This window comes from Thalassophryne amazonica, chromosome 3 (genome assembly GCF_902500255.1).
Source record: "Thalassophryne amazonica chromosome 3, fThaAma1.1, whole genome shotgun sequence".
Classification (NCBI taxonomy): domain Eukaryota; kingdom Metazoa; phylum Chordata; class Actinopteri; order Batrachoidiformes; family Batrachoididae; genus Thalassophryne; species Thalassophryne amazonica.
Window position 1 is genome coordinate 22,175,066 of NC_047105.1, and position 72,089 is coordinate 22,247,154.

A 72,089-nucleotide genomic window follows, 5' to 3' on the forward strand; every position below is an offset into this window, starting at 1 on the left:
GGTCACCTCAATGAGTCTGGACTGCTGGAGGTTTCGTCCCTTACTGTTGTCACCAAAGTGCTTACTCAGTGGGTGGTGGCAGGGGTGGTGGTGATGGGGGTGGGGGGTGGGGGGTGGATGTGTAAGGCTTCTTGGAGTGACTTTTATTGTGATTAGGAGATGTGTAAATGAATACAAAACTTGTTCAGAAAACTCAAAATGGCCTTTCATTTTTTCCTGCTTGTGCTCTTTCAGTCTTTGTCTCTTGTTGAATTTTCATGTTAAACTCTGCTCCCCCTGGGTCCCTTTTTTCTGTAATATTTACCAAAGTCCATACTACAAGGCTTTTTTATGTGAGAGCAGTACAACCACATTACCTTCTGAACTCTTTCATGCAGAAATGTATTTCATAATGTAATTCCAGCTATTCAAGCATTTCCTGTTGTAGGAAACAGTTGAATAGCTGGATGGCTTTGAAGGCTCTATGGAAGCAGTCATGCGTGATCCTGCTTACTCTGTGGCCCTGGAGGATTTGCCGTGTGCCGGGACTTCAAAACTGCAGTCATTTCTGGGTAACTCTGACTTTGGTATATAAAAATACTTTTGTATGATTTCTAAATAAAACATCACCGGTGACATAAATAAAGATGAATACAAACAGTATGTATTGTGAATCTGTCTGGGGTAGACAATTCACAAAACTGAGTGACTCTGCAAGAAGGAGACAAGTGAGGGAAGCCACCAAGACTCCCAAACAACTTTGAATTGGTACTGTGTTCAGAGCCCTTAGACATTCGGAAAGACGCAACATAAAAACCCCTACTTCCAGAAAACATGCATTCATGGGATTACCTCTGTAATTTGAGCCATCAACTAGTTAGCCGATACCACAGTAGGCTAGGCTAGCGTTATCTTTGGGGCTAAATGCAATTATTAAACACATACAATGTGACTATATTACATATCCAGTTAGGCAAATAAGTATCTGATACACTTTCAATTTTACAAGTTTTCCCACCTACAAAGAACAGAGAGGTCTGTAATTTTTATCATAGGTACACTTCAACTGTGAGAGACAGAATCTAAAAAAAAAAATCAGAAAATCACATTATATGATTTTTAAGTAATTAATTTGCATTTTACTGCATGAAATAAGTATTTAATACAATAGAAAAACAGACCTTAATATATGGTACAGAAACCTTTGTTTGCAGTTATAGAGGTCAGACATTTCCTGTAGTTCTTGACCAAGTTTGCGCACTGCAGCAGGGATTTTGGTCCACTCCTCCATACAGAGCTTCTCCAGGGGCCTTGTACAAAGCCTGCTTACGCACAAAAACCTGGCGTACGTCCGTTTCCACATCTACGTGCAAATGTATCAAAAGTGACATGAGCGTGGAAATGTACAGTGCGTCACACAAAAATCCAGGCTAGTGTACGCACATTTCTACAGCTATTGTTCCACTGTAGACATGTACCGGTGACACTGGGAACTGTTAATAGTGTGAAAACAAGAAGTCATCAGAGTGATGTGCACATCAGAGACACAGTGTTGAATATTTAACACACCCACGTGTTTGTAATTATATGTGTGGATATAAAAGCATGCGCAAAGTGATGCGTAAAATGGCATTAACAATGTCTGCGTTAGTGTTGTTAAAGCACCTTGCAAACGGTGCAATCTGATGTGAGCATGTACTCAAGGAACATGAGGATTTACTTTGAAATGAGGATAACTGGCTCATAAACCGATTTCGATTACCAAGGCCACTGTGACTGGAGTTGTGCACAGAACTGCGGTTGGCCCAGAGCACAATACGGCGACGAGCCAGGGGCCATCTGTGCCCACACAGGTGCTGACCACACTGCACTTCATGGCATCAGGGGCATTCCAGCGTGAGCTGGCTGATCAGTCAAGCGCGTGCCAGTCAAGCGTGTGCCAGTCAACCTTGCGCCGAGCCACCAGCTGTGTGGAACGCAGTCATCCGAAAGTCATCCAGGTACATCACATTCCAACATTACAGCACAATTTACAGCAAGAGCCAGTTTTCCGAATGTAATCAGAGCTGTTAACTGCACACATGTTGCTATAAAGGCGCCGTCACATGATGAATTTGTTTCTGTTAACAGGAAACATTTTCATTCCAACAATGTTCAAATCACTTAACACACCTACGCATTTGCAATTATATGGATGGACATAAAAGCATGCACAAAGTGACGTGTAAAATGGCCCTAACAGTGGCTGTGTTAAAATAGTTTATTTGTGTAATTGTTCTGAATGAAAACCAGCGCAGACAGCCAGACACATTTGGGCATGTGCCCATTCAAATATGTTTTTTATTATTATTATTAATGGCTTTTTTATTTTTGCTTGATGGTGAGCTGCAGAGCTTCTTAATAGGCTTCCTGTGTTCAATATGTGTCAATAAACACGTGTGTAAATTGTGAATGTCACACTGTCAGCGGAGGCGCGCCTCACCTTTTTAACGTCACTGTGTGCGCGCTGTTTTGCATGTCAGCCTCACACACTCACACTTTGTAGCTCCCACAAACATTTTTCCAGTGTCATGATTAATCCGTTTAACAGCATACTGAATAAAAAAAACTACTCCAGCGTGTCTCCACGTAATTTCCAGTCATCTATAGCATAATTTCTTTTCTGTGTTCATGTTGTCTGTGTGACGTCGTGGGGAATCCCTGCTCAAAGTGCATATTTACACGAAATTGCATATTTAATTAGGGCATGGCCAGGGAGGAGTTTGGTTCCACGCTCAATTCCACATTCAGTGGGCTGTACAAACGGAACATGCGTGAATTCATGCCTACGCACACTTTCATACATCTGAATATATTTGTGCTTACGCTAGATTCAGGGTTTTTGGCGTACACCAGGTTTTAGTAGAAAGTCCACGTTAGTCCTTGTACATGAGGCCCCCGATCCCCAGATCTTCAGGTTTTGAGTTTCAGCTGCCTCCGAAGATTTTCTATTAGGTTCAGGTCTGGAGACTGATTAGGCCACTCCAGGACCTTGAAATGCTTCTTACGGAGCCCCTCCTTAGTTGCCCTGGCTGTGTGTTTGGGGTCATTGTCATGCTGGAAGACCCAGCCATGACCCATCTTCAATGCTTTTACTGAGGGAAGGAGGCTGTTTGCCAAAATCTCACGAAACATGACCCCATCCATCCTCCCTTCAATACGGTGCAGTCGTCCTGTCCCCTTTGGAGAAAACCACCCCAAAAATTATGTTTCCACCCCCATGCTTCACAGCTGGGACTGTGTTCTTGGGGTTGTTCTCATCCTCCAAACATGGCGAGTGGAGCTGATGCCAAAAAGCTCTATTTTGGTCTCATCTGACCACATGACCTTCTCCCATGCCTCCTCTGGATCATCCAGATGGTCACTGGTGAACTTCAAATGGGCCTGGACATGTGCTGGCATGAGCAGGGGGACCTTGCTGCCCTGCAGGCTTTTAAACCATGACAGCATTGTATGTTACTAATGTAATCTTTGTGACTGTGGTCTCTCTTCAGGTCATTGACCAGGTCCTCCCATGTAGTTCTGGGCTTTCTCAGAATCCTCCTTACCCCATGAGGCGAGAACTTGCATGGAGCCCCAGGCCAAGGAAGATTGACAGTCATCTTGTGTTTCTTCCATTTTCTAATAATTACACCGACAGTTGTTGTCTTCTCACCAAGCTGCTTGCCTGTTGTCCTGTAGCCCATCCCAGCCTTTTGCAGGTCTACAATTTTGTCCCTGGTGTCCTTTGACAGCTCTTTGGTCTTGGTCATGGTGGATAGGAGTGTGATTGATTGATTGATTGATTGATTGATTGATTGATTGATTGATTGATTGATTGATTGATTGATTGATTGATTGATTGATTGATTGATTGATTGAGTGTGTGGACAGGTGTCTTTTATACAGGTAACAAGTTCTATCAGGTGCAGTTAATACAGGTAATGACTGCAGAATAGGAGGGCTTCTTAAAGAAAAATTAACAGGTCTCTGAGAGACAGAATTCTTGCTGGTTGGTAGGTGATCAAATACTTATTTCATGCAATAAAATACAAATTAATTATTTAAAAATCATACAATGTGATTTTCTGAAGAAAAACAATTAGATTCTGTTCCTCACAGTTGGAGTGTAACGCCGATAAAAATTACAGACCTCTACATTCTTTGGGTAGATATGCTATCAAGGACAGGAATGCAGAAGGTCAGATGGTAGTTGACTTTGCAAAAAGGATGGAAATGGCTGTGGTGAAAACCTACTTTAAGAAAAGGGAGGAGCACAGGGTGACGTTTAAGAGTGAAGGAAGGTTGCACACAGGTGGACTATATTCTTTGTAGGAGATGCATGCTAAAAGAAATTGGAGACTATAAGGTGGTGGCAGGAGAGAGTGTCATTAGACAGAATAGGATGGTGGCTTGTAGGATGACTTTAGAGGTGAAGAAGAGGAGGAGAGTGAGACCTCAACAAAGGATCAGATGGTGGAAGCTGAAGGAGGAAGACTGTTGTGTGAAGTTCAGTGAGCAGGTGAGAGAGGCACTGGATGGAGGTGAAGCAATTTTGGACAACTGGAAAAGTACTGCAGATGTGGTGAGGGAGACAGCTAGGAAGGTACTGGATGTGCCATCTGGAAAGCGGAAGGAAGACGAGGAGAGTTGGTGGTGGAACGAAGATGTTCAGGAAGTATAAGGTGAAAGAGGTTGGTGAAAAAGAATTGGGGTCATTGGAGAGATTAAGAAAGTAGACAGGAGTACAAGGAGCTGTGGTGTAAGGCAAAAATAGAAGTGGCAAAACCTAAGGAAAAGGCATATAGCAAGCTGTACAAGAAGTTGAATAGTAAGGAAGGAGGAAAGGGCTTGGACTGATTGCCCAGACAAAGGGACAAAGCTGGAATGGATGTGCAGCAGGTTAGGGTTGTAAAGGATACAGATGGTAAAATGGGGAGAGTGTGCTGAGAAGGTGGAGGGACTATTTTGAGGATCAGAGTAATAATGAAAAGAATCAGCAGCTGCAGCATTAAACCTGGCGTACAGAAGTAAAACATTTAGCAGGATGTAAATTGTGATTTTGAAATTAATGTGCAATTACACAGCAGTTAAGACTTATTTAACATCAGTGAGCATAAGTGGGAATTTAATCTCATGTAGAATTTAAAGCATCAAGTGTTACAGAGCCCTGGCTGTAAACAAAGGATCATTCAGCTCTCTGTAGCCTAATTCCAGAAAACATGATTCCAAAAACTGGCAGCATTTCAATGTGGAAACAGTGATTCGGTGCACAGTTCGGATCATTACCTGCACGATCAATCAGTCCGTGCATGCGGTTCTCCCAGGCTGGGAGAAGACAAGAGGAGCCGTGACAGGCCGTGACAGCCTTTTTCATCAGTGGAAAACTGCTGTTTTCCAAGGGGTGACACACGCACAGAGGCTGCTCACTCCACTTCCTGCCTGTGTGCCTCCTCCTCCGATTACTTTTGCTTATACAGTTGTACTGTATAAGATACTTACACTATAAGATACTTATAGTGGGCGATTTTAACATCCACACAGATGCTGAGAATGACAGCCTCAACACTGCATTTAATCTATTATAAGACTCTATTGGCTTTGCTCAAAAAGTAAATGAGTCCACCCACCACTTTAATCATATCTTAGATCTTGTTTTGACTTATGGTATGGAAATAGAAGACTTAACAGTATTCCCTGAAAACTCCCTTCTGTCTGATCATTTTTTAATAACATTTACATTTACCCTGATGGACTACCCTGCAGTGGGGAATAAGTTTCATTACACTAGAAGTCTTTCAGAAAGCGCTGTAACTAGGTTTAAGGATATGATTCCTTCTTTATGTTCTCTATTGTCATATACCAACACAGAGCAGAGTAGCTACCTAAACTCTGTAAGAGAGTTAGAGTATCTCGTCAATAGTTTTACATCCTCATTGAAGACAACTTTGGATGCTGTAGCTCCTCTGAAAAAGAGAGCTTTAAATCAGAAGTGTCTGACTCCGTGGTATAACTCACAAACTCGTAGCTTAAAGCAGATAACCCGTAAGTTGGAGAGGAAATGGCGTCTCACTAATTTAGAAGATCTTCACTTAGCCTGGAAAAAGGAAAAGAGTTTGTTGCTCTATAAAAAAGCCCTCCGTAAAGCTAGGACATCTTTCTACTCATCACTAATTGAAGAAAATAAGAACAACCTCAGGTTTCTTTTCAGCACTGTAGCCAGGCTGACAAAGAGTCAGAGCTCTATTGAGCTGAGTATTCCATTAACTTTAACTAGTAATGACTTCATGACTTTCTTTGCTAACAAAATTTTGACTATTAGAGAAAAAATTACTCATAACCATCCCAAAGATGTATCGTTATCTTTGGCTGCTTTCAGTGATGCCGGTATTTGGTTAGACTCTTTCTCTCCGATTGTTCTGTCTGAGTTATTTTCATTAGTTACTTCATCCAAACCATCAACATGTTTATTAGACCCCATTCCTGCCAGGCTGCTTAAGGAAGTCCTACCATTATTTAATGCTTCAATCTTAAATATGATCAACTTATCTTTGTTAGTTGGCTATGTACCACAGGCTTTTAAGGTGGCAGTAATTAAACCATTACTTAAAAAGCCATCACTTGACCCAGCTATTTTAGCTAATTATAGGCCAATCTCCAACCTTCCTTTTCTCTCAAAGATTCTTGAGAGGGTAGTTGTAAAACAGCTAACTGATCACCTGCAGAGGAATGGTCTATTTGAAGAGGTTCAGTCAGGTTTTAGAATTCATCATAGTACAGAAACAGCATTAGTGAAGGTTACAAATGATCTTCTTATGGCTTCGGACAGTGGACTTATCTCTGTGCTTGTTCTGTTGGACCTCAGTGCTGCTTTTGATACTGTTGACCATAAAATTTTATTACAGAGATTAGAGCATGTCATAGGTATTAAAGGCACTGCGCTGCGGTGGTTTGAATCATATTTGTCTAATAGATTACAGTTTGTTCATGTAAATGGGGAATCTTCTTCACAGACTAAAGTTAATTATGGAGTTCCACAAGGTTCTGTGCTAGGACCAATTTTATTCACTTTATACATGCTTCCCTTAGGCAGTATTATTAGACGGTATTGCTTAAATTTTCATTGTTACGCAGATGATACCCAGCTTTATCTATCCATGAAGCCAGAGGACACACACCAATTAGCTAAACTGCAGGATTGTCTTACAGACATAAAGACATGGATGACCTCTAATTTCCTGCTTTTAAACTCAGATAAAACTGAAGTTATTGTACTTGGCCCCACAAATCTTAGAAGCATGGTGTCTAACCAGATCTTTACTCTGGATGGCATTTCCCTGACCTCTAGTAATACTGTGAGAAATCTTGGAGTCATTTTTGATCAGGATATGTCATTCAAAGCGCATATTAAACAAATATGTAGGACTGCCTTTTTGCATTTACGCAATATCTCTAAAATCAGAAAGGTCTTGTCTCAGAGTGATGCTGAAAAACTAATTAATGCATTTATTTCCTCTAGGCTGGACTATTGTAATTCTTTATTATCAGGTTGTCCTAAAAGTTCCCTAAAAAGCCTTCAGTTAATTCAAAATGCTGCAGCTAGAGTACTGACGGGGACTAGCAGGAGAGAGCATATCTCACCCGTGTTGGCCTCTCTTCATTGGCTTCCTGTTAATTCTAGAATAGAATTTAAAATTCTTCTTCTTACTTATAAGGTTTTGAATAATCAGGTCCCATCTTATCTTAGGGACCTCGTAGTACCATATCACCCTAATAGAGCGCTTCGCTCTCAGACTGCAGGCTTACTTGTAGTTCCTAGGGTTTGTAAGAGTAGAATGGGAGGCAGAGCCTTCAGCTTTCAGGCTCCTCTCCTGTGGAACCAGCTCCCAATTCAGATCAGGGAGACAGATACCCTCTCTACTTTTAAGATTAGGCTTAAAACTTTCCTTTTCGCTAAGGCTTATAGTTAGGGCTGGATCGGGTGACCCTGGACTATCCCTTGGTTATGCTGCTTTAGACGTAGACTGTGGGGGGGTTCCCATGATGCACTGTTTCTTTCTCTTTTTGCTCTGTATGCATCACTCCGCATTTAATCATTAGTGATCGATCTCTGCCCCCCTCCACAGCATGTCTTTTTCCTGGTTCTTTCCCTCAGCCCCAACCAGTCTCAGCAGAAGACTGCCCCTCCCTGAGCCTGGTTCTGCTGGAGGTTTCTTCCTGTTAAGAGGGAGTTTTTCCTTCCCACTGTTGCCAAGTGCTTGCTCACAGGGGGTCGTTTTGACCGTTGGGGTTTTTCATAATTATTGTATGGCCTTGCCTTACAATATAAAGCGCCTTGGGGCAACTGTTTGTTGTGATTTGGCGCTATATAAAAAAAAAAGTTGAGTTGAGTATGTAAAAGTTTGGGAACCCCTGATGATTTCCATGATTTTCCTTTATAAATCATTGGTTGTTTGGATCAGCAATTTCAGTTAAATATATCATATAGCAGATAAACACAGTGATATTTGAGAAGTGAAATGAAGTTTATAGGATTTATAGAAAGTGTGCAATAATTCTTTAAACAAAATTAGGCAGGTGCATAAATTTGGGCACCCCAACAGAAAAAATACATCGATATTCAGTACATCCTCCTTTTGCAGAAATAACAGCCTCTAAACACTTCTTATAGCTTCCAATGAGAGACTGGATTCTGGTTGAAGGTATTTTGGATTTTGGATTATTCTTCTTTACAAAACATCTCAGGTTTGTTGGTTTCTTAGCATGAACAGCACACTTAAAATCACACCACAGATTTTCAATAATATTCAGGTCTGGGGACTGAGGTGGCCATTCCAGAACGTTGTACTTGTTCCTCTGCATGAATGCCTTAGTAGATTTTGAGCAGTGATTAGGGTCGTTGTCTTGTTGAATGATCCAGCCCCGGCACAACTTCAACTTTGTCACTGATTCTTGAATGTTGTTCTCAAGAATCTGATGATACTGACTGGAATCCATGTGACCCTCAACTTTAACAAGATTCCCAGTACCTGCATTGGCCGTACAGCCCCACATCATGATGGAACCACCTCCAAATTTTACTGTAGGTAGCAAGTGTTTTTCTTGGAATGTTGTGTTCTTTTTCCGCCATGCATACCGCACGTTGTTATGTCCAAATAACTCAATTTTAGTTTCATCAGTCAACAGTACCTTATTCCAAAATGAAGCTGGATTGTCCAAATGTGCTTTAGCATATCTCAAGCGACTCTGTTTGTGGCGTGTACGCAGAAGAGTCTTCCTCTGCATTACAGCATCATACAGCATCTCTTTGTGCAAAGTGCGCTGTATAGTTGAACGATGCACAGAGACACTATATGCAGCAAGATCATGTTGTAGGTCTTTGGAGCAGGTCTGTAGGTTGACTATGACTGTTCTCACCATCCTTCACTTCAGCTTATCTGAGATTTTTATTGGCCTGCCACTTTGGGCCTTAACTAGTACTGTGCCTGCGGTCTTCCATTTCCTCACTATTACCTCACAGTGGAAACTGACTGCTGAAATCTCTGAGATAGCTTTTTGTGTCCTTCCCCTAAACCATGATGTTGAACAATCTTTGTTTTCAGGTCATTTGAGAGTTGTTTAGAGGCTTCCATGTTGCCACTCATTAGAAGAGATGCAAAGAGGAGAAACATTTGCAAATGGCCACCTTAAATACCATTTCTCATGATTGGATTCACCTGTGTAAGGAGGCCAAGGGTCAATGAGCTTCCCAAACCAATTTTGTGTTCTAATAATTAGTGCTAAATGTATTCAAATCAATAAAATGACAAGGGTGCCCAAATGTGTGCACCTGCCTAATTTTATTTAAATAATGACTGCACACTTTCTGTAAATACTAGAAACTTCATTTCACGTGTGTTCGTCTGCTATATGATATATTTAACTGAAATTTCTGATCCAGACAACCAATGATTTATCAAGGAAAATCATGAAAATTATCAGGGGTGCCCAAACTTTTACATACAACTGTACCTATTAACATGCTTTACACAAATTTTAGATATATCATTACTCTTAGCCTATAGGATGATTTTTCGCGAGCTTGGTTTTTCGGTGCCCCCAGGCCCCCATGGTGCCCTATGCGCAATGTGTAATTTGCGTGTGTGGAATGACGGCACTGTATGGGAAACAGTAGTAGAAGCTAGGCTTAGAAAACAGGCGAAGATCTGTGAGCAGCAATATGGTTTCATGATGAGAAAGTGTACTGCAGTTGCAGTGTTTGCTCTGAGAATACTGATGGAGAAGTATAGAGAAGACCAGAAGGAGTTACATTGTGTGTTTGTGGATTTAGAGAAAAGATGACAGGGTGCCAAGAGAAGAGTTGTGGTATTGTATGAGGACGTCTGGAGTAGCAGAGAAGTATGTGAGGGTAGTGCAGGACATGTACAAGGACAGTGTGACAGCGGTGGGATGTGCAGTAGGAATGACAGATCCATTCAAGATGAAGGTCGGATTACACCAAGGATCAGCTCTGAGTCATTTTGTTTTTGTAATGGTGTTGGACAGGTTGACTGATGAGATCAGACAGGAGTCTCCATGGACTAGGATGTTTGCAGATGACATTGTGATCTGTAGTGAGAGTATAGAGCAGGTTGAGCCTAGCCTAGAAAGGTGGAGATATGCTCTGGAGAGCAGGGGAATGAAAGTCAGTCAGAACAAGACTGAGTACATGTGTGTGAATGAGAGGGAGCCCAGTGGAATAGTGCAGTTACAAGGAGTAGAAGTAGTGAAAGTAGATGGGTAAATACTTTGGGTCAACTGTCCAAAGTAATGGGGAGTGTGGTAGAGAGGTGAAGAAGAGAGTGCAGGCAAGGTGGAGCTGGTGGAGAAAGGTGGTGGCAGGAGTGATTTGTGACTGAAGAATATCAGCAAGAGTGAAGGGGAAAGTTTGCAAGACAGTAGTGAGACCAGCTATGTTGTACGGCTTAGAGACAGAGCTGGAGGTGTTGTGATTCTATCTGGGAGTGACGAGGATGGACAGGATTAGGAATAAACATATTAGAGGGACAGCTCAGGTGGGAGACAAAATAAGAGAGGTGAGATTGAGATGGTTTGAACATGTGCAGAGGAGGGACCCAGGTATATTGGGAGAAGGATGCGCAAGATGGAGCAACTCAGCAAAAAAGAGGGAAGCCAAAAGAGGAGGTTTATGGATGTGCTGAGGGAGGACATGCAGTTGGTTGGAGTGACAGAAGATTCAGAGGACAGGGTGAGGAAATGATTAATCTACTGTGGTGCCCCCTAACGGGAGCAGCTAAAAGAAGAATATACGTGTGTGTGTGTGTGTGTGTGTGTGTGTGTGTGTGTGTGTGTGTGTGTGTGTGTGTGTGTGTGTGTGTGTGTGTGTGTGTGTGTGTGTGTGTGTGTGTGTGTGTGTGTGTGTGTGTGTGTGTGTGTGTGTGTGTGTGTGTGTGTGTGTGTGTGTGTTAGATGACGTAGGCGGATCACTTGTTGGCTGGGCTGAGTTCCGCCCGGACTCGGCGTGAGGCGGACCAGTTTCGGTGACATTTGCTAAGGAAGAGGAGGAGAAAGACGAGGAGGAGGAGTACAGTTTTAAAGTGAACCTTTTAGCGATTCTGTGGTTCTCCCACTCCTCAGCTTGGAGTTATGTATCGTCGGCCTCTGCTGAGCGTTGTAAGGAACATTCTTAACGTGGCAGCGTCCACAGCCGCCCACGGAAAGGTAACTGCTGACGTTAGCTTAGCGCGCTAAGAGGATTTGTACGCGCGTGTATCGGAGAAGACAGTAAATTAAGTATAAACACAGAAAGTCTGAGTTACTGTGTGTTGTGGACATACTTTAGCTTTACTATAATTAGTTAGCTCTGTCTGCTCGTGAGCTCCCCAGTGTTGACCCTGAAAAACTGTTTAATCCATAACGATTTCGGCGAGTGGTACGGGTCAGCAACTGTCGGCCAGGGGGCCACATGCGGTCTAGTGTTTAATCATATAATTTTTTTCTGGTCCAGTATATACATGGCATACATGAATAACAGTGCTTTAATTAAAACTCAACGTCATTCATAACATAAAATGTAAAACATTAAAATGACATCCTCTTTTCATGATGGTTGAGTACGTTCATTTTACAGATCCAAATCCCGGATCTTGTTGGATCTGGGTTTTTATGAGTCCTTTCTGTCACTTGAGCCCATATATGTTGTGAAAGTGTAGGAACACGGACCCACAACAGGGGGCGCAAATGAATGGACAATGGAGGTATAGCCAAATAACAACACTTTACTGTTGTGACAAAAAGCACAACAAACACAACAGATTACAACAATAGACAAGAAGTCAATTCACACAATGTGTCACGTGGGCAGGCTCAAAGATAAGAGACGTCTGTCCAAAGCAGAACCGGAACCACACGATTTCCTCCGCCACCGAACCCCGGGAATACTGGAGCCGCCAAGTCCCGAACTCCCAGGTGGCCACTGCCTCCGCGTGTCGGATCTGGTACTGCTGGCGAGGAACAAAAACAGTTAAAGGTGGGTGCGTGTGCACCCAGCAACCCGTATGGCGGGAAAACCACCTCCTCCTCTCGTCGGAAGAATGTCTGCTATTTCACGCACAAAAGTAACAAAGTGTTAATGTTGACAAAAGACAACACAGTCGGCTGAGAACAGTACCTTCAAGGTAGAGCGATATCTCGGCAAAGAGGTGGAGATGTCGTCCTGCTGATATACCACTGCTGATCAGATGATTGGTGACAGCTGTCATAGGCGATAAGTGACAGCTGTCACCCCGGCTGCTCCTGTGAGGCGGCAGCGCCCTCTGGTGCCTGGAGCCCGCACTCCAGACAGGACGCCCTCTGGTGGTGATGGGCCAGCAGTACCTCCTCTTCAGCGGCCCACACAACAGGACCCCCCCCCCCCCCCAACGGGCGCCCGACCAGGCTTGTCCGGGTGGCGGCGGTAGAAATCGGCCAGGAGGGCCGGGTCCAGGATGAAGCTCCTCTTCACCCAGGAGCGTTCTTCGGGTCCGTACCCCTCCCAGTCCACCAAATACTGGAAGCCCCGGCCCATCCTACGGACATCCAAGAGCCGGCGCACAGTCCAAGCCGGCTCGCCATCGATGATCCGGGCAGGAGGCGGCGCCGGACCCGGAGCACAGAGGGGTGAGGTGTGATGCGGCTTTATCCAGGACACATGGAAAACAGGATGGATCCGCAGTGAGGCCGCAAGCTGAAGCCTCACTGCGGCTGGACTGATGACCTTAAGGATCCTGAAGGGACCGATGTAACGGTCCTGTAGTTTGGGGGAGTCCACTTTCAGGGGAATGTCCTTGGTGGACAACCACACTTCCTGCCCTGGCCGATACGCAGGGGCCGGGGTCCGCCGACGGTCTGCATGGGCTTTTGCCCTCGTCCGGGCCTTTAGCAAAGCAGAACGGGCGGCGCGCCACACCCGACGGCACTTCCGCAGGTGGGCCTGGACCGAGGGCACACCGACCTCTCCCTCAACCACCGGAAACAACGGGGGCTGATACCCCAGACACACCTCAAAAGGGGAGAGGCCGGTGGCTGAAGACACCGGGTGCGCGGCCGTCACGCAGCGCAGGGCCTGTTCCACCTCCTGATTGACCCGTTCTGCTTGCCCGTTGGTCTGAGGATGATACCCGGACGAGAGACTCACCGTGGCCCCCAGTTCCCGGCAGAAGCTCCTCCAGACTTGCGAGGAGAACTGGGGACCGCGATCAGAGACGATGTCTGTTGGAATCCCATGCAGCCGGACGACGTGGTGGACCAGGAGGTCCGCTGTCTCCTGGGCAGTCGGGAGCTTCGGGAGGGCCACGAAGTGGGCCGCCTTGGAGAATTGGTCCACTATCGTGAGGATGGTGGTGTTGCCCTGGGACGGCGGGAGGCCCGTGACAAAATCCAGGCCGATGTGGGACCAGGGGCAATGAGGCACAGGCAGTGGCTGGAGCAGTCCCGATGCCCTGCGGTGGTCAGTCTTGCCCCTGGCGCAGGTGGTGCAGGCCTGGATATAATCCCGGACGTCGGCCTCCAGGGACGCCCACCAGAAGCGCTGCCGGACAACTGCCACGGTCCTACGCACCCCTGGATGACAGGAGAACTTGGACCCGTGACAGAAGTCCAGGACTGCAGCCCTGGCCTCTGGTGGGACGTAAAGTTTGTTTTTCGGCCCAGTTCCGGGATCCGGGCTCCGTGCCAGGGCCTCCTGGACGGTTTTCTCTACGTCCCAGGTGAGGGTGGCCACGATAGCGGACTCCGGGATGATAGGTTCCGGTGGATCCGACAACTCCGTTTTGACTTCGTCTTCATGCACCCGGGACAAGGCATCCGATCTCTGGTTTTTGGTCCCGGGACGGTAGGTGATCCAGAAGTCAAAACGGCCGAAGAACAGTGACCAGTGGGCTTGCCTGGGGTTCAGCTGCTTGGCGGTCCTAATATACTCCAGGTTCCGGTGGTCAGTGAAAACCGTGAATGGCACGGACGTTCCCTCCAACAGATGTCTCCACTCAAGAGCCTCTTTCAACGCAAGGAGTTCTCGATTGCCGACGTCATAGTTCCGTTCGGCCGGGGTCAACCTGCGGGAAAAATAGGCACACGGGTGAAGGACCTTATCGGCCTTTCCGCTCTGGGATAGCACGGCTCCTATCCCTGAGTCCGAGGTGTCCACTTCAACCACAAACTGGCGACTAGGATCGGGCTGCACCAGAACAGGTGCAGACGAGAAGCGCCGTTTCAACTCCTTGAACGCGGCATCGCACCGACTTTTGGAGAGGTCAGGGCTGTCAGGGGGCTAACTACCTGACTGTAGCCCTTAATGAACCTCCTGTAGAAATTTGCAAAGCCGAGGAACTGTTGCAGCTTCCTACGGCTGGTGGGTTGGGGCCAGTCTCTCACCGCCGCAACCTTGGCCGGATCAGGAGCGACGGAGTTGGGGGAGATGATAAACCCCAGGAAGGACAAAGAGGTGCGGTGAAACTCACACTTCTCGCCCTTCACAAACAGCCGGTTCTCCAACAACCGCTGCAGGACCTGACGTACATGCCGGACATGAGTCTCAGGATCCGGAGAAAAGATGAGTATATTGTCTAGATATACGAAGACGAATCGGTGCAGGAAATCCCGCAAGACATCATTAACTAATGCTTGGAACGTCGCGGGGGCGTTTGTGAGGCCGAACGGCATGACCAGGTACTCAAAGTGACCTAAGGGGGTGTTAAATGCCGTCTTCCACTCGTCTCCCTTCCGGATCCGAACCAGGTGATACGCATTTCTAAGATCTAGCTTAGTGAATATCTGGGCTCCATGCAGGGGCGTGAACACTGAATCCAACAAGGGCAACGGGTATCGATTACGAACCGTGATTTCGTTCAGCCCCCTATAATCAATGCATGGACGAAGTCCGCCGTCTTTTTTACCCACAAAAAAGAAACCTGCACCCATCGGGGAGGTGGAATTCCGGATCAACCCGGCGGCTAAAGAATCCCGGATGTAGGTCTCCATTGATTCGCGCTCAGGTCGTGAGAGGTTGTACAGCCTGCTGGACGGGAACTCAACGCCTGGAACCAAATCAATGGCACAATCGTACGGACGGTGGGGGGGAAGGGTGAGCGCCAGATCCTTACTGAACACATCCACAAGGTCATGGTACTCCCCCGGCACCGTCCCAAGATTGGGCGGGACTCTGACCTCCTCCTTAGCCTGGGAACCGGGAGGAACCGAGGAACCTAAACATACCCGATGGCAGGTTTCGCTCCACTGAACCACTACCCCGGACGGCCAATCGATCCAGGGATTGTGTTTTAACATCCAAGGGAACCCGAGAATCACACGGGAGGTGGCAGGAGTCACAAAAAACTCGATCTCCTCCCGGTGGTTCCCTGACACCACCAGAGTTACTGGTGGTGTCTTATGTGTGATTAGAGGGAGTAGGGAGCCATCTAGTGCCCGCACCTGCACAGGCGAGGTAAGCGCCACCAGAGGGAGCCCTGCCTCCCTGGCCCATCTGCTGTCTAACAGATTCCCTTCAGAGCCCGTGTCCACCAGTGCTGGGGCCTTCAGGGTTAAATCCTCATAAAGGATTGTAACTGGGAGTCGTGTGGCGATATGGGTATGTCCCACGTGAATGTTTTGGCCCACCCCTAACCCAGTTTCTAGGGGCGGGCGTTGGTGTTTAACCGCTCGGGGCAGTTCCTCACTTGATGCTCTATTGAGCCACAAACAAAGCACGCTCCGCGGACCAGCCTCCTCTGTCTATCTGGTGGCCTAAACGTGGCCCTGCTCGTGTCCATAGCTTCATCAGCAGGGGGAGCTGTAACCACACGGAGCGTAGAGGCCGTGGAGCGTGGGGAGGGCGGAACTCAGTCGGAACCGGAAGGGAGAGGGACGGCGCGTGCCCGGCCACGCCCGTCGTCTCGCTCCCGACGGCGTTCTTCTAACCGATTGTCTAATCGTATAACGAGATCAATAAGCCCGTCTAAATCCCGCGGTTCGTCCTTGGCCACCAGGTGCTCCTTCAGGACCAACGACAGTCCGTTTACGAAGGCGGCACGGAGGGCAGTGCTATTCCAGCCGGACCTCGCAGCCGCGATGCGGAAGTCGACTGCATAAGCAGCTGCGCTCCGGCGCCCCTGTCTCATTGACAGCAGCACGGCTGAAGCGGTCTCTCCTCTATTTGGGTGATCGAACACTGTTCTGAACTCCCTCACAAACCCATCATATGTCAGAAGGAGCTGTGAATTTTGCTCCCAGAGCGCTGTAGCCCAAGCGCGTGCCTCACCGCGAAGCAGATTAATCACATAAGCTATCCTACTAGCATCAGTCGCGTACATGACGGGACGTTGTGCGAAGACGAGCAAACACTGCATAAGAAAGTCCACGCACGTCTCCACACAACCCCCGTACGGCTCTGGAGGGCTTATGTATGCTTCAGGGGAAGGTGGGAGGGGTCGTTGAACGACCTGTGGAACGTCACTGTTGCGCACAGGATCGACAGGAGGGGAAGCCGCAGCAGCGCCCTGAGGGCACGCTTCCACCTGCGCGGCGAGAGCCTCCACCCTGCGGTTAAGGAGGACGTTCTGCTCGGTCATTAGATCCAACCGAGCCGTAAAAGCGGTGAGGATCCGCTGCAACTCACCGATCATTCCTCCTGCAGACGCCTGTGCACCCTGCTCTTCCATTGGCCGTTCAACAGCCGGTTGACGCCCCTCGGGGTCCATGACGTTGGCCGAGATATCCTGTTGTGAAAGTGTAGGAACACGGACCCACAACAGGGGGCGCAAATGAACGGACAATGTAGGTAGCCAAATAACAACATTTTACTGTTGTGACAAAAAGCACAACAAACACAATAGACAAGAAGTCAATTCACACAATGTGTCACGTGGGCAGGCTCGAAGATAAGAGACGTCTGTCCAAAGCAGAACTGGAACCACACGATTTCCTCCGCCACCGAACCCCGGGAATACTGGAGCCGCCAGTCCCGAACTCCCAGGTGGCCACTGCCTCCGCGTGTCGGATCTGGTACTGCTGGCGAGGAACAAAAACAGTTAAAGGTGGGTGCGTGTGCACCCAGCAACCCGTATGGCGGGAAAACCACCGCCTCCTCTCGTCGGAAGAATGTCTGCTATTTCACGCACAAAAGTAACAAAGTGTTAATGTTGACAAAAGACAACACAGTCGGCTGAGAACAGTACCTTCAAGGTAGAGCGATATCTCGGCAAAGAGGTGGAGATGTCGTCCTGCTGATATACCACTGCTGATCAGATGATTGGTGACAGCTGTCATAGGCGATAAGTGACAGCTGTCACCCCGGCTGCTCCTGTGAGGCGGCAGCGCCCTCTGGTGCCTGGAGCCCGCACTCCAGACAGGGCGCCCTCTGGTGGTGATGGGCCAGCAGTACCTCCTCTTCAGCGGACCACACAACAATATAACCAAGAACACAGAAATCCTGCCGGTGACACAAGACAGACGTGTGAAGTCCATGTCTGCTTTTTCTCTGTGACACGCCAAAACAGTCAGTTTGCAGTATGTGAGATGCATCTTCATGCTCTGGGAGGTGAAGCAAGAATAATCTTGTCTCAGTAGTGAGAGGAGGTGATGACTAGAAGCTCCTCCATATTTAAAGTCACAGAAATGGTTCTTTCCAAGAAAACTGACTCCATTCCCCAAACTTGCATTCATGGACTAAATTTGTATGCAAATAATAATATGTATTTAAAGCAGCACATTTCAGACAACAGAACCACTTTTTATTGCCCTTATTTACATTTACATTTAAAGCACATGGGGATTTACATTAGCTTGCTGGAAATTGTGTAACATCTTTAAGTACCCACACATGCATGACCTTCATGCGAGTTACTGGTTGGTTGTTGAAGCACCTCCAAATGTCAGTGCTCTGCATTAACACTAAGGGTGTTGGAAAAAATCGATTCATGTCCGAATCGCGATTCTTATTATTTACGATTCTGAATCGATCCAAAATGTCCAACAATCAATTTTTAAAAAGCATTTTTTTTAAATATTTTCTTGCTTACTCGCTGCGTGTACTGTTTGTCAGGCAACGGCTTCCGTACTACAGCGTCCCCGCGAGGGGGGGGGGGTCCGGCATGCTTCAAAAATTCGTGAGCTGCAGCTTAGCATGGCAGACGAAGAGCTAATTCAGCCAGCACCGTCTTTGCTGAAGGCAAATGTTTGGGCGCATTTTGGATTTTATTATTTGCTGCGTAAGAAGGAGCTTGACATGACTTATGCAGTGTGCAAAATCTGCAAAATGAAAGTCAAGTACTTCAGAAACACTTCAAATCTGCAAGCCCACGTGCTACGCCATCACCCGGAGCTAAAAGAGAGGAGCAGCGGTATCTGCCGACTACTGACCAGCGCTTCGCTAAACTGCCAGCCAACTCCAAACAAGCAAAGCAGATAAATAAATTTACATCTAGAATCACTTGATTAACCTTGCAAAGCTGCATTTTCTTAAACATAAACATTTTTTAAGTAATATAACTATGAGGTCTATTAGAAAAGTATCCGACCTTATTTTTTTCAAAAACCATATGGATTTGAATCACATGTGATTACATCAGACATGCTTGAACCCTCGTGGGCATGCGAGAGTTTTTTCACGCCTATCAGTTACGTCATTCACCTGTGGGCAGTCTTTGAGTGAGGAGTGGCCCACCCTCTCGTCGATTTTTTTTCATTGTTTAGGAATGGCTCAGACTGCTGCTTTGTTTGATCAAAATTTTTTCAAAACTGTAAGGCACAACTGAGTGGACACCATTCGATAAATTCAGCTGGTTTTCGTTGAAAATTTTAACGGCTGATGAGAGATTTTGGTCTGGTAGTGTCGCTTTAAGGACGGCCCACGGCGCCTGATGGCGATCTGCGCTCTGAGGCAGTGTCATGTCGCTGTTTCAAGTTGAAAACTTCCACATTTCAGGCTCTGTTCACCCAGTAAAGTCGTCAGAGAACAGAGAACTTTCAGAAGAAGTCGGCATGAGGAGTTTATGAGGACATTCCACTGTTAAAGGTCATTTTGTAATGAAAGAACGTGCGGGCAGAGTCGCATGTCGGGCCGGACCCGACCGCGGGGGGTCGCGACAGGAAAAACACCTCCGTTGGAAAACTTAACGGGCAAGTTGGAACATGTTAAACAATTTCTCAGTTACTCACTTGTTGAAAGCCATCAAAAGCGGCCTGAATTTTACAAATGGTTTTCAACACGGAGGTGTTTTTCCTGTCGCGGCGCACACAGATTTGCGGCATCGTCACGGAAATGACTCGGCGAATTTGCGCGCACGTTCTTTCATTACAAAATGACCTTTAACAGTGGATTGTCCGCATAAACTCCTCATGCCGGCCTCTTCTGAATCTTCTCTGTTCTCTCACGACGTCCTGGGTCAACAGAGCCTTAAATTAGGATGATTTCAGCTCGAAACAGCCAGACGACGTCGCCTGGGAGCGCTGCGCGACGTCCCGCTCCGTGGGAAGTCCTTAAAGCGACAAACACCTCATAATCTCTCATCAGCCGTTAAACTTTTCACCGAAAACCAGCTGAATTTCTCGAATAGTGTCCACTCGGATATCCCTCACAGGTCCTGAAAAAAGTTTGATAAAGCAACGCGCGCCGTCTCGAGTAGTATCTCAAACAAAGAAATTCAGCCGAGAGGACTGGACCAGTGCTCACTCAAAGCCTGCCCACAGGGAAATGATGTCACCGACACACGTGAAAAAACTCACGCATGCGCACGAGGGTTCAAGCATGATTGGTGTAATCGCATGTCATTCAAATCCATGTAGTTTTTTTTTTTTTATAAAACTGCCAGTTAGTTTTATAAGATACCTCGTATTTCTCAGAGCTCTTTGAATCGAAAATCGATCCTGAATCGAATCGTCACCCCAAGAATCAGACTCGAATTGAATTGTGAGTTGTTGTACGATTCACATCCATAATTAACACCCCACAATGGTTATGGTTTACACGTGGTTTACTTGAAAAACAAAATGCGTTGTCCATTGCTTTTGTAAATATTATTGTTGATGTCCAGTCTATATAAGTGGGAGGGGTGATGGCCAAGCAGTTTCTTGTGCTTGGTTCCAGTTCAGAAGGTTCCCTGTTCAAGGGCACCCCTACCCACTGTCCATGTATTAGTTGCATCAGGAAGGGCATCCGGTGTAAAACTTGTGTCAAATCAACATCCAGATACACCTTGGATTGGCTGTGGCGATCCCAAGTGAAAACAAAGGAGATTCCAAAGAGCCTTGCATTATAGTCTGAAGAAGTGTAATATTTAACTTTTCCCCATGCACTAGTGCTGCAAAAAATACATAAAAATCACAATATGTTGTAATATCAATGGGCAGTAGTTGTAGAATCGCATTTCTTTTGTATCGTGATGCGTATCAAATTGTATTGAACTGCTGATGTGTATGTATTGCCCAGCCCTACTAATCAGTGACCTAACGTACATCCAGAAAGTCCTCACAGCACTAAACAATTTTCTCATTTTGTTATGTTACAGCTTTTTTCCAAAATGAAAGAAATGAAATGAAAGATGCCAGGTGTCATATTTGGAGGAAACCAGGCACCATCCCTACAGTAAAGCATGGTGGTGGCAGCATCATGCTGTGAGGATGTTTTTCAGCAGCAGGAACTGGGAGACTAGTCAGGATTGAGAGAAAGATGAATGCAGCAATGTACAGAGACATCCTGGATGAAAACCTGCTCCAGAGCGCTCTTGACCTCAGACTGGGTTGACGGTTCATCTTTCAGCAGTACAGTGACCCTAAACACACAGCCAAGATATCGAAGGAGTGGCTTCAGGACAACTCTGTGAATGTCCTTGAGTGACACCGCCAGACTAGTTTAGCAGATAACTGAAACAATCCTGCAAATGGTGACAGAAGCAACAAATTCGGGACAAATACTCCTTAGACATTACTCTTTTAAAAAACCGTTTGGCCATTTGAATTTTCATTCGATGGCCAGGTAGGGTTCAATTGAAGAATTACACAGGGATCAAAATTAAAAGATGCTCCGATCATATCGAAAACTACACCACATTATTTGTCTGAGCACAAAGCTTCCAAAAAGATATTGTTTGTACTGTCTGTGACTGAATGTTATGGAGTTATGTGGTAATAACAGCAAAAATGGTGACAAAGGTCAGTTTCAGACAAACAAATAATATGGTATAGTTTTCAACATGATTGGAGCATCTTTTAATTTTGACCCCTATGTAATTCTTCAATTCACCCTTACCTCGCTGCCTACTGAAAATTCAAATGGCCAGTTTTTTTTTTTTTTGTTGTTTTGTTTTGTTGTTTTTTTCCCAAAAGAGTAATGTCTAAGGTGTATTTGTGCCAAATTTGGTGCTTCTATCACCATTTGCATGATTCTTCTGTAAATATTCTGTTATCTGCTGCGCTAGAGCCCAGACCTGAATGTGATTGAACATCTCTGGAGAGATCTGAAAATGTCTGTGCACCAATGCTCTCCATCCAACCTGATGGAGCTTGAGAGGTGCTCTACAAAGAGGAATTCAGTACTTTAACGTTTCCCATAATCCCCCTGGCCCTCTGTGCTTCCCAGAATGCACCGCGGTGCAAGCAGAGTTCCGGCATCTCACATTGCATGTAAACAGTGGCTAGCGAGGATGTGGATGGTGTTGATCCAGCGAGTTCACTCACGATTATGATGATGACACATTCTTCCAAGTTGAGAGGGTTATCTAGAGGAAGTGTAACACCTGTGATGAGCTTCTGCCGTGCCCCAATGTTGTCTTGTTGTCCATACTTCACGAGGTTTGTTTACATTGTGCCCTGAACCAGAACTCTGCTGAAACTGACCTCTCGTGTGAGTCACAGACCGCAAGACGGCGCGAGATTCACAACTGCCAAACAGAGAATGGGCAAAACTGCCTAAAGATAGGTGCACCAAGCTTGTGGCATCAAATTCAAGAAGACTTGAGGCTGGAATTGCTGCCAAAGGTGCATCAACAAAATCATGAGCAAAGGATGTGAATACTTATGTACACGTGATTTCTTAGTTTGTTTTTAATAAATTTGCAAAAAGGTAAAAAAAAAAAACACTTTTTTTTTTCAAGTTGGTATTGTGGAGGGTTGTGAGTAGAATTTTGAGGGGAAAAAATGAATTTATTCCATTTTGGAATAAGGGTGTAACATAACAAGATGTGGAAAAAGTGAAGCACTGAATACTTTCCGAATGCACTATAAAATTCTGATTTGATGTTTTTGGTACTAGGTCTTTGGTGAGTCCTTGTTTACTGCTGTTATGACTTTGTATCAAACGAGTGGTTACTTAGGGACCTTTTGGATGAGGAGTAGGCTGTCACTTGCATTGTGAGGCGGTTCTGTAGTGTGATGGATGTGGTAGCACTAGCAGGCTCCCTGACTTCACCTGGAATTTGAATGATGGTGCTTCTCTTGATAAAAACTATCATTTGTAGTTTTATTGTAAAATGACTTCTCAAACCTTAAACTGGAATATTTTTCTCTCTGTTTGTTTTGTATTCCCTCATCCAGGTGTTGGATTACAAAGTGTGTTTTGCCAGATCTTTGGTAGCTTGCCATGTGGCCCGAGTGTCTGCTCCCTTTCTGACACCATGTCGGACTCTGCACAACACCACACAGGTAATAATACATAATTAGTGGTGTAACCGGCCGTAGTTGATCCAAGATCCATACGGATGACCCGCCATGATTCGGTCCACATATGAAGTGTGGATTATTTGCAAGATGGTGTTAAATTCAGATTTATTGTCATGAGGAGGGTTTTTTTGTTTTGTTTTTAGTGAGAGTTAAGTAAACCTCAGCAATGCAGTGAAATAAAAGCAGTTGTGTGTTCATGTGAAGGGAACATGTTAAAAGCAGACAGTCTGCATCACTTTGAACTCAGCTCAATGCACACCAATGTCCAGGCACAGAAGAGTCACTCCAAAATATTGTAAAGTCAAGAACACCCCCAAAGTGAAATCACGTTATTGGAAGGTATGAGGAACTCGTGCAGTGAGTGTCAGATACAGGCTGGATACCAGTTTCAAGGTATACCACAGTTTAGGAAATTATTTTTTTAATGTAAATCAACACATCAAGCAATTGCCGTGTTGATTAATCAGTTCATTAATTTTTAAATCTGCTGTTGTAGAGTCCTGAGTGAGAACAGCAACAACATGTCCCTCTCCTAATGGTTTCTCATTTTACAACCCCAATTCCAATGAAGTTGGGACGTTGTGTAAAATGTAAATAAAAACAGCATTCTTTGTCTTTCGGCTGTTCCCGTTAGGGGTCGCCACAGCAGATCAATAGTTTCCATCTCACCCTGTCCTCTGTATCTTCCTCTGTCACACCAGCCACCTGCATGTCCTCCCTCAGCACATCCATAAACCTCCTCTTTGGCCTCCCTCTTCTCCTCCTGCCTGGTGGCTCCATCCTCAGCATCCTTCTCCCTATATACCCTGGGTCCCTCCTCTGCACATGTCCAAACCATCTCAATCTCACCTCTCTAACTTTGTCTCCAAACCGTCCCACCTGAGCTGTCCCTCTGGCATGTTCATTCCTAATCTTGTCCATTCTCGTCACTCCCAAAGAGAATCTCAACATCTTCAGCTCTGCCACCTCCAGCTCTGCCTCCTGTCTTTTTGTTTGTGCCACTGTCTCTAACCCGTACAACATAGCTGGTCTCACTACTGTCTTGTAAATTTTCCCCTTCACTCTTGCTGATATTCTTCGGTCACAAATCACTCCTTCCACCTTTCTCCACCCACTCCACCCTGCCTGCACTCTCTTCTTCACCTCTTTACCACACTCTCCATTACTTTGAACATTTGACCCCAAATATTTAAACTTATCTACTTTCACCACTTCTACTCCTTGTAACTGCACTATTCCACTGGGCTCCCTCCCATTCACACACATGTACTCAGTCTTGCTTCTACTGACTTTCATTCCCCTTCTCTCCAAAGCATATCTCCACCTCTCCAGACTAGACTCAACTTGCTCTTTACTCACACTGCAGATCACAGTGTCGTCTGCAAACATCATAGTCCATGGGGACTCCTGTCTGATCTCATCTGTCAACCTGTCCATCACCACTGCAAACAAAAAAAGGACTCAGAGCTGATCCTTGGTGTAATCCCACCTCCACCTTGAATGAGTCTGTCATTCCGACTGCGCATCTCACCACTGTCACACTATTCTTGTTCATGTTCTGCACTACCCTAACATACTTCTCTGCCACTCCAGACTTCCTCATACAATACCACAGCTCTTCTCTTGGCACCCTATCATAAGCTTTTTCTAAGTCCACAAATACACAATGTAACACAATGTGTACACAATGTTCTGTCCTTCTCTGTACTTCTCCAACAGTATTCTCAGAGCAAACATTGCATCTGTAGTGCTCTTTCTCGGCATGAAACCATATTGCTGCTCACAGATCTTCACCTATTTTCTAAGCCTAGCTTCTACTACTCTTTCCCATAACTTCATGCTGTGGCTGATCAACTTCATGCCTCTGTAGTTACTGCAGCTCTGCACATCACCCTTGTTCTTGAAAATATGAACCAGCACACTTTGTCTCCACTCCTCAGGCATCCTCTCACTGTCCAAGATTTTATTAAACAATCTGGTTAGAAACTCCACTGCCATCTCTCCTAGACCTTTCCATGCCTCCACTGGAATGTCATCTGGATCGACTGCCTTTCCACTCTTCATCCTCTTCATAGCAGCCCTCACTTCTTCCTTGCTAATCTCTTACTTCCTGATTTACTCTCACCACATCAAACGTTTTCTCTCGCTCATTTTCTTTATTCATCAGCTCTTCAAAATATTCCCTCCACCTTCTCAGCACACACTCCTCACTTGTCAGCACATTACCATGTGCATCTTTTACCACCCTAACCTGCTGCACATCCTTTCCAGCTCTGTCCCTTTGTCTGGCCAATCGGTACAAGTCCTTTTCTCCTTCCTTGCTATTCAGTTTCTTGTACAGCTCGCAATATGCCTTTTCCTTCGCTTTTGCCACTTCTCTTTTCGCCTTACGCCGCATCTCCTTGTGCTCCTGTCTACTTTCTTCATCTCTCTGACTATCCCAAAACTTTTTCGCCAACCTCTTTCTCCTTATGCTTTCCTGGACCTCTTCATTCCACCACCAAGTCTCCTTGTCTTCCTTCCACTGTCCAGATGTCATACCCAGTACTGTCCTAGCTGTCTCCCTCACCACATCTGCAGTACTTTTTCCAGTTGTCCAAAATTGCTTCCCCTCCAACCAGTGCTTCTCTCACCTGCTCGCTAAATTTCACACAACATTCATCCTCCTTCAACTTCTACCATCTGATCCTTTGTGGAGCTTTCACTCTCTTCTTCTTCTTTACCTCTAAAATCATCCTACAAACAACCATCCTATACTGTCTAATGACATTCTCTCCTGCCACCACCTTACAGTCTCTGATTTCTTTTAGCTTGCATCCCCTATAAAGAATGTAGTCCACCTGTGTGCACCTTCCTCCACTCTTATATGTTACCCTGTGCTCCTCCCTTTTCTTAAAGTGGGTATTTACCACAGCCATTTCCATCCTTTTTGCAAAATCAACTACCATTTGTCCTTCCCCATTCCCATCCTTGATACCATATCTACCCATTACTTCCTCATCACCTCTGTTCCCTTCACCAACATGGCCATTGAAGTCTGCTCATATCACCACTTTTTCATGCTTGGGCACACTCTCCACCACCTCATCTAACACACTCCAGAAATCTTCTTTCTCCTTCATCTCACAACCTACCTGTGGGGCATATGCACTGATGATCTTCATCATCACCCCTTCAATTTCCAACTTCACACTCATCACCCTGTCAGACACTCGCTGGACCTCCAACACACTTTTAACGTACTCTTCTTTTAAAATGACCCCAACACCATTTCTCTTCCTGTCCTCACCACGGTACAACAACTTGTACCCACCGCCAATGCTCCTGCTCTTACTTCCCTTCCACTTGGTCTCTTGCACACACAATATGTCTACCTTTCTCCTCTCCATCATATCAGCCAGCTCTCTCCCTTTCCCAGTCATACTACCAACATTCAAAGTCTCCACTCTCATTTCCACCCTTCTAGTTTTATTCTTCTCCCGCTGTTTGTGGAAATGTTCTCCTCTTCTTCATCATCTTCACCCAGCAGTAGCTCAATTTCCAGCGGCACCCTGTTGGGCAACAGCACCGGCGGCGGACGTTGTTAACCTGGGCCTCGACCGATCCAGTATGGAAATTTGATGCTTAGTCTGCATAGTTGGGTTGGCTTCTTTTACGCCGGATGCCCTTCCTGACGCAACCCTCCTCATTTATCCGGGCTTGGGACCGGCACTCAGAATGTACTGGCTGCACACCCCATGTGGATGCCTGCAACACATTTCAAAAAAGTTGGGACGGGGCAACAAAAGACTGGGAAAGTTGATGAATGCTCAAAGAACACCTAATTGGAAACAGGTAAGTGTCATGATTAGGTATAAAAGGAGCATCCCCAAAAGGCTCAGTTGTTCACAAGCAAAGATGGGGCAAGGATCACCACTTTGTGAACAGCTGCATGGTAAAATAGGCCACCAGTTTAAGAACAATGTTTTTCAATGTTCAGTTGCACTGCATTAAAAGCCAACATCATTGTGTAAAGGATCTTACCGCGTGGGCTCAGGAACACTTCAGAAAACCATTGTCAGTTAACACAGTTTGTTGCTACATCTACAAGTGCAAGTTAAAACTCTACCATGCAAAGCGAAAGCCATACATCAACAACATCCAGAAACGCCGCCGCCTTCTCTGGACCCGAGCTCATTTGAAATGGACAGGCGCAAAGTGGAAAAGTGTGCTGTGGTCTGATGAGTCCACATTTCAAATTGTTTTTGGAAATTATGGACGTCGTGTCCTCCGGACTAAAGAGGAAAAAGACCATCCAGATTGTTACCAGCGCAAAGTTCAAAAGCCAGCCTCTGTGATGGTATGGGGGTGTGTTAGTGCCCATGGCATGGGCAACGTACACATCTGTGATGGCACTATCAATGCTGAAAGGTACATCCAGGTTTTGGAGCAACACATGCTGCCGTCCAAGCAACGTCTTCTACAGGGACATCCCTGCTTATTTCAGCAAGACAATGTCAAGCCACATTCTGCACGTGTTACAATAGTGTGGCTTCGTAGTAAAAGAGTGCGGGTACTAGACTGGCCTGTCTGCAGTCCAGACCTTTCACCCATTGAAAATGTGTGGCGCATTATGAAGCACAAAATACAACAACGGAGACCCCAGACTGAAGTGTACACCAAGCAAGAATGGGAAAGAATTCCACCTACAAAGCTTCAACAATTAGTGTCCTCAGTTCCCAAACGCTTGAGTGTTGTTTGAAGGAAAGGTGATGTAACACAGTGGTAAACACTGTCCCAGCTTTATTGAAACGTGTTGCAGGCATCCATTTCAAAATGAGCAAATAGTTGCACAAAAACAATAAAGTTTATCAGTTTGAACATTAAATATATTGTCTTTGTGGCGTATTCAAATTAATATAGGTTGAGGAGGATTTGCGAATCATTGTATTCTGCTTGTATTTACATTTTACACAGCGTCCCAACTTCATTGGAATTGGGGTTGTGCTACAGATGGGGTGGGGGGGGGGCATTTGTTGTTTTAAAATTTGCTACAAAACCCATAACATTTGATGCAGCAGAGTACTAATAAAAGGGAGCAGAGGTCATGGTGGAAGTAATAAAACTGCTGAGACGTGACGGTGACATGCAGCTCAGAATAGGTCAGCGTATTAATTTAGTCAGCAGGTGCGCTCGGTAAAGGCCGTGTTCTGCAGGTGTATGACATCATCAGGTCAGTGAGCTGTGAGGTTGTATTTACTCTAGATGGTGTTTACACAGTATTGGACCTGTTTTAGGAGAACTTTGTTGTTGTGTTGAGTAATTTATTGAGGTTGTTCTTGCTGTACCTTGTTTTTTAACACCTGTTCCTAATTCGTCTCACTGTTTTTGATATGTTCCCTTTACTTTCATTCTTATCTCTCTCATCTTTTCTTCTGTATTTTTGCTTTCTTCTGTCTCTCATTCCTCGTACTTTCACCTTGTGAGTGATCATCTTGATTTTTTTGTTTTGTTTTTTTAACCTGTCAGACATCATTGTTCGCTCTCTCTTTTTTCACCAGCTTTGTCAAGTGAATGAAACACCTCAGCACACACAGGAAGAGGTCGGGGCCTTCACCAAGCTCATTGAGGCCATGGGCTTTACGGGACCCCTCAAATACAACAAATGGGTGAGTGATGGAGACAAGATTTAACGGAAAAAGTAACCGAACAACAGGAGAGAGTTCAGGGAAAATGTGACTGAGTGAAGTAAGGACAAACATTTGTGCTGACAAAAGAATGTAATCAGTATAATGGAGTCAGGTCTATAAGTATTTGGACAGAGTCAGTTTTGTAATTTTGTCTCTTTACAAAATTACGACACACCACAGTGGCCTTTAAAATGAAACAGTCAAGATGTGGCTGAACTGTAGCCTTTAATTCTAAGGGTTTAACAGTATCAGAATCAGAATACTTTATTAGTCCCTTAAAGGGCAATTCATTGCAGACCCCCTGGCCAACCATAAAAACACAAACATAACATTTACATAAGTATATGCTAAATGACAATCACAGAATCAAGGTTAAAAACAAAGACAAAATCCTCAGCCAGTGTTCAGGAGTCTAATCGCAGAAGGAATAAAAGACATTAAATAGCGATTAGTTCTCATCTGGTGCATCTGATAGCACTGCCCAGAGGGCATGAGTGTAAAGCCTAATGATAAAATGTGTCTCTGATCTAAATCAATGATCTGCTGGGCTTTTGTCATGACACGACTCTCCCACAGTGATGCCAGGTCTCTCTACTGGACGCCAATTATTTTTTAACAGACTTTCACTATATTGTTCAGGCTATTCTTGTCCTTCATAGACAGACAACCAAACCAAGAGACAAAGGAGAAGGTGAGCAGGCTCTCTATGTAGGAACAGTAACAGACTCTGAGGATCCTCTCACTCACTTCAAAGGATCGAAGTTTGCGCAGCAGATAAATCCTCTGCTGTGCTTTTTTACAGATGGCCTCTGTGTTGTCATCAAATCTCAGTTTAGCATCAAAAATGGTTCCCAGATATTTATATTGCTCCACTATCTGGACATCTTCATCATGAATGATGCTAGGAGTATGACCACTCTTACATTTCCTGAAGTCTATAATGATTTATTTTGTTTTTGCAACGTTCAGGTCCAGATAGTTTTGATCACACCATGTGACAAATGAAGACAGGGCCGAGCCATGCCCCTGATCATCGCTCCGCAGAAGGGACAGCAACACTGTGTCATCAGAGAATTTGACAGTGTGTGTTGATGTTTGGGCTCCTACACCCATCTGTGTACAAAATAAAAAGAAGTGACGATAGTACACATTCTTGAGGAAAGCCGGTATTGGACACAAGAGCATCAGAAATCTGCCCATTTACCCGCATACGCTTCACTACAGCTCCCAACAATATCGCATAAACCGTTAATTACACCCAATTTTATACACCGTCCCCCCATTTTTTAGGCCTAACGTAATTGGACAAACACATAACTGTAACTGTGAGGCTTATTGTTAATATTTGGATGAAAATCCCCCCACAAATTCCATTTCTTTACCTTGAGAACCTCTTGGGTTGCTTTGGGAGTATGTTTTGTGGTGTTATCCATCTTCACAGAGACGATTCATCCTATTACTTGGGTGGAGTATGAGCAGATAGTACAGCCAGCTCAGCAGCCCATGAGCAATAACCACCAGAGACCCAATTCCACTGGCTATCATACATGTCCATGCCATAAAACTGCCTACACCACGTTTGACAGCCGTGAGCTGTTCCTTTCCTTCTCCATCCACTTCTTTTCCCATCATTGTGATACTAGTTAGTCTTTGTTTCATCTGTCCAAAGAATCTTCTTCTACAACTGGGCAGGCTTTTTCAGATGTTTTCTGCCAAAGTCTAACCTCACCTTCCTGTTCTAGTGTGTTACTCGTGGTTTGCACCTTGTCTGTAATTGCATTCCTTAAGGTGTCTCTTGATTGTTGACTTTGTCAGTGATGTTTCCTCATTTTGACTTGGCTTGATGCTGTGAATGAACTTTTCTTCACCAAGGAAATAATTCTACCAACATCCAGTTAAACTGTCTCCTGAGGCCTTTCGAGCCTTTTGGTGTTAGCTTACCAACCTGGTCCTTCTTTTTGAGAACAGAACTGATGGTTGATCTTGACATCTCCTGAAGTATCTTTTCTGCCTGATAAGTTTATGTTTTAGCCTTCTTTTTTTCTTCTAACCTTGCCTCCACTCCTTGTTGGACGCCATAGTAAGAGCTACAAATAACGGCTACCAAATGGTTGGCTTGTGCTCAGAGGATCCTTTGGTCGAGTCACAGTCAGCCAGTAAAGTATCTGGCTTGCATAGATGAAGGTGGAGTAACAGTTCTTACGCCATCAGATTTCTGAATCTTCAAAGTCTTCTTGTGGAGAGAGTTTCAAGTTGTTCTAATACATCAGCATACTTCATATCACCAAATTTCTTCCACTGTTCACCAACAGTTCTGAGTCTACTTTTTCCATCTGCTGAAGCAGTTTGCAGATCACCACACTTGCTACCACAGAGAAAGCAGCCATGCTCATCACAGTCTTTGTAAGGTCTTTTCCGTCTAATTATGGCAACAGGAGCCATGATTCATTTAGAGCCAGCATGGTGTGCTACAACCTGAAATGATACAATACATTTTTTGACCACAGAAAAAGACTTTTGGTGACATGTATCTAATATACTTAAATATGTGTTGTTTGTTTTTTTTCCCAGTGACGGGAGCAATAACAAGGCACATATTAGCAGAGGTGGGATGAAATCATTGTCAAGTCTTCAATCCCAAGTCCCAAGTCAGCTTGTCAACCCTTGGTGGTCATTATGATTTGACACTTGCTGATTCATGACTTGAGAGTGACTTGATGGTGACTTTGTCCATTCTCTGCATATTAGGCATGATAAATATACAAGTAATCACTTCAGAAAAATGACATGAACAAGTTATAACAGAAGCATGTCGTGTTTGCCAAATATCACCTTTTATCGTCTATCATTGCATATATTGACAAAAGAAAATCGTATTATAATGTATTTTATTACTGTAATTATGCAATTCAATTACTAAACCAATATTTCAATCAAAGAAACCCTGCAAGAGATGGAAAAATGCAACAATTTGAAAAACATAGAAATTCAGGCAAATTTGAACTTTATGACCTTGGAAATGACCTTGAACCCCAAAATTCATGATGTCATCCATCCACGTTTTTTACTGCCCTATATCAAATGAATGAATGAATAAGTTTTATTCAGCATGCACATAAAATACAAACATAAGTCTCTTACTAACAAAACAAAAAATAAAGAAAACAGGAGAAAATACAACAACTGAAACAGTTTCCCAATCTGACCTGTTTGTGATGGATGCCTGGCATTAACATGCCAATGGTGTCCAAGGTGTAATATTCAAGATCAGCTGGTCCACTATGATGCATGTTTACAGACTGCAGTTTTAGAATTATTAGACTATTATGGAAAAAGTTGTCCAGAAATTAATGTGGGGAAAGTGATGGCAAAGTGTGGTAGTAGCAGCGATTCTGTAAGACCTTTGATTCTTTGAACGATGTTGAGTCATGTTGGGAGTTCACCAATCTCATCACAACAGGATATTAGACATGTCAAATAAAACAGGTGGCCAAATGCAGTTAAACCAAGAAGCGAAGAACTGGTGGTGGAACTGTTGAATAAGTCCACAGTTATTTGTTTTCACAATTGAGTTATCCCTGCATTGGTCATACAGAGCCATGGTTAATCCTGCTCATGGTCTATAAACTTAAAATGTGAGTTGGAATTTGGTTTGAGCTTGAAGTCTTGACATGAAACCTGTCACTCCAGTAAAGTGCCTCTTTAAAAAAAAGTTACAGTGAGAGCTGCACCATTATTCTTACTTAACCTGTTGTTTGAATACCGACATGAACAACACCCTGAAGGAAAGCACAGCAGGAGGAGGGAAGTATTGATAGAAGATGTGAATGAGACAGAAATGAGACAAAATAAACGGTTTTATTGCATACTTGAGAAAAATAAACACGAATGCACTTCTTTTGTCTCGTAAGTAGACCTGCTGTAGCATTGAGCAGAAGAAGAAAGTCTGAGCTGTTGCATTCCCACTTTGAGCTCATCTACTAACCAAACTGGATTTTTTTTTTCTATATATATAATGTCACACTGAATATTTGAGTATGGGAATTGATGAATGGAATGAGAATTACTGAACCAAAAGCAGATCCTCATCCTGTCAAACGGGACACTTTTTCTTTTTTTTTCCCAAAGAAAATAAATCTACTAAAAAGTAATTCCAACAGTCTTAATGATCCTTATTATCAAACAAAGTATCAGCTGCAGATGTAGTCTGTCCTTCTGAATATTTGCCACTGTATCTTCAAGGCCCTTGGGCCCAAACTAACCACATGTCGTACATCGGTAGTACCATTGATGGTAATGGATTACCATAGCATCAGCAACCTGATTTGTATATTAATTAGGTCACAGGTCAGTGAGTGCAATTATTTTGCGTCATAGAGAGTGTATGACTTGCATTAGGCGCATAACCTACTCCAAGGCACCCACTCGGTACCAGATGACCTCACTGTTTGAATCATGAGGTCATCGGTGCAGCATTTTACCCGGAGCTGGGTGGGGGATTTGCCGGTTCACAGCTTCTTGTTTGTGTCTGTTGGCTGCATGAAGGTTCCAATAAAAGTTAAATGTTTATAAGTAAAATAATAAAAGCTGTTAATATTGTTCAGCTGTGTAATTTGTTTGGTTACATTCACAGCATCACACGTTTGGAGTGTGTGTTTCCCAAGAACGGACACATCATTAAAGCAGTAACTGTTTTTCAGCATTGCCAGAATTGGTAGTCCTTTTTGGTTGAAGTGAAGTTGGTGGTTAGTTATAAAAGAATGTTAGTTTTGTTGCCTAGCATCATGTTGATAAATAATTTGTATTTTCCTGCAAGTTTACTCAAAGGTTTGCATTGCTTTCTTTTTGCTTTTCTTGTTTTTGGCTTTTCTTGCCTTTTTTTTTTTCTTCTTTCTTTCTTTTCAATAAAAGTGTTGCATTATAAAAGCTGCAGTTTACATTGCTGTCCAGCATGTCTGGGACCCCATCACCCCTTGGTCACATTAGCTACAAGGAACAGGCAAAACGACCAGCTGACATTCATTTTCAAGTAGCGTGGGGACATTTACAGCAACAAGAGATGTGGTTGCTATGCCACCAGATAGGCAGGAGATGAGAGGAGAAGTCTTATCTTTTGCAAATACTGAGCAATTGGACATGGCAACTGCCATTCTGAGTGAAAGCAGTGTGGCATACATTGTTGGTTGTTGATTATATTTGTAGTTATTTATAATAAAGTTCATGTTTAAACTGGAAAACATGCAGCATCATTTCCATTTCTATGTCATATTACTTTGGCAATGAAATGTTAGAAATCATTGCCATTTTCTATGTATATATTGATATCGTAAATTTTTTTGCTCTGAAATGTTAGTATTGTGTCTGTCCCCAAAAGTCCACATTGGTTCAGCTTCAGTATTTCTATTTACTGAAGCGGGCCCTTTTTATAAAGCATATTTTAATAATACAAGCCTTTATGTATTGCTTTATTGTATTGCAAGTCCAAGGATTTAATGTTTACAGTTCCATAGGATAATAGCTGTAGTACTCTGCTGTATAGCTACTGAAGAGGTGACTATTTTCTTTTTTCTCTTCACAGAAAATCAAGGTTGCTGCCTTGCGCATGTACATATGCTGTGCAGAGAAAATCAATTATGATGAATTTTTTGAAAGTAAGTCTGAAGCCGCTGAGCAAAAACCAGATTATTGCACATTATTGGAGAATTATATCCCATGATATGTATGACGTTTTTGTGTTGATTAGTTTTAGCTTTATCTTTTCATTGATAGGATTACGGTTGTTCCATATGAAACCAACAAGTGGCGCCCAGATTTTGGTCTCAGATTTTGCTTTATTTTCATATATTTTGTAGATTATGCACCCAATATGTAAATCGTAAAAATTTGATTTATACCCCAACTGGTACTCCTTCTAGAAGGGTGTGACAAAAGGAGGCATGGTGCTTTTTTGAAACATGGACACCTATTTTCTTGCCAGCTTTGAAAGCATCTATGTCTCAGAGCCATGCAGTAAGACAGGTAGCACCAGGACACCAAAGACTTGGACCATTGCTCTCTTGTAGAGGTATCATCATTGCCAAACATTTCTGTCCAGCAACATCATAAGCTCTTACCAGGGGTCTCTCTAAAGACCGAGGACCCAGAGACATGAATGTCACTGCCAAGATAAGTGAATGTCTCTGCATGTTCAACTCTTTCACCACATGCAGATGTATGTCCGATGGCTGAGTCCACAAAGTCATTAAGAGCCTTGATCTTAGTCTTGATCCAGGACGGTCGCACTCCCGACTCTACATTCAGTTTCTCAAGTGCTGTAATTAGGGTATCCATTGACTCTGCAAGGATCACAGTATTGTCCACAGTGTCAGTATCAGTATTTCTTTCATTTCCCACAAAAGCACTCAAGTCGCTGGTTTCCACAACCCCACCCAGTCCATGCAAGCATTGAACAGTGTAGGAGCCAGAACACGTCCCAGGTGACAGTTTTCACTGAGAACAACTCGGAGACTCTGCTTCAACGCGGTCCAGCGACTTCTTGGGGATCCCACAAATTCTCAGGGTGTCCCAGTCTGGAAAATACTGTGTGTTGGCATTGCTGAATTTGGTAAAGATGAAAATTTGGTGGACTAATGTGACCACTTTGTTTCATTGTTCATCGTGTTCCAAGCATTCATTGTGAACACCAACTTGCTGGTCTTGATCCAAATCCAAATGGAGTTGATGCGTGTTCAGGGCCTCTGATGCCACCTGCCTGACATTTTTATTTGACAGTTTATGACCTGGCACACTTGCTCACGATTATTCCCCACAAACACCTTGGCTTGGGGCCTGCCGCTCTGTCGTGTTCACTTGTGCATGTTTTTCAGTAAGCTCTGGCTCCTTCATGCTTTTTGAGATTTGGTCTAGATTTGTCAGATATGAGTTTAGGTTAAAATGTGGCCTGTTCACTTTGGTGCAATTCAGCTTTTTCTGGCTGAAATGTAAGTTTGATTTATTTATTTTTAACCAAAAAACTATTTTGGTTCCTGATATTGTGCGTTGTGTAAAACATGGCTGTTATAGTCTCAGGATGCACCCATGTTCACTTTTTGTTTTGTTTTTTTGGTCAGTTCTTGCATTAAAAAAAAGTATTTTACTTCTAATAGTCTGTTCAGTAATTTCAGTTTTACAAAATGGTTATGAAGCACACTCTAGAAGAGCAAAATGAGACGGTCTTAAAATGACTTCTGTGCTGAAGTGAAACTAGACAGTGTTGTGTGTGTGTGTGTGTGTGTGTGTGTGTGTGTGTGTGTGTGTGTGTGTGTGTGTGTGTGTGTGTGTGTGTGTGTGTGTGTGTGTGTGTGTGTGTGTGTTGGATGCTGGACGAGGTCAGGATGGAGCCTCATTTGATGACTCTTGTTATATTTCAGGATGTTCTCTCCCTGACACACTCAACTCGTGGTTCTTGGTTACACTACTGCATGTGTGGTAAGTTACAGAAATGCGCACACACACAGTGCTTTTACATATTGAGCGTCTCCAGGGAGACGGTTTATATTATTGCCTCAGTTTGTTCATTTGTGGAAGCCACAACAACAAATATGGACAGGATTTTATTTAATTCGAAGCCCTGGGATGGGGGGGGTCAATGTTGCAGTTTTTAGGAGATTTATAACATGTCTGCATACTCTTGGTTAAGTTGGTTACCGCAGCCACACCCCCAGCCATCGTATGCTGTACTGGCATCGACGCCCGGCACGTGCATGTCGTGTGCGTGGCATTTAACATAGTGTGTTTGTTGCCTGCTGCCTCCTGGCCACTGTTTTATCAAGTTGGACTCTTTTAACCCCCATTTGTTCTTAGATTTGGAGATTTTGATCAACCTGGTGCTTTGCAGCCTGTTACACAGACAACGTGCGTGTGGCATCTAATGGCCCTGTCACACGGCATATGACGATTCCTGAACTAAGGGAAAAAGTAAAAAAAAAAGAAAAAAAAAAGTCACAAATCGTTGAGAAAAGGTGGACAAATGAACTTTTGACTTTTCCCATCACTGAACAGCCTGCGAATCAAGAGCACAAAAGGAATGAAAGAAGAACAAAAAAACCAAAGCTAACGTCGATCTTCATGCTTTAAATGAAACGCGCATGGAGCCACTGTTGGAGCAGTGTGTGTCTGCATCGCACTCTGCGTTCCAGGACTTGACGCTGGGATGGAGCTCACAGCGCCTGAGTCCTGGAGAAACTGCAAACAGAAGCGGGCAATCCGACCCACTGTGGAGATCCGTGCGCACGTCGCTGGATCCAGCTGCTTGGGTTGCTCGTCCAGAACAACAGAGGGATCATCTCCTTCATCATCAGAATACTCACTGTCTGGTTCAGACTTATGACACACTGCGTGTTCCCTCTTGATCCAATTTATTAAAAAAAAAAAAAACGCTGGTGTGCTGTGGTGGCTGCTGTGTCACTGTATTACTTTACTAAGCCATATATATTGACTTACGAGGTCTGTCAATAAAGCAACGGTCCTTTTTATTTTTTTCAAAAACTATATGGATTTCATTCATATGTTTTTACGTCAGACATGCTTGAACCCTCGTGCGCATGCGTGAGTTTTTCCAAGCCTGTCGGTGACATCATTCGCCTGTGAGCACTCCTTGTGGGAGGAGTCGTCCAGCCCCTCGTCAGAATTCCTTTGTCTGAGAAGTTGCTGAGAGACTGGCGCGTTGTTTGATCAAAATTTTTTCTAAACCTGTGAGACACATCGAAGTGGACACGGTTCGAAAAATTAAGCTGGTTTTCAGTGAAAATTTTAACAGCTGATGAGAGATTTTGAGGTGATTCTGTCGCTTTAAGGACTTCCCACGGTGCGAGATGTCGCTCAGCGCTCTCAGGCGCCGTCGTCAGCCTGTTCAAGCTGAAAACCTCCACATTTCAGGCTCTATTGATCCAGGACGTCGTGAGAGAACAGAGAAGTTTCAGAAGAAGTCGGTTTCAGTATTTTATCCGGATATTCCACTGTTAAAGGAGATTTTTTTAATGAAAGACGTGCGGACGGGTCCGCGCGTCGGGACGCAGCCGACGCGGTGCGGCGGCACAGGAAAAACACCTCCGTGTTGATAACCATTTGTAAAATCCAGGCGGCTTTTGATGGCTTTCAGTGGAGTGAGTATATGAGAAATTGTTTAACAGCAGGACATGTTCCAACTTGTCCTTAAGGCTTTCAACAGAGGTGTTTTTCCTGTGGCGGAGCGTCGCGGCAGCTGCGAGCCGACGCGCGTCTTTCATTAAAAAAATCGCCTTTAACAGTGGAATATCCGGATACAATGCTGAAACCGACTTCTTCTGAAACTTCTCTGTTCTCTCACGACGTCCTGGATCAACAGAGCCTGAAATGTGGAGGTTTTCAGCTTGAACAGGCTTACGACGGCGGCTGAGAGCGCTGAGCGACGTCTCGCACTGTGGGAAGTCCTTAAAGCGACAGAATCACCTCAAAATCTCTCATCAGCCGTTAAACTTTTCACTGAAAACCAGCTTAATTTTTCGAACCGTGTCCACTTCGATGTGGCTCACAGGTTTAGAAAAAATTATGATCAAACAACGCGCCAGCCTCTCAGCAACTTCTCAGACAAAGGAATTCCGACGAGGGGCTGGACGACTCCTCCCACAAGGAGTGCTCACAGGCGAATGACGTCACCGACAGGCGTGGAAAAACTCACGCATGCGCACGAGGGTTCAAGCATGTCTGACGTAAAAACATATGAATGAAATCCATATAGTTTTTGAAAAAAATAAAAAGGACCGTTACTTTATTGACAGCCCTCGTATGACAGAAAACTCGAAAGGGGGAATAAATATTTGGGATGTGAATCGTACAACAACTTGCGATTCAATTCGATTCCGATTCTTGGGGTGACGATTCGATTCAGAATCGATTTTCGATTCAGAATCGATTTTCGATTCAGAATCGATTTTCGATTCAGAATCGATTTTCGATTCAAAGAGCTCTGAGAAATAGTTATATTACTTAAAAAATGTTTATGTTTAAGAAAATGTAGCTTTACAAGGTTAATCAAGTTATTCTAGATGTAAATTTACTCATCTGCTTTGCTCGTTCAGAGTTGGCTGGCAGTTTAGCGAAGCGCTGGTCAGTCATCGGCAGATACCGCTGCTCCACTCCTGTTAGCTCCGGGTCAAAGTGTAGCATGTGGGCTTGCGGAGTTGAAGTGTTTCCGAAGTACTTGACTTTCATTTTGCAGATTTTGCACACTGCATAAGTCATGTCAAGCTCCTTCTTACGCAGCAAATAATAAAATCCAAAATGCGCTCAAACATTTGCCTTCAGCAAAGATAGTGCTGGCTGAATTAGCTCTTCGTCCGCCATGCTAAGCTACAGCTCACGAATGTTTGAAGCACGCCGGACCCTCCCCTCGCGGGGACGCTGTAGTACGGAAGCCGTTGCCTGACAAACAGTACACACAGCGAGTAAGTAAGAAAGTGTTTAAAAAGAAAATGTAGAATGGGTGGGCATACTCCCAGGCACCCTCCAGGATCCTTGTGAGAGCAAAGAGCTGGTCGGTTGTTCCACAACCAGGAAGGAACCCACATTGTTCCTCTTCAATCAGAGGTTCGACTATCGGCCAAACCCTCCTTTCCAGCACCCTGGAGTAGACTTTACCAGGGAGGCTGAGTAGTGTGATCCCACTTTAGTTGGCACACACACTCTCTGGTCCCCCTTTTTAAATAGGGGGACCAGAGAGTACCCATATTCTAATCCATGTGACAGATTATGTATTATAATCCCCATCACTAGTTTGGGAAAATGTGTGTTTTTTTGTTTGTTTTTGTGTGTGTGTGTGTGTGTGTGACTGAAATTAGGAAGAAAATGGGACTGAGAAATATCTCTCATTTTTCTTATGAATTATTATTCAATATTTTATTCAAACACACACAATGGCAAATGCATACATCACATTGATATAATTCATAAAGTTTATCAAAACAACACTATGCAATAAAACAAGCAAAAATGTATGAAATTGCAGCAGATTACATTGAATTGTGTATAGTATTTCAAAACTCTAGGCATGGCAGCACTGTGCTATGCGAAGTCATGAATATAATTTTCAGCGGTTTTAGTGCGTGTTTGTGTTGTTCTTTATTCCTCAAGGGCCACTCACATCACTGTATGTGTGTCCTATTTGCCAGTTAGATGTGTAAACAGACCTGTTGAGGTCTTTAGTAGAGAATTTGATGAGATTAATTCATGTATTTTATCACATAAGGGCTTACTACCGCGCATATACACTCACAGGCCACTTTATTAGGTACACCTGTTCAATTGCTTGTTAACAAAGCTAGCTGGTCAGCCAGTCACATGGAAGCAGCTCAATGCATTTAGTCATCTAGATGTGGCGAAGACTTACTGAAGTTCAAACAGAGCATCAGAATGGGGGAGAAAGGGAATTTAAGAGCTTTGAACGTGGCATGGTTGTTGGTGTCAGATGGGCTGGTATCAGTATTTCAGAAACTGCTGATCTGCTGGTATTTTCACACACAACCATCTCTAGGGATTACAGAGAATGATCCAAAAAAGAGAAGATATCCAGTAAGCGGCAATTGTGAGGACGAAATGCCTTGTTGCTGTCAGAGGTCAGAGGATAATGGGCGACTGCGTGATGCCGCCATGTCAGTATGGGCCAACATGTTTCCAACACCTTGTTGAATCTATGCCACAAAGAATTAAGGCAGTTCTGAAGGCAATAAGGGGGTCCAATCCAGTACTACCAAGGATGTGTACCTAATAAAGTGGTGGGTGAGTGTATAATACATAGTATTACAGTGACTAGTATTGTGAGCTTGCTTATAGATTCTTCATGTTTCTTTCGCATGATCCCCCTGTCTTTGAGTCCTTATGTTGCTACACTTTCCTTCCCCAGGATGTGCTTGGTGAGGCTGCGTCAGGAGGGTCGAGCGGGAAAGTACATGTGTCATTACGTAGTCGAGACCATGTGGGGGGACGTCGTGCAGAGGATCAAAATCATGGATGTAAGTGTGTGCACGTTATAAACTGCTGCGTTGTCTGATTAAAAATAGTAAAACATTCTTCAGCTAAGTGATTAGTTGTTATTTGACAAACACTTTCACGTAAAGCTGATGTGAGCTGTATTTGTACTCGCGTGTGCTACATAGGTTGCAGATTTGTGCTTATTTAAAGTTTTAACATCAACATAATTGTCCCGGCGTTCCTCGAGCAGAGAGTGCAGCCAGAATCCCTGCGGTGAGCCTGGCCACGGCAAGTGTGTTCATAAAACTGTTCCACTATGCTCCGTCAGTGGAGCAGCTCCAGGAAGTGTCGCTCATTGGCATCAAACTTAAAACTTGGCTTTGCTTTGTTGTAGCTTTCACACGAGTTCTCATACGCTGGAATGATTTCTTAAAGGTTCATCATGTAAAAACAGAATCTAATCATTAGTGTGCATAAGTATTTGGACAGTGGCGTCATTTTGCCTCCATGCACCGCCACAGTGCAGTTTAAGTAAAATAAGCAAGGTGTGTTTTTAGTGTGAACTTTGAGCTTTAATTTTAGCAGTTTAACAAAAAATATCATAGACACTATTTAGAAACTAGAGCACATTTTGTAATTTATTAGACAAACTAAATGTAAGAATTATTGTTTACACAAATGATCACTTTTACAGCCTGTTTTGTGTAGAGCAGGTAGTTATCAAAAACTGAATAACTGTCCAAGAAGGAGACTCATGAGGAAAGACATCCACGACTACTCTGAAGGAGTTTGAAGCTTCAGTGTTTGTGATGGGAGAAGCCGTGCAGTATAACGCTTGTCTGTTGCATGACCAGTAATACAGCTCGATGGTGGAGTGGAACAGATGAGGATCTTTTTCAAAAGATTTGAAATTTTAGCTACATATTGCCAAAAGGCACATGGGAGGCTCAAGCCTAGATTTTATTTATTTTTTGTTTTTGTTTGAAAATCCTTTTCTGTTGCTCTGTGCAACAGAAAAGCTCCACCCACAGAATGTTTCTCTTTATTTCCTCAATTAATATCTGAAAAAAAAATGAAATTATCACAAATATTTCCTGACAATTTCAACTTTTTCCACTTTTAACATATTGGGGGATAATAAGATAAATGATACAGGTATCAGGACAGATACTGATCGACTCCTGGATATTTATGTGTATATTGTCCAAAAATCCAGCTCTCTCAATTTTTTTTTTTTTTATTTCCATCCCGGAGCATGACCAGAGCTGCAGACCTCCCCCTCCACCCCCAAAAAAACAATATTTTCAGCACAAAGCACAGGCATGAGAATTCCCTGCAAATCTATGGATACCTGTGCTTTCACAGATTGATAGAAGAGACCAGCACGTTGTCTTCTGGTGCTGAAAAAGATTTCAGCTGTCTACTGTGATGTCATAATAAATTACTTCACATATATGAAGTCACTGTTGATGATTGTTACAGTTATCCTGATTGGCTGAATTCTGTCTCGACGTGTACAAATAAAAATACACACCAGAAAATGTGGCACTGGTCCCATGTCAGTCGTCGTGTTTGAGGTAGGACAGCGGTTTCGGCACATACTCGAGTATCGGCAGATGGATGGGAAATTTTCATGCTTGAAAAAGGAGAACAAATAAAATAAAAACTGTAGAATTCTCCACATCCAGGTATCTGTGGTGGAGCAGGGTTTACTTATTTTTCTGATTATCGCCCTGTCAGTACGTCTGATCAGGCACAGTTATCAAACCTGGTACCTCTGGGGAAACTGTTGCAAGTCTTCTTGTTCCATGAAACCAGGAGCCGTTGTGACACGTTTAAAACCCTATAGTATATGATACGACGCTCACCGTGAAGCGGCTGCTTTAGCCACGGAGTCAAAAGGTCAGCTTTCCTGCTCCGCCAGAGTCCAAAAACATTCAGAGTCACTCGCAGTTACTTAATGAAATGAGCTCGGTGGCAGCGGAACACTAGAAAAATCACATCTCTGTATATTAGCCGTGACGGTAAGCATGTATGATTGCTGAGCCAGAGCCAAAGGGGAGGCGGCTTTAGAGCATGAGGTCTTCAGTTTTGCTGCTTTTGCGCGGTGTGACAGAAAGAGGTCAGAGATGAGAAATTACAGTGCGGTTTCTGAGCTCACTCGTAGCGTGTGCACATGCATGCATTGGGTGGGGAGCGCATATGGAGGGGGGAGGATTGCAGGTGTTTTTACAGCTGCACATGTGAAACCTTTTGTCGGTTAATGAGTATACCTTTAAGGACTGGCAGCAGTGCCAACGCAAAATCACGAGCTTAAAAAAAAAAACAAAAAAACTCAGGAGACATTTTCAACATGATGGACACAGCGTATGATGGCTATAACATACCTGTTTTATTTTGATGGGTAACAAAGCAGAGAGGGTAAGAGTTTTCTAAACTATAGTTATTTGTTCAGGACATTTTACGAGTCCATTTTGTTTTCAAGCAACACTATTACTCACGTAACTGTGGCCTGGCTGTGAAGTTGCTCAGCAAAATGAAACCATTATGTACGTTAGTTTCATTTTGCTGAGAAAAAAAAAAAAATGAAACCATTATGTACGTTACCCCTCCTGTGGGTTCACCACCTGCAGAGGGAGCCATGGGGGTCGGGTGCAGACAGGATTGGGTGGCGGTTGAGGGCGGGTGGCCCGGCGGCCCGGTCCATGCTTACAGCCCCTGGCTGTTGGGACGTGGAATGTCACCTTGCTGGGTGGGACGGAGCCTGAGTTTGTGCGGGAGGTTGAGAGATACCGACTAGAGATAGTCGGGCTCACCTCCACGCACAGCTTGGGCTCTGGTACCCAACTCCTGGAGAGGGACTGGATGCTTCATTTTTCTGGCGTTGCCCACGGGGAGAGTCGGAGAGCTGGGGTCGCATTGCTTGTTGCTCCCCAGCTCAGTCGCCATGTGTTGGCGTTCACTCCAGTGAACGAGAGGGTCGCGTCCCTACGCCTTTGGGTCAGGGACAGGTCTCTCACCGTTGTCTCGGCCTACGGGCCGAGCAGCAGTGCAGAGTGCCCGACCTTCCTGGAGTCCCTGGGAGGGGTACTAGATAGCGCTCCAACTGGGGACTCCATTGTTCTCCTGGTGGATTTCAACGGCCACGTGGGCGGCGACAGTGAGACCTGGAGGGGGGTGATCGGGAAGCATGGCTTCCCCGGTTTTCGTCCTGGTCGCGGCACACTGGACCAGCTCTACACCCTCCATCGGGTGCTCGAGGGTTCATGGGAGTTCGCCCAACCAGTCCACATGTTTTGTGGATCTGGAGAAGGCATTCGACCGTGTCCCTCGGGGCACCCTGTGGGGGGTGCTCCGGGAGTACGGGGTCCGGGGCCCTTTGCTAAGGGCTATCCGGTCCCTGTACGACCGCAGCAGGAGCCTGGTTTGCATTGCCAGTAGTAAGTCAAACCTGTTTCCAGTGCACATTGGCCTCCGCCAGGGCTGCCCTTTGTCACCGGTTCTGTTCATTATTTTTATGGACAGAATTTCTAGGCGCAGCCAGGGTGTAGAGGGGGTCTGGTTTTGGAACCACAGAATCTCCTCTCTGCTGTTTGCGGACGATGTGGTTCTGTTGGCTTCGTCAAATCAGGACCTTCAGCGTGCACTGGGGCGGTTTGCAGCCGAGTGTGAAACGTCCGGGATGAAAATCAGCACCTCCAAATCCGAGGCCATGGTTCTCGACCGGAAAAAGATGCTTTGCCCTCTTCAGGTCGGTGCAGTGTCCTTGCCTCAAGTGGAGGAGTTTAAGTATCTCGGGGTCTTGTTCACGAGTGAGGGACGGATAGAGCGTGAGATCGATAGACGGATCGGTGCAGCATCTGCAGTGATGCGGTCGCTGTATCGGACCGTTGTGGTGAAGAGAGAGCTGAGTAGGGGGGCAAAGCTCTTGATTTACCGATCAATCTACGTTCCGATCCTCACCTATGGTCATGAGATTTGGCTCATGACCGAAAGAACGAGATCGCGACTACAAGCGGCCGAGATGAGTTTTCTCCGCAGGGTGGCTGGGCACTCCCTTAGAGATAGGGTGAGGAGCTCGGAGTCGAGCCGCTGCTCCTCCACATCGAAAGGAGTCAGTTGAGGTGGCTCGGGCATCTTTTCCGGATGCCCCCTGGACGCCTCGCTGGAGAGGTGTTCCGGGCACGTCCCATTGGGGGGAGGCCCCGGGGAAGACCCAGGACACGCTGGAGGGACTACATCTCCCGGCTGGCTTGGGAACGCCTTGGGGTTCCCTCGGAGGAGCTGGGGGAGGTGTGTGTGGATCGGGAGGTCTGAGCGGCTTTGCTTGAGCTGCTGCCCCCGCGACCCGACTCCGGATAAAGCGGAAGAAAATGGATGGATGGATGGATGGATGGATGGATATGTATGTTACACAATTTACGTTGCAGTATGGCCTAAAATTCATATTGCTGCCTAATTGGAAGGATAGACGGTAACTGTATATATTGCAATATATGTTCTACGGTGTATATAAATTTCAATATAGCTAATATTTAACGTCAGTGCATTGTAGATGCTTTTCACTTTAACTGCTGTGAAAGCCATTAAGAAAAAAAAAATCAAATCAAAAATCTAATTTCTTAATTTGTATTGCGCCAATTCATGACAAAATCACTTCAAGGCGCTTCACACAGCAACACAGAAAACAAAATTAAAAAATTAAAACATGATACAAAACAACCCATAAAAATACAAAAATTAAAAATATAATATGCAAAATACCATAGTGACATCCATAAAATAGTAATGATAAAACAGGGGAAAAAGGTGGGTCTTGAGTTTTGATTTAAAAGTCTCAACAGTGTCCGACTGCCTTATGTGGAGCGGGTTCCACAGAGCAGGGGCACGATACAAAAAGGCTCTGTGACTGGCAGACTTTTTATTCACCCTGGGAACACAAAAAACTCCCGTACCCTTCCAACGCAGGGCGCGAGCCGGTACATAGGGCTTAACCAGGTCCACCCGGTGGGGAGGTGCCAGGCCGTGAACAATTGTATAGGCCAGTAACAGAACCTTAAAATCTGACCTCGCAGAGACAGGTAGCCAGTGAAGGGATGCCAAAATGAGCGTAATATGATCAAACCTTCTGCTTTGTGTCAAAAGTCTGGCAGCAGCATTTTGAACCAGTTGAAGACCCCTAGTGCTGGACTGCGGCAAACCAGAAAAATAAAGCATTGCAATAATCGAGTCTAGAAGAGATGAATACATGTATCAAAGTCTCAGTATCAGCCATATAGCAGTGAAAGGCAATCCCAGAACATCGCAATATATGCCCAAGGGGTGCTACATAGAGGGACAAAAGCAGGGGGCCCAAGCCAGATCCCTGTGGAACCCCAAACTTCATGTCACCAAGATTAGAAGTAGTGTTACTGTACAAAACACGAGAACAAATGGACAGGTATGATGTCAGCTACGCAAGGGCACTTCCAGTAATCCCAAAATGATTCGCCAGCCTATTGAGTAAAATATGATGGGCCACGGTGTCAAACGCAGCACTAAGATCTAACGGCACCATTGATTGCAAAAGGTCATTGACTAATTTAGTGAGAGCCATCTCTGTGCAGTGATATTTCCTAAAAGCAGACTGCAGTGGCTCAAAAAGATTATTCTCAGTAAGATGGTCCACAGGCTGTCGTGAAACCACTTCTTTCAGAATTTTAGAAGAAAAATGTAGATTCGATATCAGCCTATAATTTTTCAATACACTTGGGTTAAGATTAGATTTCTTAAGTAATAGTTTAATCACTGCAGATTTGAAACATTTACGAACAGATCCAGAAAGAAGTAAGTGAGAGATTAACAATTTCCTACAGTCAGCCCAAGAGTGGGCCACAGGTCCTTAAACAGTTTTGTTGGTATAGGATCAAATAAGCAGGTTGTGTTTTTTGTAGACGTTACGAGTTTCGTCAATGCATCTAGTGAGATACTATTAAATTCTGCAAATCTAGGTAACACCTCAATGGTAGCACCCACCTCAATAACAGGGTGTAGTGGCTGGGCCAAGGCATGTTGAGACGTACTCAACCTAATATCTTCTGTTGTCTTTTAATCCAAGAAGTCCTGTACTGAAAAGGGAGAGCAACTAACAGGTGGTTGTCCATGAATGAGAAATGCTACCGTATCAAACAAGACCTTTGAGTTATGCTTGTTTTTATTAATCAAATCAGAATAATATGTCCACTTTGTAGCCAGTCGTGCATGCTTATAGTTTAAAATAGTATCACGTCACGCAAGGTGGAACACTTCTAATTTGGAACTGCACCATTTCCGTTCCAAACCTCTAGCTTTCTGCCTGAGATCACGCAAGTAACCATGGAACCAAGGCGACTGTGCCTTGGGAAGGCATGACCTTAATAGAGGAAGCACAATCTTATCAAGTGTAATTTTGAGCGCTGAATTTAAGCTATCTGCAAGTCTGTCCACAGATTGAGCATTCTCCAAACCTGAAGCTAAAATTTCAGGCAGTGTAGCTTCGAGTTGAGGGTCTAATGTGTCGCTGCAGTGATAGACAAGGTTGTTGTTCCACTAAACGCGGCAGCATAAATGATGATTGGTCAGAGACCACCGATACAAGGGGCAAGATATTGATATTCGTGACAGCAAAGCCATGTGCGAGAACCAAATCCCTCAATACAAGATGCTTAATGCTTGTATTCTTTAAAAAAAAATTTTTTTATTAAGTAAACAGGTTAAAAAAACACTAATTTCTCCCTATTGTATGTAGGAAAAAATCGAACCAGAATGCATTGCTTCACCAACATTTTTTTCAATCAGACAAATTTTCAGTCTTTTTATTTGATTGATTTTTATTTATTTTAACAATCCTTGATGTTCATGTTCTATTTTTATGTGTCTATGAGGAAAAATATGCAAGTTTATCCAGTTTAAACTGATGCGCTTTGCACTTTTTTTACAACCTGCATCAGGAGAACGGGACACGGTAGAGCTCTCATCTGCAGCTCACAGCAGGCTCCTGTGATTTTAGCAGTTCTGTCCTGTGTGAAACCCGGAGACCCACCAAGACTCCTGGTGGGTCTTTATAAACCTTGATCCCTGTGCTTTTAGTCCAATGCGCTCGCATTCGTAAAGCTGAAAAGTTCGTGGGCGTGTTCCTGGAATCGTAACTCGTAAGGCATTGCTACCAACTTGTGCACTTTGCTCGTCAGACTGAAGCGGGCCGGGCTCAAACTGCACACGGTGTTCATCATCGAGCTCTGCATCAGCAGCACAGCTATTTTTGCAGCGCTCACAGCCAGGGCCAGTGATTGGAGTCGCTCTTATGTTTCACAGTAATTGTGGCAAGAAGCAGTAAAAACATCGGTCATTCTCTCCACGTTCATAATTGCTGCCACACTCAGTTGAAATCAACCGAGCGGTTCGACTGCAGCGACCGCACTTTTCACCACATGCTTGCTGAACTGTACTTCCATTCCAGAAGCAGGGCATGAACACATCCTGCTGGATTTGTTCATTTATTTAAATTCTATTGTGATACCAAATCATTGCAAATGCTTTAAAAATGCTGGACTGTGTCTGTTATCTCCAGTTTTTAAATCGCCTAAGTGCCCATCTGGTTTTATTTATTTATTTATTTGTGTGTCACTTTGTTTTTTCCTGTTTGTTTTCTTCGGTTACAGGTCGACGCCACCCGTCGAAATGAAGCAACGAAAGTAATGACGGAGCTGTTCTACGTAGCTGTATTTAGATACGATGAGGTGAGACTTATGCCAGTGATCTGTGTTTCTGTGAAGGGAGGCATGTGTTTCCACTGTAATAAAGCGGTTAAAAAGCTTTTTTTGTTGTTGACAGGGACTCCTGTCAGATGACAGCGTGCTGGCATCGGCTCTGTGGAAGAACCTGTTCTCTAGTCAGTGTGAAGACCCCAGACAGCTAGAACTCATGGTGGAGTACGTACGTAAACAGGTGTGTGTTTGGCTCTTTGGTTCAGGCGTGTTTGACGTGAGGCTGGGCTGTGCTTTGTAGAAGCATATTACTTTTTTTTTTTTTTTTTAAGTCAGAGATCCACATCAGAACACGTTATTCTCACACCATCTGTGGAACGTGGGCAGAAAGTGTAATCATGAGAGAGAGAGTGGGTTTTACCCTGTATGTTTGGAGGTTCTACAGTTTCTACACCGATAAAACTCATGGCTTCAATAATAACAATTTATATCAGGCTTTCCAAGGAATAAAAACACCACACCAAATATACTAAGAATAAACACCAATAATAAAAGTCCATTCCATCAGTGTACAAAAATCCCAAGTTGAAGTGCTGCTAAAAATAAAAAAAAATCATTTTTATTTCTGTTGCTGCCAATGCTGTAGGCCAACAATCCATGTTCATTTGACTATTTCCTTTGTTCAGAGTGTGTTAAGTATCCGCCAATATTTTGTCTAACACACTTTTCTTTGTCCATCTTGCTTATTTTTGGAATTTAACAGTCCTTGTGTTACACACCACAAGCTGAGGGCTTGCTGCATAAATTCATTGTTTACCTATCCATGATGCTGTGGGCAAACAATCCATGTCCATCTGACAGTTTCATCTATCCAGACCGTGTCAAAAAACATCCAGTATGTTGTCCAACCTCCTTTGGTTCTTACAGATGGCAGAGGCTGCAGTGTCTAAATGTTCTGCATTGTGTTCCTGTCTTTTGTTGAACTTGCCCCCAAGGAAACACTGTGTTACAGAGTGAGTTCTACTAGTGTGTCGTACTTGTCTAGGACCTAGCTGAGACATGTATGCACATAATTTAGTAGATGATAACTCAACGGTTCTAGACTAATATCACCCCAGTCAACAACTTGGGATAAGTGCCAAAATCTCTATCTGGGACAAACAGCCCAAAAATGACCATTGTGCATTGGCGTCACATTAGTTTAGAACAGTTGCGTTATCCTCTGCTACATCAATCAATCAATCAACATTTATTTATAGAGCGTTTTACAGCACCAGCTGATGTCCAAAGCACTTAACATTAAAAACACAAATTCACAAAAATAAAACACATATACAATAAAATTTTAAAACGGCAAGTAAAAACAGAACATGTCACCTTCCCACAAGGTGTTAAAAGCCCGTTTAAATAAATAAGTCTTTAACTTAGATTTAAAAAGTGCTAGGTCAGGAGTAGTACGTAATTCAAGAGGTAGCTTGTTCCACAGTCTGGGGCCAGCTACCGCGAAAGCATGATCACCCCAGCGTCAGAATATCTAAGTAAAGCTGGCCAGACGCCTGTAATGTCCTACTGAACAACACTAAATGATGTGCATACATGTTTAAGGGCCCCTTCAAACATAGCATGAATAAGTAGGAATCACGCCGCTGCTGTGGAGATTAAAAAAAAATACAAACCAGCTGGAAAGTGTGGAACCACGTCGTACCCTGCTGTGGAGAAAGAAAAATAAAAACTATACACCATTTAAAAAAAAAAAAACACCGCAATGTCCAATATTTAATCCCCCTTATCGAGCGGACAATACAAATATGATCCCTCTGTGCCTCTGTATATGACCCATGGTCACAGACGTACAGTCATGAAATGACATGAATGAAGCAGTGCGCTCTTATTATGTCTCATTATGTCCAGCCGTGTATATAAATAATTACTACAATCACCGGACACTGATAGAGTAGATATTGGTGTATAATTAGTGAAAATCACTGGGTTGATATAAATAATAAATACAAGGAGACCCAATACAGAGCCCTGTGATTAAATAAAAAATAAATACCACTAGCCGGATTCGAACCTGCAATTTACAAAAGCTCTGATTAACAGACGGAAAGTTTACCACTGCGCTACAATCACTGTCTTATAACAGGAGTGTAAAATGCCTGAAATCAACAAGGAGATAAATGTATTTTTAAAAAAAGAGAGAGAAATTAGACTATGTAGATGAGGTTTTTGGCGTCTTTAATTACGGCGAAAAAAGCGCCGTAATAACTGACAAAACACACACATGCCACATATGTTGTTGGGGGGGCTACACATGCGTGATACACACGCACAGCACATATGTCGCGGGGGGAGCCGACACTCTGGCACGCCACATGTGTTGCTTGGCAACTCTATAGTGGTGGGGGCACTTAGACAAATTCCACAGCCAGCTTGAAAGTGGTAGCGTGCTCACTATTTTTGTGCTGACAGTGCGAATGTCCCCACATTTTCTAAGTGTCCAGCGAGCGGTGTTGGATGTTTGTGTGTGTCACCTGGAATTTGGCCGACACCTGCTGCGAGAGGGATCGAATGGACTCTCATAGGGCACGCTCTGTCTTTGGGCTGTTGGTGTGCATGAATAGTTGTAGCGACAGGTGTACGAGGTGTTGGAGGCAGCTCAGATTTGTTTTTTTTCTTAACTGGCATGCAATTCGTCCTTCGTGCGCTAGTTTCAAAGCTGTGAGGCATATAGGGAGCTCATTATTAACATGCAAAGTTGGCAGAAAACACTATTTTCATGATAGGTGAAAAATTCACAAAAATTTGCAAAGGCTGTAACTTCAAAAGTTTTCAAGCTACAGACCTAATATTTGGCATTTCACCCTAACTTTGGAATTTGATTAACATCTAAAATTGACAGAATAAAGCTGAGGGGTGACGTGGGATTTTTATTTTATTTTATTTTTTTTCAAAACTGGGTGACTTCAGATGGAATGACGCAATATTGAACCTCACGTGTTTGGTTTAATTTCTCTATTTGCTGTTTGTGCTTCTGAATCATTTCAAATATATAAGTCACTTGTTAAATGAGCACATGTAGTAAAGTCTCTAATTTGTAGTTCAAATGATGGATGGATGGATGGATGGATAGATAAATAGATAGCTTTTATTATCATTGTCATTACAACAACGAGATTTCTGCACTCACATTCCACATACAAACAGCAATTAAGCTACAATTATTACTTGTTTACCGTAATAATGGCACACATCAGAATTAGGACAACACATATACATTTGACATTGTTTATGTGCACTAAACTTGAACAGTCCGTTTTCCAATTGAGGCGATGTGAGTGTGTTGGTAGCCGCTGCAACTGTCAAGTCGCGCCGCCAGCTTGGGAAGAACGGGGGCCTGCCGCGGGTGGGGGGGGGGGCAGGAAGAGAGGTAAAAGGATAAACTGGAGCATGCTTCAGTCCATGTGTAAGTCACTTATTGTCTTTGTGGGTTGAGATAAGAATGGAGCCGAATAATCTCACCAAGGTCTGAATAAATTCTTCTGGAGGTAAACAGTGGGCAATTTGTCCTTGAGGCTAGATAGCGTGTAGTGTTGCAGCTGAGCAGTGAAAAACACTTTTTAACAGTTCCACTTGAACAGCCAAATCCCAATTATGAATTAAGAATATTCCCAATTATGAATTAAGAATATTCACCGGCCTCCGAAACCTTCAGCTTCAACTGCAAGGCAAGGATCAGCTCCAAGGTGTCATCCGGTTTGCGTCTGAGTTCAAGAGTCAACGCAGTCTGAGAATGCACTGCCTTGCCAACCTCGTTAATCATGATGGACAAGCGAGGGCCCGTGGTTCTTGATGCCGCCGTCTTGCCAATTTTCTGGTAGATCAGGGCAGCACATAAGCCAAAAAGTACCAGCCCTGGTGCCATGAGACCAAAAATGAATAAATCCTCGACATCCTCAATGGAGAAAGGCGCCAAGCATGCCACACGCCAGGAACTCCAGGAGTCGAGGACATAGCCCGCAGGATACGTTCCATCTCGGCAGGCAGGATCCCCCGGTCCTGACCTTCTTGTAGAAAAAATGGTGTCAATAGCGTTCAGAGACCAGCTGATCAATTCCATGGTTAATCCAATAGTAGTCCAATTCACAGCCTGGTGAAGTAGGGACTTGAAGGTTAAAAGCAGAGACATAAGGGAGAGTGGAGGAGATGCGGTGGATCAAATGGTAGCATTGGATCAAAAGTTCCACCAAGATTTTTAACTTTTTCACTGTGATGACTCACAGTCACTGGGTGATGGCATTAATTGAGCATAACAATATCTTTGTCAGAACCAACAATCATGTTAGTCTTTAAGTTGAAAAAGTAGAACAGTAATAGACATCCAGTTTTATGTTGGCTAAATACGTCTCCAGTTATATATCTTTACATTGTGATAACAACAGTGAAAATCAGTGGACCTAGAACAGAACCTTGAGGTACCCCATAATTTTGCTGTGGAAAATACAGACATAGGGTTAAAAAAAATAAATAAAAGAAAAAAAATCAACCCAACATATGGGATCCCAGCCATGAAAGTAACCAAACAAAAATGTCAGTGATTTTCGGCAGCAAAATGTGGCGATCAGATATATCAAAGGCCACGAACACTTCCTGTTAAGCTAAAGGGTGTGAGATGCCCTGCGTTGTACCTGTGCAGAAACTTTGTCACAAAACTGGGTTTGGCTTAAAGTTCAAGCAGTGTCATTTAAAGCCTTACAGGGTCAGGCGCCACAAAAGTGCACCCTTCCTGGTTTGAGGAATTAAATCTGATACTCGGTCAACATTAGGCACAATGTTGGCTGTCAGCATTGGGTTTTTACACGGCGCTAAAGCACAACACTCATATCCATTTCCGCCTCGCCGGCTCCCACTCAGCACTTTACCTTAACCACTAACCTCCTCCTTTCTCTCTCTGTATATTTTCTTTGCCCCTGTGAGATTGAAAACACTCTTCCTGAGTTTAGACACACCTGCAGTCCTTCAGTCCACCATGTGGACCAGAACTTGGACTCTGCTTTTCACTCTTTCTGCAGCATTCTTTCAATTATTCTTTTTCTCCCACTACTTCCATCACCTACTTTCTTGGTTACGCGTGCTTCTTTTTGGATCATGTTTTTGTTCTTCCTCTCTTATGAATTTAAGACTGGGGTGGGCTCAGGCTGAGTGGGCGTGCCAAAGGTCATAGTAGTAGTGGCCGATCCGGTCGTCCAGAAAGCACCTCGTGCTGTTTGGGAGTCTGACACGCAAGCGCACAAAGCTGTGACCGTTTAGAGCTGTGCATCACAAAACAAACACATGACACACTCCACCTCCACTATCGCTGTTCCATCATCACAAAGCCAAATGTATATAAGCCTACACACACACACACCACTGTCGTAATGTTACCCTGAGCCCCCCCAAAACCCCCTAAATGACACAATTACTCACTCTGTAGAACAAAAACACAGAAAAGCCTGAAACTTTTCAAAAAGTCTACATTAATTTTATTATGAATATTTTATCTGTGCCTCACATCAAAGGTTGTCACTTAATGTTTATTTAATTTCTGTCATTCCAAGGCTGACATTATTTGTCCACCCCACCACTACCATATTCCAGGGATTAAATTTCTCGGTTGCTACGACGGATTTCCATCAGTTGGGCTGCCAGAAGGCGATATGAGATCAGTGCAGATCTGATGAGGATTTAAGAAAAAAAAAAATGGGGTCTCTTATTAGACTATTGATTATGATCTGCAGCTTCAACGATGATCAGTTGCATCTGCCTACTGTTGTTGAGAGTGGTGTTAATGTCCAGGGTTTGTGAGGTTTTACTGCGTTCATTGCGTGCACCGGTAATCCCCGCCCCGTATTTACATCATATTGGGGTTTGATGCAGCGAATCCGCTGTTCTGTGCAGCTGCTCCAAGTTGATAAAACATTTCCCGTTGTGTCTCTGTGTCTCGCAGTGAGCAAACAGCAGCACAACTGCAGTGAGTTTGACAAAGACATTTTTACATTTTTCTGTGCCGCTCTGTGAGTGTCCTCACTGTGGTTAAACTCAAAACAGCTGAAGATCCGCCATGCGTTAACAACAAATGCTACCCCTAACCCCCTCACCCAGAAAATAGGGCTGAAATCTCTTACTGATGACGGCATGACGTAAAACCTTCTTCCCTCTCAATTAGATAATGGTTTCCACATAAATACATAACTTCTCCATTCTACCCGCTCAGAGACTGCAAACCAGGGGCGGATCCAGATGGAAAAAGTGTGTTGGGGGCGGGGTGGGGTATTTTTTTTTTCTTTTTTTTTTTCTTTTTTTTTTAACCTTGATATTCTGAAACTGAGATTGTTGTGAACATTTTGATATGCAACACATGGGCATTATTTAAGAAAAAAGAGGGGGAAAAACATGACTAAAATGTATTAAAATTTAGAAAATACCCCTTGACCTCAGAAGGTTAAAGAGCTGATAATACATGCAAATGTGTGACCCCTTCAAGAGCCTGAAAGAATATTGCTGCATATATTTGTAGCAAAACGGCAACTAAATAAACTTTTCCATTGCACATGATGAATTATCTCCAACCATAACATATATGGTGAGTTGAAATGCACTCACGTTTGATGGACTGATGAGATGAATGATAAACTCGAGGTTTGACATCAATTCCTTACTATTATTATAATAATAATATATTTTATTTTGATTTTAATTACATCTTTAAACATTTTGTAAGTGATGAAAAGTTCTTTACATTGTTTCATCACGAAATCAATTCCATTTAACTGACTGACTTGACTCATTTGAATGACCAATTAATTGGGCTGATAAAATATATTTTCATAATAATAGTAATAATCTGCCTTGCCTGATGTCTGTGTGCATTATGACACTTTTAAAAACATTTGTTTGAGCCTCTAAATCCCCGTTATTAGTCTTGTTGTACCCTCTATTAAGGTTGTATTTATTTAAGAACAGAGGTGACGTTTATCAGTGTCAGTTCCCCCCCCCCCCCCCCCCCCCCCCATGCTTCACATCATGCAGTGGACAGATAGTCATCCAACGTTTGTAACGTAGTTCAGTGGTCATGCCTTTCACTCTGACCTTTGACCTCTTCTTGTTGTGCTTGAGCTGCATCAGCGCCCTCTGCTGTCTCTCTGTGGCAGTGCCGGTGTGTACAAATGGATGTGATGTTTTCAGATGCAGTACATTGATGCATTGGACGGGGAGGACCTGCTGCTGACTGGAGAGGTGAATTGGCGCCCCCTGGTGGAGGAGAATGCGCAGAGCATCCTGAAGGTGTCTGCGCCCACGTACAATGACACTGGACTGTGAACCCAAGACACGGTTTCTGTTTTCCTCTTGTCCAAAGTTCACTTCAGGGTTTATGGCTGCTTCTGTCTCTTCCTGTCCTTCTGTTTACTCCTTAAAGGTTTTATTTTTCTCTTTCTTTCAGAGTATATCCCACCTTTCACTTTTACTGCAGCTTTACAGCCCCTCAGATCCACATCCTCCGTCACTCCTGGCCCACCGTGTTTGTACTGGAGCCAAACTGTGAACCGTATTTTGTGAATCCAGAACTTTTCTGGTCTGGAGGCAGGGAACCGCGGCGTCACAGGTCATTACGGAGGAGATGCGAGTCGTTTAGAAGAACTGCAGTGACCTGCTGCACCACAAAGGGGAAGTCTTCTCCCTGAACGTACTAGCAGTGACACGGTAAAACAAACAGCTTTCTAAATGACGACTTGCTGGAGTCAGTAAAATGTGATGTCGCCTCGTTCATCCCGCCGCCAGGCCAGATTTCACAACCACGTTAGGTCTTCTCTAGCGTCAGCGGCGTTCCTCACAAGATAAGATGAATAGTCGGGATTGTTCGGCGTGCCATTCCTCTCCCTAGTGACACAAAACCACAATCCTCTCATTGCATCTGAGCTCAAAAACAAACTATATGTGAATATTTGTACTTCTCTGTGAATTGCACACTATTTAAAAAAGACATATTTTGTACTCTTGTGTTTAAATGAGAATTTGGTTCTGTGGTGATCAGGCACTTAAAGCCAAAAAAGACAAATAAAATACTTTTTTTCCCCCACTAGACTAGCAAACGGCTCCTTTGCACTCGTCAGTTTTCCCGTAATGTTGTCCCAACACTACGTGGACGTCAACTCTGTATTTAGAAGGGGTAATTTGTTTTTACAGAGATTCAATAAAATATTTTCTGGATGGTATTACCACTGAGTGTTTTGTTTTGTTTTGCTGCTTTTACAACAAAAGGGTATAAATATGTAAATTACTGGATGAATAAAAGTTAAATGTTTTTAATTAAATCAGGGGAATTTTCAGTGGTGTAGCTAGTGTTGAGGTATCAGATTACCACCCATCAATGCCCTGCAATTGTTTTTTCAAAGGATGTAGGTCGGCTCACACGGGAAAGTTCAAATGGTGCAGTTTGTGCAGCTAACGAAATGGGCCTGGATGTTACTATGCCGACCCACTTGATCATATATACGACTGTAAGCAAGAGGTTCGTCTCCATGTCCTACAGCAGCCTGTACAAGGTTCTGGGAATGGATCAGTATCACCACCTGGTGGATGGGGAAGGTGATGGTCTAGTGGTTAAAGCGTTGGGCTTCAGGCGAGAGGATCCTCAGTTCAAAACCCACCCAGCCAAATTGCAAATCGGGGTCAATTTTGAAGCATCATAGTAGATTCATATTTGTCAATCTTGAACAAACTCGGTATATGTAGTAGTTGTGACCATTATTGGCACCAGATTTGAAATCAGGATCCAGTCTTTGAACTGTTGAAAATTTTCATTCTGATTCTCGAAATCAGACAGTACTGGGTTCTCACCAACATTAAAGCAGGGTAACAGTCTGTTATGCTGTTATAATTTTTAAAAAAAAATCACTGCATTTGGGCTGTTACATTGTTTTTGAGGGTGTGTAACGGGAAAATAATCATTTCTCATGTTGATTGTGGAGCCACTGGTTCTGATATAGAAGCAGCACATCCACAATTTATTCATCAGCCTGTACCAAAGCTATTTCTGCCTTTTCTGATGATTAAAGTCTCTAAACGGGACTCTTTTTCTGCGAGAATCGTCCACCGCTTCACGCAGTTTTTATCAGTTTGTCATTAACTTGCCTTTTTTTGTGGAGCAACCAACGACACGGTTCTCTGCTCTTGTCTGGAACATTAATATCTCCCGCTTCTCTGGTTCCTAAACTAGTGTCCCTCGTGAAAATAATAATAACAATGATAATATCCTCTTCTCCATTTGTGTTGTGGGATTTGCTGCGACTCTCTGCTGAGGTGGAAAGATGGATCATTTCGCAATCAATAACTTCAAAGCGAATTGCCTTTTTAAATCAAATGACACCTCTTTCCAAACGTAAAACAGACAAACTTCAACCAACTAAAGCTGTTTTTCCCCAAAATGAGACATCCTCCGTTCATCAGGGAGAACTTATCCCAGTGTCAAAGTCTCAGCGGTCTTCTTTGAGCACAGCAGCACAGCAGCTTGTAGGGGAGGCCGGGTCCAAAGTAACATTTTACATTTATATCCCTCTGAAACACTTGCCTGCATTTTGAGGGCCAAATTTTGTTCAACATGTAAAACTTATACACAGTCATTATTTATTCTGCAGAAAAGAGCTTTAAAAATGATTAGCAATAGTTGTTTTAGAGATCCATCTAATCCATTATTCATTAAGTATAGGGTACTTAAATTTCATGATTTAGTTGATTTGAAAATATTACAAACAGTGCACCAAGCTAATAAAAATACCTTACCAATAAACATTCGAAATATGTTTGAAAAAAGAGTAAGTAGTTATAATTTGAAAGGAATAGAAGTCTTTAAAAAACCAAGATTCAGAACCAAAGTAAAGGAACGGAGTATTGCAGTGAATGGTGTAAAATTATGGAACAACCTCAACAAAGAAATCAAAGAATCAAGGTCGCTTAAATTATTTTAAAAAATGTATTAAACTAGATGTATTAAGTAAGTATGAAACTATGAAATAAGTCAGTGGTATGTGACAAAGTAAAAAAAAAAAGTAATCTGTTAAATAATGTTGAATAATGATGCTTAAAATTTAAAGATTGTATTGTAAAAAGGGGCAGAAAATATAAGATTTGTTCTTCCCTCTGCTCCTTTTCATTCAATGTCTTGTAATATATTCATTTCTGCTTTTCTGTTTTTCTTTTAAATGAATTAAATAAATATTGAAAAAAAAAAGTAAAGCCATAGTTTTTTTTTTTGTTTTTTTTTGTTAGGCTAGACATTTTTTATTACTTCGTTTACGGACATTTCCAATCAAAATATTGTGTTGGGATTCGGAATAAAAATAAATTTAAATTTCTCCTGTGTTTGTACACAGGTATTTCGCAAATTCAAAATTCCTCAAAATAGGAGAAAAGTGTCTTCAACAACAACAGAGGTTAAAGCTGCAGAAGAGACCTTCATCTGGTCCCGAGAATCCAGCATAACATCACCTACTTCTAAATAAAAGGCTCTTTAAACAGCAACTATTTTATTATTTTTTAAAAAGCTGCTTCATTTTATAATTTAACAATAAATGAATGGATCTTTAAAAATGTCCATGAAATCAAAGTCAAGGCATTTGCACAGGTTGAAATTCTCCCCTTATTGTGCATAATTTTAAAACATTCACAATCACTAGTCAGATTCATATTTTAGAAATTATAACATTAAAGGCAATCACAAAATTTGATGAAATTACAAGTTGAAATGACTCAAATAAAAAAAATTCATCATGAGGGTTATGTACTTATGTACTTAAGTACTTACTACTTATGTACTTTCCAGTCACACTGCAGTCATTCTTAAATTATCTCCTGTTGCATTTATAATAAACATTTGTATGAATAATAAATGAATATTATATGAATATTCTACCCTTTAAAAAGAATGTACACATTTCCATGTTTTATTTGTCTAAAAATAAATCTTCAAGATTACAGGTGGTTTTAATTTGCATTTATAATAAACATTTGTATTTATTTACAGTGTCTGTTTTTCTGGATGAAATAAGATATGAATAATCTACCAGACAAGCAGCAATGCGCGTTCCCATCAGAAGCGTCGCTTTAGCTCATCTTTTGACGCAACGCGTCTGACGCCTCTAAAAAACAACTAGTCTCATTGAAAATAATGCTTTGTGTCCGACGTGAAAGGCCCTAAAGTGCGACATGGCAAACAGAATTTATTTTTCATTTCTCACTGGCCATGACGGAGCATTTAGTGTCGGTGGAAATTAAAAAAAAAAAAACTAAAATTGGAATTTAAGTTTATTTTAAAATGCCAAAAATCATGTCGGCGGGTCCGTAAACCATAAAATAAAAAAAGTCTGGCCTTACTTTAAAGCCAAAAGAAATGAGGCATCAGACCAAAACATGGAAGAATGTAGAAATGTGTGTCACTGCACAGGAGCTAATTTATACACAGCAGTGTACTATAGAAAATCTTTACAATTTTTTTTTTTTTTTTAACTTCAAGATTAATTTCTGATTAATCTACATTTTGAAGTAAAAAAACAAAAAAAAAACAAACACCATAGAAGGCCCTTTATCAATCAATCAATCAACTTTTTTCTTGTATAGCGCCAAATCACAACAAACAGTTGCCCCAAGGCGCTCCACATTGCAAGGCAAGGCCATACAATAATTATGAAACACAGTCTACGTCTAAAGCAACATAACCAAGGGATGGTCCAGGGTCACCCGATCCAGCCCTAACTATAAGCCTTAGCGAAAAGGAAAGTTTTAAGCCTAATCTTAAAAGTAGAGAGGGTATCTGTCTCCCTGATCTGAATTGGGAGCTGGTTCCACAGGAGAGGAGCCTGAAAGCTGAAGGCTCTGCCTCCCATTCTACTCTTACAAACCCTAGGAACTACAAGTAAGCCCGCAGTCTGAGAGCGAAGCGCTCTAATGGGGTAATATGGTACTATGAGGTCCCTAAGATAAGATGGGACCTGATTATTCAAAACCTTATAAGTAAGAAGAAGAATTTTAAATTCTATTCTAGCATTAACAGGAAGCCAATGAAGGGAGGCCAACACGGGTGAGATATGCTCTCTCCTGCTAGTCCCCGTCAGTACTCTAGCTGCAGCATTCTGAACCAACTGAAGGCTTTTTAGGGAACTTTTAGGACAACCTGATAATAATGAATTACAATAGTCCAGCCTAGAGGAAACAAATGCATGAATTAGTTTTTCAGCATCACTCTGAGACAAGACCTTTCTGATTTTAGAGATATTGCGTAAATGCAAAAAGGCAGTCCTACATATTTGTTTAATATGCGCTTTGAATGACATATCCTGATCAAAAATAACTCCAAGATTTCTCACAGTATTACTAGAGATCAGGGAAATGCCATCCAGAGTAACGATCTGGTTAGACACCATGCTTCTAAGATTTGTGGGGCCAAGTACAATAACTTCAGTTTTATCTGAGTTTAAAAGCAGGAAATTAGAGGTCATCCATGTCTTTATGTCTGTAAGACAATCCTGCAGTTTAGCTAATTGGTGCGTATCCTCTGGCTTCATGGATAGATAAAGCTGGGTATCATCTGCGTAACAGTGAAAATTTAAGCAATACCGTCTAATAATACTGCCCAAGGGAAGCATGTATAAAGTGAATAAAATTGGTCCTAGCACAGAACCTTGTGGAACTCCATAATTAACTTTAGTCTGTGAAGAAGATTTCCCATTTACATGAACAAACTGTAATCTATTAGACAAATATGATTCAAACCACCGCAGCGCAATGCCTTTAATACCTATGACATGCTCTAATCTCTGTAATAAAATTTTATGGTCAACAGTATCAAAAGCAGCACTGAGGTCCAACAGAACAAGCACAGAGATAAGTCCACTGTCCGAAGCCATAAGAAGATCATTTGTAACCTTCACTAATGCTGTTTCTGTACTATGATGAATTCTAAAACCTGACTGAAACTCTTCAAATAGACCATTCCTCTGCAGGTGATCAGTTAGCTGTTTTACAACTACCCTCTCAAGAATCTTGAGAGAAAAGGAAGGTTGGAGATTGGCCTATAATTAGCTAAGATAGCTGGGTCAAGTGATGGCTTTTTAAGTAATGGTTTAATTACTGCCACCTTAAAGGCCTGTGGTACATAACCAACTAACAAAGATAGATTGATCATATTTAAGATTGAAGCATTAAATAATGGTAGGACTTCCTTGAGCAGCCTGGCAGGAATGGGGTCTAATAAGCATGTTGATGGTTTGGATGAAGTAACTAATGAAAATAACTCAGACAGAACAATCGGAGAGAAAGAGTCTAACCAAATACCGGCATCACTGAAAGCAGCCAAAGATAACGATACATCTTTGGGATGGTTATGAGTAATTTTTTCTCTAATAGTCAAAATTTTGTTAGCAAAGAAAGTCATGAAGTCATTACTAGTTAAAGTTAATGGAATACTCAGCTCAATAGAGCTCTGACTCTTTGTCAGCCTGGCTACAGTGCTGAAAAGAAACCTGGGGTTGTTCTTATTTTCTTCAATTAGTGATGAGTAGAAAGATGTCCTAGCTTCACGAAGGGCTTTCTTATAGAGCAACAAACTCTTTTACCAGGCTAAGTGAAGATCTTCTAAATTAGTGAGACGCCATTTCCTCTCCAACTTACGGGTTATCTGCTTTAAGCTACGAGTTTGTGAGTTATACCACGGAGTCAGACACTTCTGATTTAAAGCTCTCTTTTTCAGAGGAGCTACAGCATCCAAAGTTGTCTTCAATGAGGATGTAAAACTATTGACAAGATACTCTAACTCCCTTACAGAGTTTAGGTAGCTACTCTGCTCTGTGTTGGTATATGACATTAGAGAACATAAAGAAGGAATCATATCCTTAAACCTAGTTACAGCGCTTTCTGAAAGACTTCTAGTGTAATGAAACTTATTCCCCACTGCAGGGTAGTCCATCAGGGTAAATGTAAATGTTATTAAAAAATGATCAGACAAAAGGGAGTTTTCAGGGAATACTGTTAAGTCTTCTATTTCCATACCATAAGTCAGAACAAGATCTAAAATATGATTAAAGTGGTGGGTGGACTCATTTACTTTTTGAGCAAAGCCGATAGAGTCTAATAATAGATTAAATGAAGTGTTGAGGCTGTCATTCTCAGCATCTGTGTGGATGTTAAAATCGCCCACTATAATTATCTTATCTGAGCTAAGCACTAAGTCAGACAAAAGGTCTGAAAATTCACAGAGAAACTCACAGTAACGACCAGGTGGACGATAGATAATAACAAATAAAACTGGTTTTTGGGACTTCCAATTTGGATGGACAAGACTAAGATACAAGCTTTCAAATGAATTAAAGCTCTGTCTAGGTTTTTGATTAATTAATAAGCTGGAATGGAAGATTGCTGCTAATCCTCCGCCCCGGCCCGTGCTACGAGCATTCTGACAGTTAGTGTGACTCGGGGGTGTTGACTCATTTAAACTAACATATTCATCCTGCTGTAACCAAGTTTCTGTTAGGCAGAATAAATCAATACGTTGATCAATTATTATATCATTTACCAACAGGGACTTAGAAGAAAGAGACCTAATGTTTAATAGACCACATTTAACTGTTTTAGTCTGTGGTGCAATTGAAGGTGCTATATTATTTTTTCTTTTTGAATTTTTATGCTTAAATAGATTTTTGCTGGTTATTGGTGGTCTGGGAGCAGGCACCGTCTCTACGGGGATGGGGTAATGAGGGGATGGCAGGGGGAGAGAAGCTGCAGAGAGGTGTATAAGACCACAGCTCTGCCTCCTGGTCCCAACGCTAGACAGTCACAGTTTGGAGGATCCCAAAAAATTGGCCAGATTTCTAGAAATGAGAGCTGCTCCCTCTAAAGTGGGATGGATGCCGTCTCTCCTAACAAGACCAGGTTTTCCCCAGAAGCTTTGCCAATTATCAATGAAGCCCACCTCATTTTTTGGACACCACTCAGACAGCCAGCAATTCAAGGAGAACATGCGGCTAAACATGTCACTCCCGGTCTGATTGGGGAGGGGCCCAGAGAAAACAACAGAGTCCGACATTGTTTTTGCAAAGTTACACACCGATTCAATGTTAATTTTAGTGACCTCCGATTGGCGTAACCGAGTGTCATTACTGCCGACGTGAATTACAATCTTACCAAATTTACGCTTAGCCTTAGCCAGCAATTTCAAATGTCCTTCGATGTCGCCTGCTCTGGCCCCCGGAAGACAATTGACAATGGTTGCTGGTGTCGCTAACTTCACATTTCTCAAAACAGAGTCGCCAATAACCAGAGTTTGATCCTCGGCGAGTGTATCGTCGAGTGGGGAAAAACGGTTAGAGATGTGAACGGGTTGACGGTGTACACGGGGCTTCTGTTTAGGGCTACGCTTCCTCCTCACAGTCACCCAGTCAGCCTGCCTTCCCGACTGCACGGGGTCTGCCAGGGGGGAACTAACGGCGGCTAAGCTACCTTGGTCCGCACCGACTACAGGGGCCTGGCTAGCTGTAGAATTTTCCACGGTGCGGAGCCGAGCCTCCAATTCGCCCAGCCTGGCCTCCAAAGCTACGAATAAGCTGCACTTATTACATGTACCGTTACTGCTAAAAGAGGCCGAGGAATAACTAAACATTTCACACCCAGAGCAGAAAAGTACGGGAGAGACAGGAGAAGCCGCCATGCTAAAACGGCTAAGAGCTAGTAGCTACGCTAAGCTAGCGGATTCCCAAACAGGGAATCCGACACTAGACAGGCTGTGGAGCAGCACAGGTAACGCACGACAACAGTGCTAAAATAAAATAAAAATCCACTAGACAGGCTGTGGAGCAGCACAGGTAACGCACAACAACAGTGCTAAAAAATAAAATAAAATAAAAATAAAATCCACTGGACAGGCTGTGGAGCAGCACAGGCAACGCACGACAACAGTGCTAAAACAAAATAAAAATCCACTAGACAGGCTGTGGAGCAGCACAGGTAACGCACGACAACAGTGCTAAAATAAAATAAAAATCCACTAGACAGGCTGTGGAGCAGCACAGGTAACGCACAACAACAGTGCTAAAAAATAAAATAAAAATAAAAATCCACTGGACAGGCTGTGGAGCAGCACAGGTAACGCACAACAACAGTGCTAAAAAATAAAAAAAATAAAAATCCACTGGACAGGCTGTGGAGCAGCACAGGCAACGCACGACAACAGTGCTAAAACAAAATAAAAATCCACTAGACAGGCTGTGGAGCAGCACAGGTAACGCACGACAACAGTGCTAAAACAAAATAGAAATCCACTAGACAGGCTGTGGAGCAGCACAGGTAACGCACAACAACAGTGCTAAAACAAAATAAAAATCCACTAGACAGGCTGTGGAGCAGCACAGGTAACGCACGACAACAGTGCTAAAACAAAATAAAAATCCACTAGACAGGCTGTGGAGCAGCACAGGTAATGCACAACAACAGTGCTAAAACAAAATAAAAATCCACTGGACAGGCTGTGGAGCAGCACAGGTAACGCACAACAACAGTGCTAAAAAATAAAATAAAAATAAAAATCCACTGGACAGGCTGTGGAGCAGCACAGGCAACGCACGACAACAGTGCTAAAACAAAATAAAAATCCACTAGACAGGCTGTGGAGCAGCACAGGTAACGCACAACAACAGCGCTAAATAAAAATCCACTGGACAGGCTGTGGAGCAGCACAGGTAACGCACGACAACAGCGCCCAAAAAAATAAAATCAAAATCCACTGGACAGGCTGTGGAGCAGCACAGGTAACGCACGACAACAGTGGTAAAAAATAAAATAAAAATCCACTGGACAGGCTGTGGAGCAGCACAGGTAACGCACGACAACAGTGCTAAAAAAAAAATAAATAAAATAAAATAATCCACTGGACAGGCTGTGGAGCAGCACAGGTAACACACGACAACAGTGGTAAAAAACAAAACAAAAATCCACTGAACAGGCTGTGGAGCAGCACAGGTAACACACGACAACAGTGGTAAAAAATAAAATAAAAATCCACTGAACAGGCTGTGGAGCAGCACAGGTAACGCATGACAACAGCGCCAAAAAATAAAATAAAAATCCACTGAACAGGCTGTGGAGCAGCACAGGTAACACACGACAACAGTGGTAAAAAATAAAATAAAAATCCACTGGACAGGCTGTGGAGCAGCACAGGTAACACACGACAACAGTGGTAAAAAATAAAATAAAAATCCACTGGACAGGCTGTGGAGCAGCACAGGTAACACACGACAACAGTGCTAAAAAATAAAATAAAAATCCACTGGACAGGCTGTGGAGCAGCACAGGTAACACACGACAACAGTGCTAAAAAAAAATATATATATATCCACTGGACAGGCTGTGGAGCAGCACAGGTAACGCACGACAACAGTGCTAAAAAAAAAATAAAAAAAATAAAATAAAATAAAAATCCACTGGACAGGCTGTGGAGCAGCACAGGTAACACATGACAACAGTGCTAAAAAAAAAAAAAAAAAAAATCCACTGAACAGGCTGTGGAGCAGCACAGGTAACGCACGACAACAGCGCCAAAAAATAAAATAAAAATCCACTGAACAGGCTGTGGAGCAGCACAGGTAACACACGACAACAGTGGTAAAAAATAAAATAAAAATCCACTGGACAGGCTGTGGAGCAGCACAGGTAACACACGACAACAGTGGTAAAAAATAAAATAAAAATCCACTGGACAGGCTGTGGAGCAGCACAGGTAACACACGACAACAGTGCTAAAAAAAAAAAAAAATATATCCACTGGACAGGCTGTGGAGCAGCACAGGTAACGCACGACAACAGCGCCAAAAAATAAAATAAAAATCCACTGAACAGGCTGTGGAGCAGCACAGGTAACGCACGACAACAGTGCTAAAAAATAAAATAAAAATCCACTGAACAGGCTGTGGAGCAGCACAGGTAACGCACGACAACAGTGCTAAAATAAAATAAAAATCCACTAGGCAGGCTGTGGAGCAGCACGACAACAGTGCTAAAAAATAAAATAAAAACGAAAGCGTTAGCAAGCTAGTTAGCTTGCCAACGCTGATGAAGGTTAGCTGATAAAGAGCTCCGTCGCGATGCTTCGACCGTTAGAGGTCTTCTTTAGGCGTTGGAGCACGGTGAAAAAGTAAAAAAAAAGTAAAAAAAGTCTTGAAAAAGACTGTTAATTCAAAGAACTCAAACAGCTCAGTTCAAACAGCTAACAGATACAGCAGAACACCCTATGGGCACCCTTTATATGCCCATAAAGCAAAAGCTTCAGCGGGCTTGAAGCCTAAGCAGTCCCCTAACCCCCGGCTTCTTAATGTGATTTTTCCATGCCATTATGCTCAGAAAAAAATCCTGCTGAGAACCCTGTAGTATGTGGTAACTTCCTGGTATTCGTAGTCTTAATGGCTTCAGTCATGTTCCAACGTCTTTAAACCAGGTAATCCAATGAGTACAGCTTGAAACTTGTTTTATCGTGCTCTTGAAGGTGAGGCAGTGTTTGTTCTGGTTTTGTTCATGTCTAGCTGAGAGGTCCTTTTGTTTTTGGGCAGGTTGCCAGGTCTGCAATTTATAAACCAGCCTGTTAGGAGGCAAGACAGATTAAACCGTTTCATCCTGTTTTTGCACTTTTTTTGGATAGTGGGCGATCATAGTAGAGTGGTGCCTTGTTGGAATTAGTGTCTTGTAGTTCACAGTGAGTGTGTGTGTGTGTGTGTGTGTGTGAGATTGGTCAATAAACTTCTCTTTCACAAAGACTTGAGGATGTCTTCAGAGCTGTACAATGATGGCAAAACTAGCTACAGCTTGTTGTCTTCATAGTCTTGAGATCGTCAGTTACGTTGTCTGTAGCCGTCTTCCGCGGTGTGTACGTCTCTCTCAACTTCGTCATGAACTCACACTTGTAAAGGGGATGTCAAGACTTGGTTCCTGATTTGGTTGTAGTTTGAAACCTGAACAGGAGATGGTGTCATAAACATCATCATGCCACTTTAAATTAATCCAACAAAACTTTGGAGTTCTGATTGGTCAACTCATACTTTAATGTTCTTGTTGACAAGGAGTTTATTCTCTTGTTGAAAGTAATCTGGAATCAAAATATTAAAATAATAAAAAGTGGTTGTGACTGTTAACCTGTATAGAAATGTGAGATACACATTTTAAAAAGGAAATCCTCCCCTCGACCACATGGTGGCAGCAGCATTCCATAGATGATTGTGAGCTACAAGAAGCAAAGATCACAATCTATCAAACCAAAAATGGATAACAAGCAAAATATATTAAACCCAAAGATGAGCAGTTGTCTAAAGTAAATTATTAAGAGAAGACTGATGAGGCTGTTTGAGGAAGAAAGGCTGGTTTTCGGATGTGGTCTTTATAATACAAACTTGTTGATACACACATCGATTTCCACAGGCGAAAGGTGATTTCAAAGTTAGTCAATGATTACCTCTAATAGAGAGAGCCTACATTTTTAATGTAAAGGTGGACTTTCACAATAAAGCTGCCTGCATTAATCAATCCAGCACAGGTAACGTGCAGTTAAAGTTTGCAGAAAATACAGTGGTGCACAGTGTTTACTACTCTGTTTCGAATCTGGTGAAAGCTCCACAAACCAGCAAACACAGAACCTCACAACTGAGTGGAAACAAGTTCCACAACAAAAGAGTCTTGATGACATCACTGCAATCCAAAGTGCTCTACACAAGATGATGTGCAGCATTTAATGATGCGCTCAGAGACCACATCCCTCCAACAAGATCAAGTGTTAGCGCCACCCACTGAGAGGAGGGCTTTCATAGCCATCAGCTGTAAGTCTTTATGATGTCATTAAGGTGCCTTGGGAAATAGAAGGTTGTGGATCCTCACCTCAAAATTTAGTCGGCGCATAACAGAACTGAGGACCGAGCAGGATGGACGTAAACACTCCTCAGGTTGTCTGGGACAAATAATTTCTCTCTGCATCATCAACACTGCTGTACTTCTCACACTTATCCTGCAACAACGTTACTTCATCTCCAGTATTTATTGGAAACCTTTCGGATGCTTCTCCACTTTTACAAAGTTGAAAAACGCATAGTCATGCGTGTGCACTCACACACACACACACACACATATACGAGGTCTGTTAGAAAAGAATTGGACCTTTTCATTTTTTGCAAAAACCTGATGGATTTGAATCACGTGTGCTTGCATGAGCAAACTTTGAACCTTCGTGCGCATGCGTGAGCTTTTTCACACCTGTCGATTGCATCATTTTCTGGTAAGCAGCCTTTGTATGAGGATGTGTAGTGCGCTCGGCGAATTTTCATTTCAAGGAAAAAGATGTCCACCTCTTCCGCAATTACCCGGACAGTCACACGACGGCCCCGCATCACCACAGCGTTCACTTTGAAATGATCTGGTCATTTCAGCATGTTGATGGCCGACCGGAGCGTGGCTCGCTCTCCACCATTGTGCGGACGTCTTTAAACCGGTTGTACCGCTCCTTAATTTGTGTGATGTCCACAGGATCGTCACCGAAAGCCGTCTGAATCATCTGAATGGTTTCCACCTGGCTGTCGCCCAATTTCTGGCAAAATTTGATGCGGCACTGCTCCAGTCGTTCCGTCTTTTTCCTTGAAATGAAAATCCGCCGAGCGCACTGCACACGTCCCACACAAAGGCTGCTTACCAGGAAATGATGCAATCGACAGGCGTGAAAAAGTTCACGCATGCGCACGAAGGTTCAAGGTTTGCTCATGCAAGCACACGTGATTCAAATCCAACAGGTTTTTGCAAAAAATAAAAGGTCCGATACTTTTCTAACAGACCTCGTATATATAGGGTGTCCCAAACAAATATACATTTAAAACACTCGGTTTGACCCTTAAATGCTACAAACTTAATCACTTGTGTTTCTTTTTTACTTGCAGAGACCCTGAAGTTTATGTTGATGCCAAGCAAGACTCAGGAAAATTCCAAGATTTAACCATACTACAGTGAACAAAAATTACTGAGTTTTGGCACCAGACCAAGAGTATACAGGTGCAGCGACTTTATGCTAGACTGACAAAATGCAGGACCAATATTGACATTGGTATGAAAAACTTTGACCTTTCAGCTTTCTATCCAGCCATAAATTTATTTCCTAGACATATGCTTTGACCATTTTCTTTGCTGATAAAATGTTGCATATTTTTTTGGGGACACCCGGTATACAACCCCTGGCAAAAAATTATGGAATCACCGGCCTCAGAGGATGTTCATTGTTGTTTAATTTTGTAGAAAAAAAGCAGATCACAGACATGACACAAAACTAAAGTCATTTCAAATGGCAACTTTCTGGCTTTAAGAAACACTATAAGAAATCAAGAAAAAAAGATTGTAGCAGTCAGTAACAGTTACTTTTTTAGACCAAGCAGAGGAAAAAAATATGGACTCACTCAATTCTGAGGAATAAATTATGGAATCACCCTGTAAATTTTCATCCCCAAAACTAACACCTGCATCAAATCACATCTGCTTGTTAGTCTGCATCTAAAAAGGAGTGATCACACCTTGGAGAGCTGTTGCACCAAGTGGACTGACATGAATCATGGCTCCAACACGAGAGATGTCAGTTGGAACAAAGGAGAGGATTATCAAACTCTTAAAAGAGGGTAAATCATCACGCAATGTTGCAAAAGATGTTGGTTGTTCACAGTCAGCTGTGTCTAAACTCTGGACCAAATACAAACATGGGAAGGTTGTTAAAGGCAAACATACTGGTAGACCAAGGAAGACATCAAAGCGTCAAGACACAAAACGTAAAGCAATATGTCTCAAAAATTGAAAATGCACAACAAAACAAATGAGGAAGGAATGGGAGGAAACTGGAGTCGATGTCTGTGACCGAACTGTAAGAAACTGCCTAAAGGAAATGGGATTTACATACAGAAAAGCTAAACGAAAGCCATCATTAACACCTAAACAGAAAAAAACAAGGTTACAGTGGGCTAAAGAAAAGCAATCGTGGACTGTGGATGACTGGATGAAAGTCATATTCATTGATGAATCTCGAATCTGCATTGGGTAAGGTGATGATGCTGGAACTTTTGTTTGGTGCCGTTCCAATGAGATGTATAAAGATGACTGCCTGAAGACAACATTTAAATTTCCACAGTCATTGATGATATGGGGCTGCATGTCATGTAAAGGCACTGGGGAGATGGCTGTCATTACATCATCAATAAATGCACAAGTTTACGTTGATATTTTGGACACTTTTCTGATGTTTAAGGATGATGAAATCATTTTTCAAGAAGATAATGCATCTTGCCATAGAGAAAAAACTGTGAAAACATTCCTTGCAAAAAGACACATAGGGTCAATTTCATGACATAGGGTTAATGTCAACGATCAGATGTGATTTGATGCAGGTGTTAGTTTTGGGGATGGAAATTTACAGGGTGATTCCATAATTTATTCCTCAGAATTGAGTGAGTCCATATTTTTTTTCCTCTGCTTGGTCTGAAAAAGTAACCGTTACTGACTGCCACAATCTTTTTTTCTTGATTTCTTATAGTGTTTCTTAAAGCCAGAAAGTTGCCATTTGAAATGACTTTAGTTTTGTGTCATGTCTGTGATCTGCTTTTTTTCTACAAAATTAAACAACAGAATGAACATCCTCCGAGGCCGGTGATTCCATAATTTTTGCCAGGGGTTGTACAACCCCAATTCCAGTGAAGTTGGGACGTTGTGTGAAATGTAAATGAAAACAATATGATTTGTAAATCCTTTTCAACCTATATTCACTTGAATACACCACAAAGACAAGATATTTAATGTTGAAACTGATAAACCTTTTTGTTTTTGTGCAAATATTTTCTCATTTTGAAATGGATGCCTGCAACACATCAAAAAAGTTGGGATGGGGCAACAAAAGACTGGGAAAGTTGAATGCTCAATGAACGCCTAATTGGAAACAGGTGAGGGTCATGATTGGGTATAAAAGGAGCATCCCCAAAAGGCTCAGCCATTCACAAGCAAAGATGGGGCGAGGATCACCACTTTGTGAACAACTGCATGAAAAAATAGTCCAGCAGTTGAGCAATGTTTGTCAACATTCAGTTGAAGGAATTTAGGGATTCCATCATCTACAGTCCATAATATAATAATCAGATGCTTCAGAGAATCTGGAGAACTTTCTACACGTAAGCAGCAAGGCTGAAAACCAACATTGAATGCCCGTGACCTTTGATCCCTCAGGCGGCACTGCATTAAAAACGGACATCATTGTGTAAAGGATCTTACCGCGTGGGCTCAGGAACACTTCAGAAAACCATTGTCAGTTAACACAATTCGTCGCTACATCTAAAAGTGCAAATTAAAACTCTACCATGCAAAGGGAAAGCCATACATCAACAGCATCCAGAAACGCCGCCACCTTCTCTGGGGCCGAGCTCATTTGAATTGGACAGACGCAAAGTGG

General features: G+C 43.1%; 1 protein-coding gene across 1 annotated transcript; it reads left to right on the forward strand.

Annotated features, from left to right (window-relative positions):
• The first annotated feature begins 11,516 nt into the window (after positions 1 to 11,516).
• Positions 11,517 to 56,820, forward strand: LOC117506406 (ubiquinol-cytochrome-c reductase complex assembly factor 1). The gene is made up of 9 exons (XM_034165907.1): positions 11,517 to 11,718; positions 23,059 to 23,166; positions 28,725 to 28,832; positions 34,432 to 34,504; positions 36,263 to 36,320; positions 40,771 to 40,879; positions 48,518 to 48,595; positions 48,690 to 48,803; positions 55,790 to 56,820. Exons 1-9 carry the CDS (start codon positions 11,644 to 11,646, stop codon positions 55,922 to 55,924), a joined length of 858 nt encoding a protein of 285 aa, XP_034021798.1. The 5' UTR covers positions 11,517 to 11,643; the 3' UTR covers positions 55,925 to 56,820.
• Positions 56,821 to 72,089: the final 15,269 nt, after the last annotated feature.

Excerpts from the sequence above, each read along its gene's own strand:
- LOC117506406 (XM_034165907.1), top strand. The coding sequence starts at position 11,644 with ATGTATCGTCGGCCTCTGCTGAGCGTTGTAAGGAACATTCTTAACGTG. Across the intron at positions 23,167-28,724 it reads CTCTGCACAACACCACACAG|CTTTGTCAAGTGAATGAAAC; the intron begins GTAATAATACAT and ends TTTTTTCACCAG. Across the intron at positions 36,321-40,770 it reads GTTACACTACTGCATGTGTG|GATGTGCTTGGTGAGGCTGC; the intron begins GTAAGTTACAGA and ends TTCCTTCCCCAG.